This window comes from Schistocerca piceifrons, chromosome 1 (assembly GCF_021461385.2).
Source record: "Schistocerca piceifrons isolate TAMUIC-IGC-003096 chromosome 1, iqSchPice1.1, whole genome shotgun sequence".
Classification (NCBI taxonomy): domain Eukaryota; kingdom Metazoa; phylum Arthropoda; class Insecta; order Orthoptera; family Acrididae; genus Schistocerca; species Schistocerca piceifrons.
In genome coordinates, this window is record NC_060138.1 from 999345620 (window position 1) to 999417708 (window position 72089).

A 72089-nucleotide genomic window follows, 5' to 3' on the forward strand; every position below is an offset into this window, starting at 1 on the left:
TCACCCTGACTGCAAATTTGTGCAGCAGTCTGTTGATTCGGCCTGTTATGCTGCCATTCATGAACAGCTTTCAGGGGGGTGTTTTTCAACAGGATAACGCTTGCTCGTATAACGCTGTTCTATTCCAACATGCTCTACATTTTGTCGGCAGTCTACAGCCATTACATGTTATACAATTGCGATACTAAACTATTTAGAATGTAAAACATGTGATCATACATGGCCAGAAAAAAATGTGGGACATACAACGAACGTACTGACCCTACGACTTATCTTAGAAGCTAGATTAATGAAAGGCAAACCTACGTTTCTAGCATTTGTAGACTTAGAGAAAGCTTTTGACAATGTTGACTGGGATTCTTTCAAATTCTGAAGGTGGCAGGGGTAAAATACAGGGAGCGAAAGGCTATTTACAATTTGTACAGAAACCAGATGGCAGTTATAAGAGTCGAGGGACATGAAAGGCAAGCAGTGGTTGGGAAGGGAGTGAGACATGGTTGTAGCCTCTCCCCGATGTTATTCAGTCTGTATATTGAGCAAGCAGTGAAGGAAACTAAAGACAACTTCGGAGTAGGTATTAAAATGCATGGAGAAGAAATAAAAACTTTGAGGTTCGCCGATGACATTGTAATTCTGTCAGAGGCAGCAAAGGTCTTCGAAGAGTAGTTGAACGGAATGGACAGTGTCTTGAAAGGAGGATATAAGATGAACATCAATAAAAGCAAAACGAGGACAATGGAATGTAGTCGAATGAAGTCGGATGATGCTGAGGGAATTAGATTAGGAAATGAGACACTTAAAGTACTAAAGGAGTTTTGCTATTTGGTGAGCAAAGTAACTGATGATGGTCGAAGTAGAAAGGATATAAAATGTAGACTGGCAATGGCAAGGAAAGCATTTGTGAAGAAGAGAAATTTGTTAACATCTAGTATGGATTTAAGTGTCGGGAAGTCGTTTCTGAAAGTATTTGTATGGAGTGTAGCCATGTATGGAAGTGAAACATGGACGATAAATAGTTTAGACAAGAAGAGAATAGAAGCTTTCGAAATGTGGTGCTACAGAAGAATGCTGAAGATTAGATGGGTAGATCACATAACTAATGAGGAGGTATTGAATAGAATCGGGGAGAAGAGGAGTTTGTGGCACAACTTGACGAGAAGAAGGGATCGGTTGGTAGGACATGTTCTGAGGCATCAAGGGATCACCGATTTAGTATTGGAGGGCAGCGTGGAGGGGAAAAATCGTAGAGGGAGACCAAGTGATGAATACACTAAGCAGATTCAGAGGGATGTAGGTTGGAGTAGGTACTGGGAGATGAAGAAGCTTGCATAGGATAGAGTAGCATGGAGAGTTGCATCAAACCAGTCTCAGGACTGAAGACAACAACAACAACAACAACGAACGTATTTGTTAGGACAGTGAGGCTAGATTTGGCGGTAATGGGCTATGGCAGCAGACGGCCGACGCGAATGCCTTTGCTAACAGCACAACATCGCCAGCAGCGCCTCTTCTGGGCTCGTGGCCATACCAGTTGGACCCTAGACAATAGAAAACCGTTGCTAGGTCAGATGAGTCCCGATTTCAGTTGGTACGAGCTGGTGGTAGGGTTCGAGTGTGGCGCAGACACCCCGAGCCATTGATCCAAGCTGTCAACAAGGTATTATGGAAGCTGGTGGTGGCTGGTGTGGGCTGTGTTTACATGGACTAGACTGAGTCCTCTGATCCATCTGACACCATCATAGACTGGAACTGTTAGTGTTCGTCTACTTGCAGACCAATTTCAGCATTTCATTGACTTCATGTTCCCATACAACGATTGAATTTTTATAGATGACAATGCGCCATGTCATCGGGGAAAAACTGTTCCAGCGAATGATCTGGGCACCAAGATCATCCAACAAGAATCCCACCGAACATTTATGGGACATAATCGAGAGGCCAGTTCGTGCACAAAATGCTACACCCCAACATTTTCGCCATTATGGACGGCTGTGGAGGCAGCATGGCTCAATATTTCTGCCAACGACTCATTGAGTCTATACCACATCGAGTTGCTTGCGCTACGCCGGGCAAAAGGAAGTCCGACACGATATTAGGAGGTATCCCACATAGACTCGACACGCCCAATAATACTGTCTACTAGTAGATGTCAGGATACTTCTGGTCAGGTAGTGGTTCAAATGGCTCTGAGCACTTTGGGACTCAACTTCTGAGGTCATTAGTCCCCCAGAACTTAGAACTAGTTAAACCTAACTAACCTAAGGACGTCACACACATCCATGCCCGAGGCAGGATTCGAACCTGCGACCGTAGCGGTCTCGCGGTTCCAGACTGCAGCGCCTAGAACCGCTCGGCCACTTCGGCCGGCTGGTCAGGTAGTGTCTGTGACAGGTTGGATGTGTATGTGTTAGGATATCAGTCGGTACCAGGTAAGGAAAGAGTGGCTCAGCGCTATCATTTGGAATACGCTGAAAATGTTATATATTTGGTTTGGAAGGAAATGTAGATTTCAGGGATGGAATCAGGGTCAGTGAAGGGAAATGACGTAGCGTGTTTGGAGATGCAGAGATGGTGGGATGTGCTGATAGAAATGCGGCAGAAGCTGATGGTGTTCAAGGATTACAGATGTAGACGTGACTAGTTCGTAAGGATGAAGAGACACGCTGAGTGTAGTAGTGAGAGTCGTTTCGTGAAACTAAAATAAATGGAACTGTACCGCAGAACTTTCCCACTGCCATTTGCACTTGTAAAGGATTAACTGTAATGGTAGCAGAGTCATTCTGCGCTCACCGACAGCAAAAAGCGCAGGAAATCTGCGGTGTCGCCTACACGCGGGAGCGCCTCTGGACGGGTCACCTGGCGGCGAACGGTGGTGGCGACCTTGGCGGTAGTGTTGCCTATAAAAGCCGCTGATGCAGCCGCGCCACACGTCTCCAGGACATCGCGATGCAACAGGCAGCAGCCGCCGGCCTTCTCGCAGGTCAGTTCACAAATATATACTGTCACTTGTCAAGTCCAGGTTTAAGGGGCATATACAGTGTGATTAGATGCACAGTTCTGCACAAATGCAATGTTTCTACTGACAATCTATCAAACTTTGCTATGAGAATGTGATCGTATCTATTGTGGATTGTTTCGGCACCTTAGTAACTGGAAAAATGACGTATATGATTCTTGAGGTACATATTCGCAAATAATCCTGTCAATGGTAGTAGTCTACGACTTATTGAACATTCCTAAACTAATATCGGTTTGCCGCTGGTCTAGAGCCGAAGTACAAATTTTGTCGTCGAGTGGAGACAGGCCCAGAGGTCAACATCCGTTGCCAGTTAACTATTTGGTCAGCCTGTTGATACTGAGTGTGTACTTAGGCGGTGTGGACCAAAACAAGAAAAAAGGTCCAGTAAACATTGCCTCTAAAATGCATGTCTTAAGAGCTATGAGTACTTTTTATCTTCGCTGCAGTGAAACACATCTCTTCCAGTGAAAAAGTGCTCATAGCTTTTAGTCCTTTATAGTCCAAAATTCCTGGGTTTATTTTCTCGATTGGATGCACACTAGCTAACTCCTCCCAAAATATGGAAAGGAAAGAGCTTGCAGCAGAAGAGATGTGTTTCACAGTGTCAAAGAGAACAAGTGCTCATAGCTCTTAGGCAATCCATTTTAGAGTCCATGTTCAATATATTTTTTTGCTTGGTTCGGCGGATGCTGCGTGTCTCCAAAGTTTACATATGTATTTTTGAAACACTCTGCATAGCTCAATTCTTCAAGTGATCATCATTTCCACAAAAAGAAAAAACGATAACACACTTCGTTTTTAAAAGTACATTTTTTTTTAGTTCACGTAATGCATTTCGGATTCTGTATATGTTCAGGTAGTACAAAATATATAAAAAACGTATAAGTGCTTAGGCTTCTCCAGCGAATGTGAGTTTGAAGGAAATTTCTTTGGCATTAGGGTACATCATTCTGCAAAGCTCAATATGAATCATAAAAGGAAACAAAAGAATCATATTTGACTTTTAGCGGTAGTTTCTTCGTCCGGGAGAGGACTCCAGCAAATTGATCAATAAATGGTTGAAATGGCTCTGAGCACTATGGGACTTAACTTCTTAGGTCATCAGCCCCCTAGAACTTAGAACTACTTAAACCTAGCTAAACTAAGGACATCACACACATCCGTGCCCGAGGCAGGATCCGAACCTGCGACAGTAGCGGTCGCGCGGTTCCAGACTGAAACGCCTAGAACCGCTCGGCCACCTAGGGCGGCCAAATTGATCGAAAGATCGTTTTCTGTTTTACGCTTTACAGAGTAAAGTGCTCTAAGGCCCAAAAGATTTCAGTTCATGTAACTATATAAGCTGCTTAAGTGACTTACCTAGCAAACAGATGCGCATAACAATAGTGTGTACTACGTATAGCTCATATGCATAAAATTAGACGCTACAGCCGACCGTTGTGGCCGTGCGGTTCTAGGCGCTTCAGTCTGGAACCGCGTGACCGCTACGGTCGCAGGTTCGAATCCTGCCTCGGGCATGGATGTTTGTGATGTCCTTAGATTAGTTAGGTTTAAGTAGTTCTGAGTTCTAGGGGACTGATGACCACAGATGTTAAGTCCCATAGTGCTCAGAGCCATTTGAACCATTTAGACGCTACAATGCTTCACAGAAGGCGACAGTTCTCCACACGTAATAAATACAGATAGTAGCAACACAGTATTTCTCAGTTCAGTATTTGGTCAGATGGAAAAAAGTGACATATGTGACTAATAGCTACACATCTTACATAATCTTCGATGTTCTAGAGATCCCAGTTAACGTACTGAAAATATCTATTCTTCGTACTTCAAATAACTTTCCACGTAGAAAGTAGAGAAACGTAAAACACATTGAACTGCTCTTCACAATCCGTACGTATTGCTAACGGTACCCCACTTGAAAATGCAAAATCGTCTTAATCAAATTTGCGTTGTATAAATCCATCAACTGAGACATGTAGCGAGAAACGTTACGCATCTGAGGCCATTAACGTCGGACGTAGTACTAAATAAGTACAGGGAGCAAATAGACGTTCAACGGTTTTTATCGTATTACCTCAACCGTTCATAGCTACAGTGCCGAGTTAACTTAGCTCTGTTCGTTGCATTTTTCTAGAGATGCTCTTGCCACATACGGAACCACATTATGGCAGCAATAAAACTTAAATCACTATAGCCGGATATGAAGATATCTTCAGAACCTCGCATATCATTCGACATCTTACGCGAGTTGTATCCAGTCGTTCATACTCAACACAAGAAACTAACACAATACCTGAAAACTCCCCTAAAAACAATGCCTTGATTTCGTAAGAAGACTGCAAATATGATTTGTCAAAGCGCTATCTTCTACGTCCTTCGAGAACTGTGAACGTACGTGTCCGTGGAAACTTCGGGTCTCCCAACTATTGGCTATCCTCTGTGATATGAAAATCACGTAATTTCGCAGAACGAATCTCTTTGGATATTAATTTTCAGATGTAAATCTTTGCACAGGACCTTTTCCGAAATACTTTCACTACCGTTCTATCAACTCAGCTGAGATAGTGGCAGTTATTTATACTGAACTCATAAAAAGAGCAGAGCAACAATTTCTTTGTTAAATCAAGACACGAAAATAGAGTCTTAGCATTCAATGTTTCAACGTGTAAGGAGAATATGATCCCCGTTAACAAATATGTCGTATTTCAAAGAAAGTTATTTAAATTGTAAGTTAGTATGACAGACAAGTTTATCGTTTGTGGGATGCGTTTTGGTATCTAATTTTCCAAGGAAGCTACTGATGGCATTGACTTGCTACTTGATATGATATAATGACAGCTGAAGATTTCATAATCAAATTTTCAACAACTGATACAAGCAATATTTAAAAAGATCACGCTAATATTGGCCATTTCATTACCGTTACACGGGTATTCGCTTACTATCCGCTTTTACCTGCATATGACGTCATCTGAAAATATAATTCCTACCAACATGCAGAAGAGTGCACGTGCACCTCGATTTCCGAGGAATGGATGAGATCACCTCTTAGATCAGAGAGACTAGTTGCCAGTTACTCGATGATTTGCCTATAAACAGCTCCAGCCCCTTTCGCCCACCTGACTTCAGCACTCCGTGAAACCAGAGTTAGTAGTTATATCTCGTAAGTACCAAATTCGGCACGATAAAATGATACTCTCATGAGATATCAGTCAGTAGAAATGTATGGAAATGCGTGTATTCTTCATTTCCCATATGTTCATAGGCAACAAAACCGAGAAACCTGTTTATTAAAAATAGTATAAATGGGATTGTATGTGTTGGTGACATGTAACATGTATTGTAGGCATCGTACGCAAACGGCAGACGTTTAGTAAAAGAGAGTATTTCTACATTACCCTTACCTGAATTTATTTTATGTATGAAATTTGATATCAGGCGATTATTTTAAAAACAGTTCTCAGAACTTCTGGAATAATAATTTTCTGAGAAATATAGCACTGCCGCAGACTTCTGAATCTCTTTCAGCTGAAGTAAAGGATTATTTTAAATTATTGGACTGTTTCAAAAGGCTATATTTTCATCTACACCGGACATGAACACACAGTCTATATGAAATAGAAAAATCTAAAGTTGTCACACGAACCTTGACATGCGTCCCACTTATAATACAATGTACACCCAGGACATACTTCCATTCTCGACAGATTCTCTCCTTTACGTTTAATGTGTAGTTCTCAGTGACTGTCATAATTTATTTACGTCGGTGTCATTGGAGTAATGTAAGTGTTGACAAAACGCAAAGAAAACGTCCTCGGAGTGCTGTCGGGAGAGAGGTAGCAATATGAGAAGTATTGCCCACGGGCAACGGCGACCAAGTCGATGCTATAGCTAGTGAATCAGGTATTGCAGCCAGTACGGTTAGGTATCCATCTTGACAAATAAACTCCTGTTCTCCTCATTTCATCCTGAGTTGCGACACTCGTCAATGCCCGATATCTCAAGATACACGTGTTCTATTATTGGTCGATAGAAGAGGAAAAAGGGGTCCAACACACACACGCAAGAGAATATTTCCTTTTCATCCCGTTACATTCGACCTTTACAATAAAAACTATGCTATGGATCAATGACACGTATTTGCGAAGCTAAGATGTTATGGCATTAATGAAATGCCTATTATACCAATGGGGTCCTACTTTTATAACTGAAAACATATCATGATAATTACAAGCCGAACGACAAAAATAAAGCTAAGTTCACAGAAGAAAACATAAAATGTCGAACCGCACTGGGCCCATTCCTGGTTCTAGCACACAACAATGACCTTCTAATGACTTTAATGGAATGTTCAAAAACATTAACGTTTGCTGATGACAGAAGAATAATAATCAAGAGCACAAACTCAGTTCATATCAGGTTCAGTCTTGATGACTGGTGATCAGGACTGCAGATAGACCGCAATAAAAGAATTAGGTATTAATCTCACAGAGCTCAAATTATTCAATTTATAACACATAATATAAACCCTCTGGTTCAGGAAATGGATGTTAATGATACCATACTAAATGAAACTCTGTGAAAACTACCTAGATTAACTAGTTAAAAAGAAGTCAACAAACATAAATGTCATAAATTTAAAATGATCTATCATCGTGTTGCTTGAAGATCAGGGAGCTGAGTTATATAACACACTGTCACTTGGTAGCGAAGCAAGCCGGGATAATTTTACTTCTCCTCTTGTTTTGCCATCTGCCTCCTTAGAATTAATTTATTTTTTACTTTTAGCTAATTACCATTAACATATGTGAATATAATCTGCATTTTCTAAAAAAAAAAAAAAAAAAAAAAAAGATAGGTTGGCCCTCAGTTTTAAAGAATATAACACCAGACCTAGTTTGTGATTAGTTTTATGTATGTAATTGATTTTCTAATTTATTTTGACTGTGCCTAGTTAGTATCTTTTGTTATAGGGCGAAATCTGTAATTGTTTCGTAACTTAAATTCTATTGTTGATATATAAACATTTGGAAGACGAATCTTATAGTTTATATTTGGCTCCATTCGGAAATCCAGCCCTTAATTAATTTCAAAGTAATTAATAGTTTTGTTAAAAGTAACTACATACGTTAATTTCACGATTTAAAAAATTATTCGCCCAAACTCTTGTAGCAGAAGAAACTGTAAAAAAGACGAAATTTTTCGATGTATTCAGTTAATTTAAAGAGTTAAGTTTTAATTGTAATTTCTGTAAATTTAACTGCGAACAATGTTTAATTTCAGTAACTATTATTGTGAGCATATATATGGGCCCAGTGTTTGGTCACGAGGCAGTCAGTCCATTGCTGAGTTTCAGACGAGTAATCTGTGTTGATTAGAACGACAACAATGGATCAACTTAACAATTTAATAAGTGTTACACAATTAGGCCCTGCGTTAAAACAGTGACAATGTCTGCTCCACACCTACCTTTCTATTTTCAAGAACTGTAACCTTTTTGACTGGGCTTTTACTGCTCGTAGATGTTCAACAGTAAACTATTGTAGCAGTATGTGGATTTTCGTCTGATAACTATTAACGAGGCATATGGGAAGTTAGAACAATAGTACACTGGCCATATACAACTGTGTAACATTGGGAGTTTGTGAAAAGTGAAAGTAAAAGACTGTGAATCGCAGCTGTGCATCTGTCGGCTACATAATTTACAGTAGACAGTACTGCACGTTCACCCCTTATTTTTTTCAGCCAGTATGTCGACACAGAGGACAATAAACGAAGAAACAAAGTAGGCAAACAGTACAACTTCATATTAGCTTCTGGAATATTTTTGTAGAGTAGTGGAGATAAAGCAAAGCAACTGTTTCGTCGGTAATGGAAATGAGCGTTTGGCGTCATTGGCCGGGAGGCTCCTTGTGGGGCAAGTCTGGCATTCTTGGTGCAGGTCTTATTACATTCGACGCCACATTGAACGACCTGCGCGCCGGATGGGGATGAAATGATGATGAAGACAGCACAACACCCAGTCCCGGGCGGAGAAAATCCCCTACCCAGCCGGGAATACAACCCGGGCTCGTAGGTCGGCAATCCGTCACGCTGGCCAGTCAGCTATCGGGGCGGACTGTTTCGTCTGTGAAAGCAAGACATAAAAAGAAAGTGCAATGTAAATATCCACACACTCACCAGAGGCTTCTTCAATCGTATTAAGCATTCCATTTAATAGTAGTTTTGGTTCTTTCTTGTGATAAATTTTCGTTTTATTTTTCTTAGTAGATGCTCTCGAATGAATAAAGTCGGGACGTATGTTGGGTGATATCCTGGTCTATACGCCTCACTACTGGAAAGCTATTGACCTACTGATGGACGTCCACACTACTCTGGAAAATAACGAAACGAAGCTAAACAGAATATATTATCGTATCATGTAGAATAATAAAACAAATTAAATTGAAACGTACGGCACGGTATTACATATTTGCTTTGTGCACCCTCTCTGTTCTTCATTTAATCACAAAATTATTTCATAATGATAAGTATATTCGTCTGTGGCGGTCAATATCAATTTCGCAGTGTCACTATGTTGTTAAAAAGCTGTCATTGTTCCATCCATTTATGTCACGCATAATTTAGAACCAGTGTATCTTGTTGATAATCTCACTGTTACATATTTTAATAGATTTTTCATTTTACACACCACTATGTTTACGCAGTACAATCAGCGTAATATAAACACCAATGAGTTCATTAACCATCATGCGACAGTCTACATGCAATATAATAACAATTGCATAGATATCACAATTTGCAGTGTAATATGCATAAAACTTCTTTCCATTCTAATTCGTCGTGTGTGCTTTTGAGCTGCTGAGTTGGACGTAGCGAAATTTATTCGAACACAGACAACGTTAAAGAATAATCTCAAAAAATCTCAAAACAATATAGCCAATGCATTTGTTCAAGAATTTGGAGTACTCTTCATATCCATTTCTTTTCCGAGACGGTTGCGTGACTCGGCTGTTCGATACAGGATGTCAAATCAAGCACCTTTCAGCCGTCTGGATTCCAAATTTATTTTATTTGGCTACCAGTTTCGGCGATTTACTACGCCACCTTCAGGGCCCTAACCGACGTGTCGGAAGATTGTACCTCGGTTCTGGTGAAAACAGGAGCCAGCAATACTGGTATTAGCAGATGTTTGCTTGCTATAGCTATCACTTCAACCATCGTCTGCCGACTTAGTCATGGGAGGTATGGTGTTACAAACCTTTCGGTGTTCTAAATTTTTGTACCCCTAATGACGCTGTTTATAGTATTAACGGTAACAAGACTAACGTACAGTTACGGTGTAAAATTTACGATATTTTCGATTTGGACTCTTTCGTAATTCACTTACTTCCTTCACTTTTTTAATATATACTTTCTATTGACCCACATCGGTGGAGATTCTCCTTCATAATGAGACCTGCATGTGACACTGAGTAATTAACTGATTTCAAAAATGTACCCGATGCATGCGAAAATATGAAAACTGTAACAGAGGACAAACGGTATTCCTAAAAAAAGAATAAGAACCTACAGACTATTGAGGATGTTAGGTAGGTATGTTTTCAAAGATGGAGAGTCTGCATAGGATACGAGAGAGCGGTACTGCGTAAAACTAGTCGAAAGACTAATGCCCTAAAAGGAGACGTCCACTAAAAGTAGCAAATTAAGAGACCTGCATCCTGTTTCAATGAGTGACGGGCGGAATACGTCTCGCGTGACGTGGCGAACACGGGCACCGCTTCGTCACGGTCAAGGCTGCGTGGGGGAAGTGAAGGCGGGCAATCCCAGCAGCAGATTCTTCTCACGTCACTTTCTCTCATACGTCACTCACGCAGTGTATCTCGTCACCGTTAAATAGACCTCACAGGTCCTTATTTTTGTCGTTTTCAGTTCAGAAACCAACACCGAAGACACTACGCCGGGTGAAATAAGGTAGAGTTTCCGCCATGCACACTACTCCAAGTAGCGCTGACAGTTGTAGTTTTTCTCATTTACAGATGAAGCCAAGCAATGATTTAGGCACTTTTTATATGATCATTAAATATGCATTACTGCAACTAATGCATTGTTTGCGACATTCCCAATACTGAAATGGATTCGCAGTTGCGATTGTGTACAACGATCAACTGTATAATGGAACGACGACAACGAGAATTTGTGCCGAACCTGGACTAGAATATCCCGTTTAATTCGAGTGGTCGCCTTACCATTACGCTAACCGAGCACCGCTGAGATCTTGACCCAAACTTGCACATGTCGCCAGCCACGAGTCACCAAACTGTACTCTTATGTCCGTTACGTATATTCCCGTACAGGAGAGAAATTTTTTTTCGAAGGCCTCTTCCTCGATGACGGTGAAGGAACACTGCATCGCACTTCTGAGCAACACAGGCACTGCAATATCGTAATCCAAATTCTAATGCGATGGTTATACTTTTGACATCCGACCGAGTGAAAGCGTCAGAAATTACACTATTGCCCATTAAAATTGCTACACCAAGAAGAAATGAAGATGATAAACGGGTATTCATTGGACAAATATATTATACTAGAACTGACATGTTATTACATTTTCACGCAGTTTGGGTGCATAGATCCTGAGAAATCAGTACCCAGAACAACCACCTCTGGCCGTAATAACAGCCTTGATACGCCTGGGCATTGAGTCAAACACACCTAGGATAGCTTGTACAGGTACAGATGCCCATGCAGCTTCAACACGATACCACAGTTCATCAAGAGTAGTGACCGACGTATTGTGACGAGCCAGTTGCTCGGCCACCATTTACCAGATGTTTTCCATTGGTGAGAGATCTGGAGAATGTGCTGGCCAGGGCAGCAGTCGAACATTTTCTGTATCCACAAAGACCCGTACAGGACCTGCAACACGCGGTCGTGCATTATCCTGCTGAAATGTAGGTTTTCCCAGGGATCGAATGAAGGGTAGAGCCATGGATCGTAACACATCTGAAATGTAACGTCCACTGTTCAAAGGGCCGTCAATGCGAACAAGAGGTGACCGAGACGTGTAAGCAGTGGCACCCCATACCATCACGCCAGGTGATACGCCAGTATGGCGATGACGAATACACGCTTCCAATGTGCGTTCACCACGCTGACGCCAAACACGGATGCGACCATCATGATGCTGTAAACAGAACCTGGATTCATCCGAAAAAATGACGTTTCGCCATTCGTGCACCGAGGTTCGTCGTTGAGTACACCATCGTAGGCTCTCCTGTCTGTGACGCAGCGTCAAGGGTAATCGTAGCCATGGTCTCCGAGCTGATAGTCCCTGCTGCTGCAAACGTCGTCGAACTGTTCGTGCAGATGGTTGTTGTCTTGCAAACGTCCCCATCTGTTAACTCAGGGATCGAGACGTGGATGCACGATCCGTTACAGCCATGCGGATAAGATGCCTGTCATCTCGACTGCTAGTGATACGAGGCCGTTGGGATCCAGCACAGCGTTCCGGAATACCCTCCTGAACCCACCGATTCAATACTCTGCCAACAGTCATTGGATCTCGACTAACGCGAGGAGCAATGACGCGATACGATAAACTGCAATCGCGATAGACTACAATCCGACCCATATCAAAGTCGGAAACGTGATGGTACGCATTTCTCCTCCTTACACCAGGCATCACAGCGACGTTTCACCAGACAACGCCGGTCAACTGCAGTTTGTGTATGAGAAATCGGTTGGAAACTTTCCTCATGTCAGCACGTTGTAGGTGTCGCCACCGGCGCCAACCTTGTGTGAATGCTCTGAAAAGCTAACGATTTTCATATCACAGCATCTTCTTCCTGTTGGTTAAATTTCACTTCTGTAGCACGTCATCTTCGTGGTGTAGCAATTTTAGTGACCAGTAGTGTATTCGCAGTTGCGAATATGTACAACCATCAGCTGTATAATGGAACGACGACAACGAAAATTTGTGCCGAACCTGGACTCGAATATCCTGCTTAAATGGAGCGGCCACCTTACCATTAGGATAACCGAGCACGACTGAGATCCTGAGCCAGACTTGCACATGTCGCCAGCCACGTGTCGCAAATTGTACTCGTATATCCATTATGTACATATGTATGTATGTATGTATGTACAGGCGAGAAATTTTTTTTGAAGGTCGCTTCCACGGTGACGGTGAAGGAACATCGTCCTTCTGAACAACACAGGCTCTGCGATATCGTAATCCCAATACTAATGCGATGGTTATCTTTTTAACATTCGACCGAGTGAAAGTGTCAGAAACAACTCAGTTTACAGTTCTTTCTGAGAATACTCCTTGCAAGCGCCAAAACTATATGCTCTTCAGGAAATTCACTCGCTCTTCTAGACTGTAACTTAATTCACCACCTTTACAGGACTGCAAGACAAAATAACGTTATGGCGCAAACATTAATTTTTCTGTCGAGTCCTCCAAAACATGTGTGAAATGTTTTGTGTATTTACAACAAATGACATCTCATTTTACACACCACGTACGGTTTTTACATACAATAAACATTTACGCCTTATGACGTTCACTAAACTAGAAAAGATATCTACATTTACATCGATACTCCGCAATCCACCTTACGCGGCATGGCGGAGGGAACCCTGTACAGCTACTAGTTATTTCCGTTCCTGTTCCACTCGCAAACAGAAAGAAGGAAGAACGACAGTCTATATGCCTCCGTATGATCCCTAATTTCTCGTGTCTTATCTGTGTGATCCTTACGCTCAATGTAAGTTGGAGGTAACAGAATCATCCTGCAGTCAGTTTCAAACACAGATTCCCTAAATTTCCTCAATAGTGTTCCCCGAAAAGAATGTCGCCTTCTCTCCAGGGATTCCTATTTGAGTTTCCGAAGCATTTAGGTAACACTTGTGTGTTGTTTAAAACTGCCAGTAACAAATCTAGCAGCCCGCCTCTGAACTGCTTCGGTGTCTTCCTTTAACCCGACCTGGTGCCGATGCCAAAAACTCTAGCAACACTCAAGAATAAGTCGCACTAGCGTCCTATATGCGGTTTCCTTTGCAGATGAACCACACTCTCCTAGAAATCTCCCAATAAACCGAAGTCGACCATTCGCCTTTCCTACCACAATCCTCACATGCTCTTTCCATTTCACATCGCTTTGAAACATCATCCCAGGTATTTAAACGACGTGACTGTGTCAAATAGGACACTACTAATGCTGTATCAGAACATTACGCGTTCGTTTTTCCTACTCATCTGCCTTAACGTGGAGTTAACTGTCATTCACCACACAAACTAGAAATTTTGTCTAAGTCATCTTGTATCCTCCTACTACTCAACTTCGACACCTCGTACATCACAGTATCATGAGCAAACACCTGCAGATAGCTGCCCATCCTGTCCGCTAAATCATTTATGTATACAGAGAACAACAGCGGTCCTATCACACTTTTCTGCAACACTCCTGACGATACCCTTGTCACTGAAGAACACTCGCCGTCGAAGACAACGTACTGATTTTTATAACTTAAGAAGTCTTCGAGTCACCCACATATCTGAGAACCTAATCCTTGGGTGAAAGAAGAAATATTGAATCTTAATTGATGAAAGGAGAAAACATAAAAAAGCAGCAAATGAAGCAGGCAACAAGAAATACGAACGTCTCAAAAATGAGTTCGACAGGAAGTACAAACTGGCTGAGCAGGCATGTTTAGAGGACAAACGTAAGGATGTAGAGGCTAATCTCACTAGGGGTAAGATAGATACTGCCTACAGGAAAATTAAAGAGACCTTTGGAGAAAAGAGTTCCACTTGTATGAATATCAAGAGCTCAGATGGAAACCCAGTTCTAAGCTAAGAAGGGAAAGCAGAAAGGTGGAAGGAGTATATAGAGGGTCTATACAAGGGCGATGTACTTGAGGACAATATTACGGAAATGGAAGAGGATGTAGATGAAGATGAAATGGGAGATATGATTCTGCGTGAAGAGTTCGACAGAGCACTGAAAGACCTGAGTCGAAACAAGGCCCCAGGAGTAGACAACATTCCATTAGAACTACTGACGGCCTTGGGAGAGCCAGTCCTGACAAAACTCTACCATCTGGTGAGCCGGATGTATGAGACAGGCGAAATACCCTCAGACCTCAAGAAGAATATAATAATCCCAATCCCAAAGAAAGCAGGTGTTGACAGATGTGAAAATTACCGAACTATCAGTTTAATAAGTCACGGCTGCAAAATACTAACGCGAATTCTTTACAGACGAATGGAAAAGCTAGTAGAAGCCGACCTTGGGGAAGATCAGCTTGGATTCCGTAGAAATATTGGAACACGTGAGGCAATACTGACCCTAAGGCTTATCTTAGAAGAAAGATTGAGGAAAGGCAAACCTACGCTTCTAGCATTTGTAGACTTACAGAAAGCTTTTGACAATGTTGACTGGAATACTCTCTTTCAAATTCTGAAGGTGGCAGGGGTAAAATATAAGGAGCGAAAGGCTATTTACAATTTGTATAGAAACCAACTGGCAGTTACAAGAGTTGAGGGGCATGAAAGGGAAGCAGTGGTTGGGAAGGGAATGAGACAGGGTTGTAGCCTCTCCCCGATGTTATACAATCTGTATATTGAGCAAGCTATAAAGGAAACAAAAGAAAAATTCGGAGTAGGTATTAAAATCCATGGAGAAGAAATAAAAACTTTGAGGTTCGCCGATGACATTGTAATTCTGTCAGAGACAGCAAAGGACTTGGAAGAGCAGTTGAACGGAATGGACAGTGTCTTGAAAGGACGATATAAGAAGAACGTCAAGGAAAGCAAAACGAGGATAATGGAATGTAGTCGAGTTAACTGCTGAGGTAATTAGATTAAGGAATGAGATACTTAGAGTAGTAAAGGAGTTTTGCTATTTGGGGAGCAAAATAACTGGGGATGGTCGAAGTAGAGAGAATATAAAATATAGAATGGCAATGGCAAGGAAAGCGTTTCTGAAGAAGAGAAATTTGATAACATCGAGTATAGATTTAACCGTCAGGAAGTCGTTTCTGAGAGTATTTTTATGGATTGTAGCCATGTATGGAAATGAAACATGGACGATAAATAGTCCGGAAAAGAAGAGATTAGAAGCTTTCGAAATGTGGTGCTACAGAAGAATGTTGAAGATTAGATGGGTAGATCACTTAACTAATGAGGAGGTATTGAATAGAATTGGGGAGAAGAGAAGTTTGTGGCACAACTTGACTAAAAGAAGGGGTCGGTTGGTAGGACATGTTCTGAGGCATCAAGGGATCACAAATTTATCATTGGAGGGCAGCGTGGAGGGTAAAAATCGTAGGGGGAGACCAAGAGAAGAATACACTAAGCAGATTCAGAAGGATGTAGGTTGCAGTAGGTACTGGGAGATGAAGCAGCTTGCACAGGATAGAGTAGCATGGAGAGCTGCATCAAACCAGTCTCAGGACTGAAGACCACAACAACAACAACAGCATTACATATGCTCGTACCTTCTTTAACAGTCTGCAATGGAGTGTCGTGTCAAACGCTTTCCTGAAATCTAGAAATAAGAAATCTGCCTGTGTCCGTCCATCCATAGTTAGCAGTAATCATGCGAAAAAGTGCAAGCTGAGTTTAGCACTAGCGATATCGAGATAATGTCATTTTATTATGCAGAATATATTTGCAACTGTTGATTGCTGAGAGCCTTGTTGTAGCAAATTACATATCATTAACATTCAGCAAGCTTATAATGTTGACAATTTATCGTATTTTTTGTTTGAGACCGAACATAAATACCGATTTTCAGCTCATATAACACATGAAAATTTCTGTGCTAAGGTTTTGAAAGAGGGCCACTATCATAATGGAGACTTTTTTGTCTGGCAATTTTGCAAGGCTTTCAGTAAGAAATCTCTTAATATTTGAGCGGTTCATTAGTTTTGTACCCGGTCCAAACCATAAAATTTGACCTGCAAAACTAACACACACCTATCCCTCATTTCGTCTCTACTGTCTACATCTACATCTACATCTACATCTACATGATTACTCTGCAATTCACATTTAAGTGTTTGGCAGAGGGTTCATCGAACCACAATCATACTATCTCCCTATCATTCCACTCCCGAACAGCGCGCGGGAAAAACGAACACCTAAACCTTTCTGTTCGAGCTTTGATTTCTCTTATTTTATTTTGATGATCATTCCTACCTATGTAGGTTGGGCTCAACAAAATATTTTTGCATTCGGAAGAGAAAGTCGGTGGATGAAATTTCGTAAATAGATCTCGCCGCTACCAAAAACGTCTTTGCTTTAAAGACTTCCATCTCAACTCGCGTATCATATCTGCCACACTCTCTCCCCAATTACGCGATAATACAAAACGAGCTGCCCTTTTTTGCACCCTTTCGATGTCCTCCGTCAATCCCACCTGGTAAGCATCTCACACCGCGCAGCAATATTCTAACAGAGGACGAACGAGTGTAGTGTAAGCCGTCTCTTTAGTGGACTTGTTGCATCTTCTAAGTGTCCTGCCAATGAAACGCAACCGTTGGCTCGCCTTCCCCACAATATTATCTATGTGGTCTGTCCAACTGAAGTTGTTCGTATTTTTTACACCCAGGTACTTAGTTGAATTGACAGCCTTGAGAATTGTACTATTTATCGAGTAATCGAATTCCAACGGATTTCTTTTGGAACTCATGTGGATCACCTCACACTTTTCGTTATTTAGCGTCAACTGCCACCTGCCACACCATACAGCAATCTTTTCTAAATCGCTTTGCAACTGATACTGGTCTTCGGATGACCTTACTAGATGGTAAATTACAGCATCATCTGCGAACAACCTAAGAGAACTGCTCAGATTGTCACCCAGGTCATTTATATAGATGAGGAACAGCAGAGGTCCCAGGACGCTTCCCTGGGGAACACCTGATATCACTTCAGTTTTACTCGTCTATTACTACGAACTGCGACCTTCCTGACAGGAAATCACGAATCCAGTCGCACAACTGAGACGATACTCCATAGGCCCGCAGCTTGATTAGACGTCGCTTGTGAGGAACGGTGTCAAAAGCTTTCCGGAAATCTAGAAATACGGAATCAACTTGAGATCCCCTGTCGATTGCGGCCATTACTTCGTGCGAATAAACAGCTAGCTGCGTTGCACAAGAACGATGTTTTCTGAAACCATGCTGATTACGTATCAATAGATCGTTCCTTTCGAGGTGATTCCTAATGTTTGAATTCAGTATATGCTCCAAAACCCTACTGCAAACCGACGTCAATGATATAGGTCTGTAGTTCGATGGATTACTCCTACTACCCTTCTTAAACACTGGTGCGACCTGCGCAATTTTACAATCTGTAGGTACAGATCTATCGGTGAGCGAGCGGTTGTATATGATTGCTAAGTAGGGAGCTATTGCATCAGCGTAATCTGAAAGGAACCTAATCGGTATACAATCTGGACCCGAAGACTTGCCCGTACCAAGCGATTTGAGTTGCTTCGTAACCCCTAAGGTATCTACTTCTAAGAAACTCATGCTAGCAGCTGTTCGTGTTTCAAATTCTGGAATATTCCATTCGTCTTCCCTGGTGAAGGAATTTCGGAAAACTGCGTTCAGTAACTCCGCTTTAGCGGCACAATCGTCGGTAACAGTACCATCGGCACTGCGCAGCGAAGGTATTGACTGCGTCTTGCCGCTTGTGTACTTTACATACGACCAGAATTTCTTCGGATTTTCTACCAAATTTCGAGACAATGTTTCGTTGTGGAACCTATTAAAGGCATCTCGCATTGAAGTCCGAGCCAAATTTCGCGCGTCTGTAAATTTTAGCCAATCTTCGGGGTTTCGCGTTCTTCTGAACTTCGCATGCTTTTTCCGTTGCCTCTGCAGCAGCGTTCGGACCTGTTTTGTGTACCATGGGGGATCAGTTCCATCTCTTACCAATTTATGTGGTATGAATCTCTCAATTGCTGTTACTACTATATCTTTGAATTTGAGCCACATCTCGTCTACATTTACATAGTCAGTTCGGAAGGAATGGAGATTCTCTCTTAAGAAAGCTTCTAGTGACACTTTATCCGCTTTTTTAAATAAAATTATTTTGCGTTTGTTTCTGGTGGATTTGGAAGAGACGGTATTGAGCCTAGCTACAACGACCTTGTGATCACTAATCCCTATATCAGTCATGATGCTCTCTATTAGCTCTGGATTGTTTGTGGCTAAGAAGTCAAGTGTGTTTTCGCAACCATTTACAATTCGCGTGGGTTCGCGGACTAACTGCTCGAAATAATTTTCGGAAAAAGCATTTAGGACAATCTCGGAAGATGTTTTCTGCCTACCACCGGTTTTGAACAAGTATTTTTGCCAACATATCGAGGGAAGGTTGAAGTCCCCACCAACTATAACCGTATGAGTGGGGTATTTATTTGTTACGAGACTCAAATTTTCTCTGAACTGTTCAGCAACTATATCATCGGAGTCTGGGGGTCGGTAGAAGGTGCCAATTATTAACTTAGTTCGGCTGTTAAGTATAAGCTCCACCCATACTAATTCGCACGGAGTATCTACTTCGACTTCACTACAAGATAAACCACTCTTGACACGTAGAGCAGCGCATTCCTGTTTATCCTGAATACTGTCTGTATAACCTGATATCACTGCAGTGACAACTTGTCTTCATATCACTGTATGTTTCTTCTAAACGAATGAGTTGGTCGCAGGAGTACACACATCACATTCTTGTGGAATAGTTAGTTAAACAATCTCTGTTGAATAGGATCGTGTTCAGTTCTACAGAACTGCTTTAACTTGATTAGTATCTGCAATAAGCTATGCAATACGTGTTTGAGGAAACAGACAGTGATCTTTTCAGGTAAATTACTAATGAGAGGTGCATGAGATATATGACTTAAAGAACTGAAGTCAAGACATTTATCGTATTCATTAGGTTAATGGAAATTACAAGATAAATCGATAAAAAGATTTTGATTGTGACAAGTAAAAGCCTCCTTTATCAATGTCTGTGACTCAACGAAACCAGCTGGTATGTTATGCTGTGTTGATCTAATTTCTTACAGGCCTTCTGAACACAAATTAACATTTTACTACTAATAAGTGTAAGTTTATAAAACACTTTCTGTTATATAACTTTTGAACTTGGTCCTAAACTATTAATGATTGATTTGCTAATGGCAGTTCTTATACAACACTTACCTTGGCGCTTTCTGAAGATGTTTATACAAACTAAATTTCACTTAACTACAGTTTAAGACAGGATGAAAGTAGGCGAGCACAGTACTCATTGTATAAAATATGACTATGAACTCCCCTTCACCTCTCCTACCTGCTCCTCTTGCTCTTCAGCTCTCTCCCCTCTCCCAGCAACCTCCTCCTCCTTCCCACCATCCCTCTCTACTCCCCCTCCCCTCTCACATTCCTCCCAATCGAATCACCTTCCCCTCTTCTCACCACCCCTCCTCTCTCCAGAGCCACACCCTTTTCTTGGAAATAGGCTAATGAGTGAGCGTCTAACTCGAAACACATATTCAGCTTCCCCAATAGCAGCTCAGTATTGTCAAATCACTTTTCTTAGTCCCTTCTTAAGCCACACTACTTTTCTGGAAACATGTCAGACAGATTCTAAGCCAATGCACATATTTAGCTCTCACCTCTTTCATGGAAACATTGTATTACAAAGCTTTTCAACTAGTTGTGTTAAGCATATTTAGCCCTCCCAATAACATTTCAGTATTTTACTGCCAAAAGAATGATATAGCACTCTCAATTTTCAGTCCTTCTTAGCCACACCGCTTTCTTTGAAACAGCCCTCTTAGAGAGCTTCTAAGCCAATTGTGTCACATATATTTAGGTCTCCCAGTAACACATCAGTATTTTATTGCCCTTAAAATGAAACAGACAGTCAGAAACCTTCCTGCAGTAAGGACAGAATAGGGAACATGCCTTCGTTCTCATACAGTGGTGATGACAATTGCGTAATTGTCCACTTTGCAAACTGAAACTGACACATACATACATTGCTTGTCTGTCTGCTACGCAGGTTCAGACATGCCTGATAACCATGCATCCCTAGAAAACGATGAGACTTGTAGCTCGTAACAAAGTATGGAAGTTTTTCGTAAAATTTTCAAAACACATCAATTGCATCTGCTACATCTAAAACCAGTGTGCTGAAATTACATTTGAATAATCCATTTACAACCACTGTGATAGATTTTCATCATCATAATACATCTATAACATCTAGGCTGCAATTACATTTTGTAACTGTTCTGTTTACACCTCTGGGGTGTGAATGTGAACAGGTCTTAAAAGTTTCATTTGTATCTGTGTTGTACCGTGAATCTGAAAATGAAAATGGTGTACTTAAGTAAATCTATCTGATAAAAACAGCTACCAAATCCATCTGAAACTGTATTGCAATTAACTTTTACCAAAAATAATTAAAAACTTCAATGAACACGGCTACAATGTGTGAAGTCACAGTACGTGACTTGCAATTCCAACACACGGAACTAACTGAATAAAAATTCTACTTAAAATTGCAGACCGAACTTAGAATGAATAACTATGTAAATTGCTTCTTTGAAAATATCTTGCCGGCCGAAGTGGCCGTGCGGTTAAAGGCGCTGCAGTCTGGAACCGCAAGACCGCTACGGTGCAGGTTCGAATCCTGCCTCGGGCATGGATGTTTGTGTTGTCCTTAGGTTAGTTAAGTTTAACTAATTCTAAGTTCTAGGGGACTAATGACCTCAGCAGTTGAGTCCCATAGTGCTCAGAGCCATTTTGAAAATATCTTGCAAATCTGTGTACGCAAAGTGGGTAAACTACTGTAAATGATGAACACATGAACGTAACTCTGCACTGTAAGATCTCTGAACTTAACTTCACTTGAACTGACACTGATGATAATTTTAAAATGGAGTGGTTAGCTGTGAGTATTGTTACTGTGTTCTGACTACGCTGACGTGACAAAAGTGATGGACTAGCGATACAAAAAATATAGATGGCGGCGGTATTGCCAGCACTAGGCATAAAAGACAGTGCGTTGGCGGAGATGTCATTTGCACTCAGGCGATTCATATGAAAAGGTTTCCGACGTGATTAAGGCCGCATGACGGGAATTAACAGACTTTTAACGGGGATTGATAGTTGGAGCTAGACTCAAGGGAACTTTCCATTTCGGAAATCGATAGGAGGTTCAGTTTTCCGAGACCCACAGCGTCAAGAGTGTGCCGAGAATGTCAAACTTCAGGCATTACCTCTCACCGCAGACAACGCAATCCCCGACGATCTTCACTTAACGACTCAGGCAGCAGCGATTGCGTAGAGATGTCAGTACAGCAGACAGGTAACAGTGCGTGAAACAACCGCAGAAACCAATGTGGTATGTACGACGAACTTAGGACAGAGCGGGCAAATTTGCCTTTATGGGCTATGGCCGAAGCTAGTGCTTTGGCTAAAAGTACGACATTCATGACACATATTCAGTTCATGCACAAAATCTTGCATCTGCGAATGTTTCACAATTATGGACGTCCATGAGGTAGTATGGCTCAATATGTCTGCAGAGGACTTCCAACGACTTTTTGAGTCCATGCCGACGAGATGCTACACTATGTCAGGCCATAGAATGTCCGACGCTTTGTTATGAGGTATGCTGTGACTTTTGTCACCTCATTGTCATTTTAAAGTGGCCCTAAGAAGTTTGATGACTTACCTTCTGGCAGTGGAAACTCGGTACTACTCGAATGTCGTGGACGTAAAAAAAAACAATGTAGCAGCAAACCAGCTAAAGAAAATAAAACCTTGTCAGTTGCTGTACAAGGAAAAGCAGCTATGTTAAGCACATCATGATTTATGTTTTGAGAAATTGTGTCCGGCCAAGTGCAGTGTGGCTACACGTGAGGAGACGGTGGATGAAATTAAACTTTATGAGTAACTGAAAAAAGACTAGCATTAAAAAACTGAAATGTGAATTATGGTGCTCATTCTTTAACAATTACCACTGTCTTCAGAAAATTCACTTATTAAAAAAATAGACTTTGCTGACACGGTAAAGCATTGGAGAAGTCATGACTCTGAGTGGAAATTATTTGTGGAGGTAACGTTGCCTAATCGCGTCTGAACGTTGCTGACATGGTAAAGTAGTGGAGAAACCATGACTCTGAATGGAAGCTATGTGAGCAGATAACCTTGCCTAATCGCGTCTGGACTAACTGACTCACATCAATAATGAAAAACCATGCTAAAAAAGTTCTTTCTCAACTTCATCATAAATTATGTGCGAGCAAGCAACCCAGTAACAACATTACCTGGATATCTTCACACTTTTCAAATCAATCTTTACAAAATCACATCTCCAAATACAACATCCTCTGCTTTTGCGTCTCTGTGTTCTGTTACTTATTTTCAGACTGCTCTTTCAATTACTTCTCACTGATTGCTACACACGCAACAGCATTGCTGATGACTACCAAAGATCACACTGCTTGTGCACAGAACCTCCGTGGCGTAACGTACCAACTGTTGAAAATTTCTGTTTGAAAAATATTCATTGTACAGATATGAAGTATGTCACATAGAATAAAAAGAGAGCTCACATCACGGTCACTGAATACCAAAAATAATCGAGAAACCTTACAATTTTCACAATAGATCCACATCCTGGGTGCTACGTTTTCAGGGTGGGAGCCGTGACAAATTTCTCGTCCAGTAGTGATGACAACTGCACAATTCAAGAAGGCAATGTCTGTAGGCTATAGTTCGATGCAATGTTTCTTTGGACATGCATGCATGCCTAAAGAACCGACACTGCTAAACACTGACAGCCGTATTAAATTATGAAATGCATCCGCTTATTGCGAATACGATTGTACATCTGTCACACGATTTTCTAGTAACATATGAAAATTTGTGCCAGACCGGTACTCGAACCCGGATTTCCCACTTTATGCGAGTGGTCGCTTTAGCAACCTCAGCCATCCAGGCACACCTGCAGGATCGAGCCAAACTTCCATATGTTCTGGTGTCTACGTCCGATAGTGCTCACATGCAAATGTATGATTCCTGCACAGGGAGAAACTTTGTTTTGCTCGTCAGACTGCGTTGCCCTGGTATGAAATACAGGAGGGCAGTGTCTGTATTTTACAGTGTCTGTATAGCTCAATGCAATATTCCTTCCGACATAGTATAGCTGTCCAGGTCGAAGCAGGCACGCCGACATGCAGCTCAGCTGACAGGTGTTGGTCAGACACACACATGAAGACATTCCTGTATTCATCTTCTGTGATTAGTTTGTATTACCGGCTCTAGATCTCTGCGTACATCTTCACAAGACCAGGAGCTTGTATATGCAAAATCAAACAGAATGATTTCACCTTTTCAATGTGTGAATAGCACTTTCTCTGGTTGTTTTCCTACTAATAGGAAGTTTTTCATATTCTGCAATTCGATCTTTTACTTCATTTTCTGCAGCCGTTTTAAACTTCAAGCAATAAGAGAAGCTTAACGAATTCCGTCTCTAACAAATATTATGTCATTATCATGTTCATTTAGATGCTAACAAGAGAAGTAATCACTCTACCAATTAATTTGGGTTATTGCAGTGGCAATAGCCGATATGTGCTAACGGTTCGTTGGAAGATTGGCTCAGATGGCTATGAGCACTATGGGGCTTAACATCTGAGGTCACCAGTCCCCTAGAGATAGAACTACTTAAGCCTAACTAGCCTAAAAACATGACACACATCCATGCCCGAGGCAGGATTCGAACCTGCGACCGTAGTAGCAGCGCGGTTCCGGACTGAAGCGCCTAGAATCGTTCGGCCACAACGGCCGGTGTTGGAGGCTTCTTCCAATCTTTAACGTCAATTTAAATTTCGTTCTCACCAATATGTATTTCTTCATCTCTCAGTGATGATCCTACACCTATTTCAAGCTGAGAAGTAGTGGCATACATGCAGCCTCTGTTGGAATTTGCTGGTCTGCAGGAGAGATAGTTTTGTCTATAAGCATTGGTAGTCCTCAACATCCTTTTTTTTGCGTTGATAGCTTCATATGGATATTTCACAGGGCAGTGGGGGTCTAAATATATGTGTATAGGCGTCGCAAACAGGTGCTAAAATAACAATGTAGTTGGCTGTACATCACGTTTTAAAATTAGCATTTTGCAAGAAAAAAGATTTGAAGGTATAACCACTTCCACAGCTAATCCAATAACATATTATTGTTATGATATATTTGAAAGTGTCTGTGAGCAAAATGTTAAACAGTTCATTTACCGGTACTTAGTACAGACTACAGTATTGCACTATTCCAGATAAATCGTGATGAATTTTGATGAGCAAAATGTTAAACAGTTCATTTACCGGTACTTAGTACAGACTACAGTATTGTACTATTCCAGATAAAACGTGATGAATTTTGATGATAGTGTTGTCTGCGTTGTGGGGAGAGTCCACATGTTATCGCAAACAATGTTCAAGGAACAATGGGTATAAAAATGGAACTTTAATCACCTGATGTTTTTTGGAAGTTTTCCAACAAGGCTTCATTTTCCAAACTAACAACTGTAGATGCCACTGAGTTCTGCTTCATATAGAAGTTTATCCCACTTTCACAAACACAGAGTGTGTAGCATGTATGTGACAAAACCTGATGGCTTCATAACAAGTACATCAATATATTGTCTACAGCGTCCTCATGAAAAATTAGAAGTACGTTATTAATCTATTCACCAAACACAGATTTTCAGTAATTAAAAATACTACTGTATATCATTTATTATTTATAATATTGCACACATTATTGGTTGCACCAGTGGTCAGCGCTCTGTCTCAAAATCTATTCAAGATAATCAAACTCTCATCATCACCTCCATCTTTAGTGAGGCTTAGTACTGTTAAAGAAAAGAAAAAAAATCTGAGATAATGTATTTAAAAAGACCATATTAGTTCGATTGATAATAAAAACAAAACCGTGACTACTTAAATTTTAATAGAAAAGATGTACTATGAAGTTAAATCACTTTCCTCATATCTTAATTGAGATCTATTAATGTTAAAGATAAGAACAAAATGTGAGATACTGTACTTAAGACCATATTCTGAAGCCCCTAAATGAGAACACCCTTAGTGTGATTGACAACACGCTTTTAGGGCAGACCTCGATAAGAGGTTAGGTAAAGGTAAACATTTCTTTTAATAAAGTGGGTGTATTTGCCGCACCTGTTATATGTAGAAAACCCCAACGTAATAAGTGCTAGGTAGGCATAATTTTTTATTTTACATAAGGCAGTACGATTCTCGCAAGAGTGTGACTGTCATTTTCCTACAGAAATCTAGTTTAATCCCTTTATGACCACCGAATGAAACCTTATTACATCAATTTTATGTAGTCAAATGGCTATAATACATATGAAAGAAATAAAAAGTGATCAAAACGCATTGTTCAGCTACAACAAAATCTTAATATAATGTTTCCGTGCATGGGCTGTATTTTGAAAATCAGAAAAGTGTTGTTTCAACTTATCAGATACGTAATTTAAAGGAGATACAGCTGGGTGAATATAGACGTGTGTTGCACAAGAGTAAACTGTTGCGACCCTACCACAGCACACAACGAAGACATCACAGCTATCTCTAACATAAGCTAAAATATCGAAACATCGATTGTAAGAAATGAAGATCGATGCTTTAGGTTTTATTCATGGAGGAATATTGTACATCCATAGTTTTACTAGAATAACAGATCAATTGCAAGCAAATAACAATTGATGTAACTCAGTTACCGAAGTAATAACATTATAAATTGTTGACGATAATAGATCAAAACAAAACTCAAAAGATCTTAATTTCCAAAACTAAACAATGCAGACATTAGTAGAAATTGTAAAAATGTATGTGGGCGCTAAATTAAAGTCCAAAATGGGGACGTGTCCACATAAATGTGGATGTATGGTAACCCTGTACATATGCACATATTGAATGCTTACTGGAACCAAGTGTTAGTGACGAAATCGATACACATAAACCATACAGTATTGCTTTCTGCATGTATTGTTGTTACAGTGAAGAGTTTTCAGAATTTCAGCTGTACCAAATTGCTAACTGTACGGAATGGTTTAGCAAATAGCTGTATCTGATAGTTGAGTGCTTAAAAAATTACTTATTCTGAACCAAGCTTTTGAATATTAGTTTTGACGTGGAAAATGCGTTTTGAACAGCAGGAATTTATTACATATGCAAGGAACGATTCAAGAAAATTCCTTTATTAAATACAGGGATCATTGCCATTTTACTGGCAGATTCCTAGAAGCTGCCCATGCAAGCTATTGTTTAAATTATATACCTAATATTACAGTGGCAGTAGGATTTCACAGATGAATTATGATGCTCATTTCATAATTATGAAACCTTGCAAACAGTTGCAAGAAACTGAAAACATATCGCGGCCATCTTTCTGTGATTGCAACAAACATTGAAAATTATGAAACATTTACTAGAACTATGGCAGTGAAAATAAATGCGATATAAAATACATTTTTGTACATTATTTAAATTTTGTGCCAAGCTCACTTGAAAGTTTGTCTCATATTAAGTGCTTGAGGAACTGAAAATAACAAGAAAGTATTTCGCCGACGGAGAACAAACTTATCTCATTAATGATAAAGTCATGTTTCCATACAAGTGTGTATTTGGTGCATCCATTTTCTTGGGTGAACAAATGACATCAATTGAAGCGTTCACAAGCTTTCCGATTAGTAAAACAACCATCAAAGAATATGAATATAAATAGCATGCAAGGTGTGGTATTTATTTAAATGCACGGCATTAGAAAATTACTCCAACTTATATTTGAAAACTGAAGTAGCGCTATTGACCGATGTCTTTCCAGATTTCAGTGTAATGTGTCTCAAAATGTACGAGCTGTACCCAGCCAATTGAGAGACTTCACCTGGTTTAGTGTGCTTTGCTGAAAACTACTAACGTAAGATTGAAACTTGTCATGGACACAGAACAATTACAATTAGTTGGGCTTAGCTTCAGAGCATAGACGTACTGTTGCAAACGATAGTTACATTGGTGACGATAATGACAATAATAATAAATCTAATATTATAATCGCGATGTCAATAATAGTCTCTACAGATGGGCAATGGTGTAATACCTACCACTCTCTGATTTTGCATGGCTATGACTATCTGTAGACAGTTTCATTGTAATGAGCATACAAGATGATTCAAACATAGGTCATATTTTAGAATTACATCTTGAGTATCCGTAATATAGCCATGAACTTCATTCAGATATACCGTTATGCTGAGAGAAATCGGTACCACCCTCCATCAACAAGCCAGGAATTCCAGACAAGCTGATTTCCACATGATACGATAGAAAAATTAAGTCGCCACAAAAACTGAAAGTAGTGCCTGAATAATAATCTTGTTCGAAGTAAAGTTCACTAGATAGCACCATTTCTTCAAGCTCCCTCGATGAGGCCGTATGTCGATACCAATACTCAGTAACGTATGAGTGTAAAAAAAAGAATTGGAAAATAATTTTCTTTGAAATTACGAAAAACAGTATTTTTGGCAAAATTGTGCTGAGTGTACGAAAAATGACTGATGTGAAGCTAGTAACAAGCACAGTGTTGTTTTTAAGGAGAAATTGCTGATATTGAATCGAGTAAATTTAACACTGGTTCTGATAAACTAATATCTGTGGGAAGGGCTAATTAAGGTACTTCTAGGACGGTTCTTGTATATTACCCTTATGCTATACGTTAAAGAAATTGGAGGCAGCAGATGTTAAATCTGTTATACTGCCACAGATTGCTGCATATATCACGCAACTACCTCAAATATTCATGATGATATTGCAAGGGGAGAGCATAGGTGTTCTGACACTTCATGTTATCCCAATAATATTTATAAAATCCCATGTGCTAGTAAAAAGAATGTGGGTTTCATGAAATGTGAATTATAAGGGGCACTAGTATAAAATTCAAAAGAATGAGAACAAAAATTTACTCTTGAAACTGAAACACAATGCGTAATACTTACAACGAAATTTGTGAAGCGCTCATCGGATATGGAACTAAGTATTGATGATTACAGAGAATGTGTATTCCCGAATGACAGTGATAACTCGACTGTTCAGTATAAAATTCGATTCAACCTCCGTACAGCAATGTAAATTGGCGTTAGCAAAGAAAATATGGTAAACGATTCCATACTGGATTATAAAGTGAGCACTGTTGCAGGGGTCATTTTCGGGAAGGCAAATCAAGAGCTGAGTGCACAACAGAAGATGACTTAAAATTGATTTAGTAGTAAAACTTACTGAGTGTGAATTGCAGCCTGCATGTTATAGGCCTAAAAAGATGTGAATTGAAAATGTAACCTGTGTGTTGTAGACGTCCGGTTTTTGATTTAATATAGCAATTTAATGTTCCATAATATACTGACGGAAAATATAGGAACACCAATGTTCAAATGGGACCTAACTGCTAAGGTCATCAGTCCCTAAGCTTACACACTACTTAACCTAAATTGTCCTAAGGACAAACACACACACCCATGCCCGAGGAAGGACTCGAACCTCCGCCGGGACCAGCCTCACAGTCCATGACGGCAGCGCCCAGACCGCTCGGCTAATCCCGCGCGGCACTAGGAACACCAATAAATAATTAATTTAGAGTAATGAAATTCTGGGGATACATTTGTCTGGGTAACATATTTAACAGATTAACACTGCAAAATCACAGGTTAATATTAAGTGCGAGGTAAGCCACTACAAATGTGAAATGCTGGTACATTAACAACCGGTGTAACCGCCAGAGTGTTGAATGCAAACGTGAAACCATGCATGCATTGTGTTGTATAGGTGCCGGATGTCAGTTTATGGGATGCCTGTTGTAGTTGGTCAGTCAAAAATCGACGGTTAATGTGTTTGTGGATGACACTGGAGTTGTCGTCCGATGATGCCCCATATATGCTCAATTGGAGACAGATCTTATAATCTAGTAAGAAAAGTAAACGTGTCGACGTTCTCTATAGCGTATTGGGCTACAACAGCGGTATGTGGCTGAGCGTTATCCTGATGGAAAACACCCCCTGGAATGTTGTTCATGAACGGCAGCACAACAGTTTGGGTCAACAGACTGACCTACAAATTTGCAGTGGGTGTGCGTAGGATAACCACGAGAGTACTCCTGCAGTCATACGAAGTCGCACCCCAGACCATAACTCCAGGCATGGGTCTAGTCCGTATAGGCGGCAGACAGGCTGGGTACAGGCCCTCGCCTGGCCCCCTAACCAACACACGCCCATCAGTGAATCCGCTGCAGAACCAGCTTCCATCAGATAACACAACAGACCTCATCTTGCGCTCCAGTGAGCTCTCGTTTGACACCACTGACGTCGCAAATGGCGATCGCTTGGAGTCAGTGGAATACACGCTACAGGACGTCTGGCTCGGAGCTGTCCTTGAAGCAACAGATTTGTAACAGTTCGTTGTGTCACTGTAGTGCCAACTACTTCTCAGAATGTTCCAAATGCAGTATGATGCGCCATAGCCATACTCCGAACACGATCGTCTTCCATCTCGGTAGTGCTATGTAGCCCTCTAGAGCTCGGTCTTCTTGCGACTGTACATTCTCGTGACCACCGCTACCAACAGTCATTTACAGTGGTTACATTCCTGCCAAGTCTTTCTGCAATATCACAGAAGAAACATTCAGCTTCTCATAGGCCTAGTACCGAGCTCGCTGAAACTCAGTGGGCTGTTAATCATTGCGTCTTTGTCACCTTAAAGGCGTTCTTGAATAACATCAGCTCACCACGTCCAATCTCAAAGGCAACTAACGATCACCATCGTTACAGCGTGAATTTAAAGCAAACGTGATTTGCTTCCCTCATAGTGGCACTACTAGAGCCACTCTAATGCGAGTGGCGCGAAATGTGAATAGACATCATCTTTCAGATGTATAAACACGCCTACTAACTTTCGTTTTAAGTCGCACAGCTCCTTCTTCGTGTTGCAATTTTTTTCTGTCATTGTTTATTAGGGACTACATGTCTCAGTGCTTTTACTATCATATCTGAACCTGCAGGGCAGACTGAATATTCCATCTCCTTCATACATGTGTAAGACTGCGTAGATTATATCACATGACAGCTTCCCAACAATGGCTCACGCTCAGTTTGTAAGACACTGCATTTGTAACGACTTAGCTATGTGCAAACAAGCGAAGTGTATGTCTGTTCCGCCCTCCATGAAATGAAATCACGCAATTGTCAACACCACTGGATGAGAATGATGAAGCCCTCTGATTGGCCTGTTCCAAATAAAGGTGTGTGGCTTAGGAAGGAGATGAAAAATGTGATTGGACATTAAAGTACTGCGATTGAGAAAGGTAACTGCGTGTATTGCCTTGGAAGTTCTTTGATTGGCCTAATTCCAATATAGGGGCGTGGCTTAAAAAGGAGTTGAGAAATGTGATTGAACTGTAAAACACTAAGCTGTTTATTGGGGGAACTGAATAAAAGTACTGGCTTTAGACGACTCTCAGTTAGGGGAGTGGTGGGGGGGGGGGGCTCTTATGGCATAGGAATAGGGGAAGGGAAGGGGAGGGGAGAGTGGAAACAGGCACTTCTTAGAAATGTAGGGAGGTGGGGAAGGATGGAGAAGGGAAGGAGGGGGGGGGAGGGGGGAAGGCGAGAGGATGGGATTTCAAGGTCGTATACTGTACTACACATGTAAGTGATGAATCTTATCCAAAATAATTTTCTTTACAGTAATGTCTACAGAAAACAAATGAAATGCGTCTTGCACTCCGTTTTCCCATTCAGACAACAATTTTTACGTATTCTTCTGAACTGACGGCGTACTCCTCTTCCTTTAAGTGCCAGCTAGTGTAGGTGAAATCAGGAATTGGTAACAGGCCATCTGGCTTCAGTTTTCTTCCAACACCAGGTCTCAGTGTCAACGCATTCGGCCGAAAAAAGTTTGCTGTATAATTTCGTGAACTCATTTACCCTACAATTCTTCTTTTCGAGGCAATGGTTCGAACATTCCTTCGTGTTTCATGAGTGAAAGATTACATAAAAAGCTGGAAAATTCCGACGTACAGTTTATTTCCACGACTGTTCCAAAGATTAAAGGAATTGGTGCAAGTGATATCACAACAAAACGACCAAGTTAATAATATTTTTGTTCAGAACATTGGCCGTGTGCTCGTCTTTCGATTGGATGCCAATTTGATGACTTTTGTGACCCTAATCTAACCCAATTATCCAACGTGGGAAAGGGGATCGACAGTTTAATATGGAATCCGAACCACGTGACATTCCTGGCGATTCCTCACATTGTGGAGAGGTGAAGGTCAGAATAAAGGGAGACTGAATATTTCCATGGCTCGACCGGAATTCGATCCAGACCACCATTCGGGTTCCAGGCTTCACGAATAGATCATCAGACTCGACTTAATAATGTTGCATGGCCCAATGGCCTGGCGCAAATCTTTCACTTGGACACTATTTCTGCGACTTCTGTGTGTGTTACCCAGCGGCACTCAGTGTTCTAAGGCGGTCACCCATCCAAGTTCTAACTAGGCCCAACGTTGCTAACTTCCGTTAACTGGCGATGGCAGTTGTATCCAAGATGCCAAGGTCCTTAAGAACCAATTTGAATAACCTGTACGGACCTATGATTTGTAAAACTTAGTGCCGGTCCCAGTGGATAGAAACAATTCAATCTGCACTAGAGCAATTGAACGTGCAGCGGCTGTGCTTGCGGAAAGTAATACAGTAACAGGAGTTACGTCCTAAAGATTCACAGGACGTGCAAGGTTTAACTCCTGCTGACCTAAAAAAGCGAATCACGTTGACCCGATATTTGCCGGAGCTCATTAGGTTGATCTTCCCTTTCCTATCTATGAACTTTCCTCAGATGAAGCCGGTTTCAAAAGAGGCGGAATGCTCAATAATCGCATTAGTAATTTTTGGGTCGATGAGACTCCTCACGTTGTAGGTGGGAAGGGTCATCGACACAGAATTGAAGTGAACTTGTGAACAATCATAGTTAGAGATTGGTTAATACTCTCGTATCCAATTCTTGCTTCGTGCCTTTGTGCATACTGTGTTTCTGAGAGATATACGACTAATTGCCACGTTGTTGGTGATATTCCACTTCGCGCACGTACTTGATTCCAACACGATGGAATCACAGATCACCATTAGTGCCGACAGCTAACATCATCTGACCACACCTGGTATCTACTTATAGGAATCTGAAAAGCCTTGCATATAAGACTCTTATTGAGACTGTAAAGGATCTCCTGCCAAGCTTACTCTAAGCCTGTGACATCGTTACAATACACCTCAGTGTTTTCAATAAATTCTTAACTACTTTGTAAAATGACATCATGCCTGCGTAGAATCTGACGCCACACCATCAGTACACCAAAGACAAATCTGAAATTTTCTGCTGCGACTCATTCGTACGCGCATCGAGTTTCCCTGCCCCAAATTGATACACTTACGCTACTCAATCTTTCCTGGCAGTTTATGTTATTACGGAAACACCGGGTATTATTACAAACATACCATAATTGAAATTGTCTATTCTGTAAACGTCAATGACATCCGACTCCGCGGCCGTGTCACACATTGGTTACGAGCGAGGAAACATGTGTACTACAGCCCATCCTTCGCCTTGTGTGTTCAAGTGTGAAATTAATGCGATACCTGTTTCAGCGGCGCTGTTACTGCCTCTGGTGTCACCATACCCGCAGCTGGGCAGAGAATCAGATACCACATCGGACACAGACGATGACGATATCGGCCCCAGGTAAGTTCATGCTAGTCTTCAGATTGAGTGCTGACATGGTGCTCCTAATCTTATTGCAGAATGAGACCAGAATCAACTTTCTATAGCTTCCTTCTATCTGGAAGTGAAAACACGAGTCTGCATTTCTGTAATTTTATTATGTATTTGTCCGGCTAAAATGGAGATACACAGAACTGGTATACATATGAATGGATTGGCAGCCTGAAATGAGTGAAAACATCAGTTTAACGTAGAGTCTACCGGCCAGTTAAAATTACGTAAATTGACTGAAATGATGAAAGCAGGCAGATGTTGGATGCCAAGTACGTTATGTACAAGAATCTGTTACAAGAAAGGTGAGAGAGGATGATACAATGACACAGTATCCTTCCCAGATCGTATACACTGTAGTACCCAAAGAGGGCGAGCTTACCATTACATCGTCTCAGGTCTGGAAAGAGATTGGAAACTTGGTATCATCTGTCTGTCGTGTTGGTAATTTCTCCAACTACCTTTACTAGAAAAGGCTGGTCCTTGGAAAAAAATAACATAGAAAAAAACTGTCGCCATATTTCTATTGACGTCACAGAGATTTAAGTGACAGCTGTATCCAATTTCAAAGCCCAAAAAGAACAACAGCTTAACCAATCAGCGAACTTCTTTGGTGCTAAAATTTCATTCACACTTTTGTCTATCTAGCTTCCCCATATCAAACGTGAACTTCACTCCGTCGAAAGTAAAATTCCGCCACTCTTTGCCAGATTCTAGCTTTCTCCGGTGACTCTTTCCTCACCAACTATATTTCAACAGTAGGTACAGCACCACATCAAAGTCAGTTTAGTTCCAAGGATTTCGCCGGCACTCTTATGACAGAGATAAATTAACAACTGATACCCATTCACTAATTATGGTTTTGATGGTATGTACCTATATGACGTAATTAGATTATTCTTCCATACTCTGTTTCATTTAACAATTAATACAGCAATAAATATAGTTCACTAACAAAAAGTAATAAACAGGATTGAATGTTCTAAGTTCTTGGGTATCTATATTGATGAAAACTTAAATTAGAAAAGCCATACAATAAGCTTGCAAAGTCCGCCTCCGGTAGCTGAGTCGTCAGCCCGCCAAAATCTCAATGCTTAGGGCCCGGGTTAGATTTCCGCCTTGGGTCGGAGATTTTCTTCGCTCAGGGACTGGTTGTTGTATTGTCCTCATCATCATCATTTCATCCCCATCGACGCGCAAGTCGCCGAAGTGGCGTCATATCGAAAGACTTGCACCCGGCGAACGGTCTAGCCGACGGGAGGCCCTAGTCACACGACATTTATTTAACTTGCAAACTTGAGGTTCAGCTACTTTTATCATAAGAATAAATGGCAACCTTGGGTACATAGAAATCAACAAGCCAAGTTTAACATATGTTTCATTCATTAATGTCCTATGTGATAATATTTTGGTGTAACTCCTCACTTAGTCAAAAAGTATTCATTACAGAAAAGAAAGCAATTAGAATTGTATGTAAAGTTCACACTGTTAAAAAAACTGGGAGCGTTAGACGCAGGCTCTAAGTACTTTTATTCACTCATGAAATTTGTGGTAAACAGTCTACTGCACATGCGACTCAATGTTTTCCCGTCGTATTTCTAACTTGCAAAATTCTCTGGTGTTAGCCTGGGTCACGTCATAAGTTCTTCATGATATTTCGGTAGAAAGACTCGATGCCACCTTCAGCTTTTTTCTTTATGACTGCTGTTCTGCTCTGTTCGGAGTTCTACATACGTTGGCTGTTAGCTCCTCCATTACTTTATTGCTGTCAATATTCGAATCGTGGCCGCTGTGATTGGTAGCAATGGTGTGGGTGGCGACGCCCAGCTGTGAACTGCCGTCTCCAGTTTCTCTCTTATTGTCATCGAGTGTGGACCTCATCGTATGGGAACGCTTTTCTGTCTGGTCAGTGTAGGTTCCATCCCTGCTTGTTGTAGGCTGCTATATATGTTAATCAGATCATTTGAACCCCAATTTCAGTGCCTTCTCTGATCACACAAACGCAGAAGGAGAATGATTAGCTATTTACTAGGGTGTTCAGTAACTAATGCAACTCATTTTTTTCTGAGAACAGGTTGGTTTTATTCATGATTCCAATACACCATATTATTACCCACTCTTTTAGCTACATAAACCTATTTTTCGAGATAATCTTCGTTAATGCAACGGCCTTACACCACCTCACTGAAAGGACCCGCATGGTACCATACCGCTGATCGACGTCAAAGCCGAAGTCACGCTGCATCAGTAACCTCCCATTGCCCACGTACTGCTGCCCGCGCAGTACATCCTTCATTGGGCCAAACAGATGAAGGTCGGAAGGTGCGAGATTCGGGCTGTAGGGCGGATGAGGAAGAGTAGTACAATGACGCTTTGTTAGTTTCTCTCTGAATGCGCCGACTTATGTGAGGCATTGCGTTGGCATGGAGGAGGAGAAGTTCGTTTGTATTTTTTTAGCGACAAACACGCTGAAGTTGTTTCTTCAATTTCGTGAGGGTAGCACATTACACTCAGATCGGACTTGTTTGCGCGACCTTGTTGCGAGGATGACAGACGCTTCGCCTGAAGACTCATCGTGATCTGGTTCATTGCCAGGTCTCCATAGACATTCTGCAAGCGCCTACAAATATCTGTGATGCTCTGGTTTTCCGCCAAAGGAAATTTAATGACTGCTCTCTGCTTGGAACGCATCTCGATCACCGACGCCATTTTGAAGGCCATGTATAGCGCCGCCACCTGTCGGTACGTCATGAAACTATATGGGCTGAAGCGGGAATACTCCAGGATGTCCCACAACAAATTTCGCATTTTTTTCAACCGAAACTGGTCCAGAAAAACAATATGTTGCATTATTTATTGAATGCTCTTCGTATTTTGGTTTTGTTGTAAACTATGCTATGGCCAGTTTTTATACTATGGTGGGCCACTGGTGATTTGGTGGTCTGGTGTGATTCAGTGTGGCGTCTATGTACAGTACATCGCACGCCTCTTCTAACGTGTTTACAGAGTTCGCAACATATACCATGTCACACTGGGCTTGTACTTGGTATCTGTGAATTGTGAACGCCGTGTACATTGTTTACTGAACCTAACAGTGTTAAGCTCTTAGGGAATGGGCGAAATACACATTTGAGGTTGTGACACTCCAAGATTTTGCTGACATTTCTGGAAGTAATGCCGGCAAAGGGATGCACACTACTGATTTGTGCTCTTCTTTTTCTTCCTGCTGTTTCCTACGCAGAACCCGCCTAAACGAAGCCCTATCTGCTTTCCGAGACTAATAGAGATATTCACGGATACAATATTAGAAGGAAAAAAATTGTCTGTTCTTCCCTCTAGCGCACAATTAACTTTGGCATAAAAAGAAACACAATACTCAGCTATAAAACTGTTTGATAATTTGCCACTGAAATGCAGTGTCTGAAGCAACAGTAGTGTTCGACATCAAGATTAAAGCTGTTTCTCCTTAGCAACTCATTCTATTTGATGTGGAAAACTTCAGTTTGACAAAAGATAAGCAAGACAATATATATACAGGGGATGAACGAAAATATGGAACCATCACAAACACAGTATATTACTATGCCTAATAAGTGTACGAAAACCGTAGTGTTCAAAGCATCTTCCAGACGTCTCGGAATGGATAAATACGCCTCCTCTATGGTTTCCAGGTAATCTCATACCATTCTCCCTGCAAAATAGCGGCAAGTGCAGGTAACGATGATGGAAGTGGACAGCGATGACACACCCTTTTCTTCAAACCAGACCACAAGGATCAACACTATTGAAATATGGTGACTGTCGTGCCCAAGGGAGATGCGATAATTCGTCCTCGTCTCCACGAAGTCAGTTTTGGACGATGCGAGCTGTGTGAACATCAGCCCAGTCGTCTTGATCACTACATCACCATTACGAAACTAAAATTATGTCACGGGATGGACTTGATGAGACAAAATGGTCACCTAATCCTTGGTGGACATGCGGCCTTGCAGAGTAACCGTGATGCCTAATCCCCGCCTGTTTCACTCTTGGGACTTTAATTTATTCATTACTTGAAACAGTGTGAAGCAAGACTTATCCGACCAAATTAGATTCTTCCGCTGCTCTACAGTCCAGGTTTTATAGCTTGGTACCGCGTTTTCCTGTTACGGGCACTTGCATGACTGATGTGTAGTTTTGGAATTCCAGCTCTTCAGCAATTCCCAGCTCTCTCCAGGTTGTTCTGGTACTGACAGGGTTCTTGAGTGCGACGTTCAGTTGTGCAGCGAGTTTTCCAGCTTTCGTCCTATTTTTCGTCAAAATGCTTCACGATTGCTATTCAGCCATTTTCGGCTGCGTGGTGATTATGCTTTCCCCGCATGTGGTATAAATCATCGATAGGGTGCCTCTTGAAACACCAAACACTTCGGCTCCCTTGGATACGGAATCACCCACCAAACGAGCACCGGCAACTCGCCCACGATCATCTTCACTTATCTCCGACACAATCCGCTTCCAAGTACGCAGAACACTGTTATGACCGCAACTGATGCAACGTATTGAATACATTGCAGAACTGCCGTTCGTGGTCAAATAGGTACCTGTAGGCATCGGTTGCATCTACATTTATATTCATGCATTGATTTCCTGTGTTATTTCCATAGTTTTGTCCAACCGCCCGACCGCTGTACCGTGATGTGGAGCACTTTAAAGAAAGATTGGTGACTCTACTCTTTGTCTCTCTCTCTCTCTCTCTCTCTCTCTCTCTCTCTCTCTCTCTATATATATATATATATATATATATATATATATATATATATATATTAGGGGAGTCACATAAGATGTAACACCCGTTTTATTTTCTGAACGGTTGGAGATATTGAAATGAGGTTTTCAACAATTGCTATTACGCTGAGGGGGCACGTAATGTTTTGTATGGATAATTCTGTGACCTGTGGTATCAACTGAGATATTGAAACCACTATGCTTCCTTTCTTTTATGAACCGTATATCCTTTTCATAACTGCGTTCAACAGCTCTTGAAAAGACGGTTACAGTGATATAGCGTATGTTAGTATTGGCGTTGAAACCTTTCGTAAGAGATTCCGGGAAATGCATTAACATTGAAAACCAATGCGGCCAAAGTCGGCTATTGCACCAAGCAGATTCCTCGTCCCAGGCTCCGTAGTTATATGCAGCAAGACAGACTTACTCTAGTAACAAAGGAATGCCCCATCGAACCCTCCTCAGTTTTAATGGTAAGATGGGCCAGTCGATAGCCCGTCAAAAATTGAACACAAGTCAAGCATGAATCTCCATCGTATCTCTTTTTTTTCTCGCAAAATTATGAGCTGTCCTTCCGGTCACTGACTACGTGTTCACTCCATTCAAATTTGTGTCTGTGTCGTGGTGTAAAGCCCGTCTGCAACAGCTAGGGTTAAGGAAGGTAGCTCCAGACGTACACTATGTGATCAAAAGGATCTGGACACCTGGCAGAAAATTACTTACAAGTTCAAGGCGCCCTCCACCAGTAATGCTGGAATTCAACATAGTGTTGGCTCACCCTTAGTCTTGATGAAGGCTTCCACTGTCGCAGGCATACGTTCAATCAGGTGCTGGAAGGTTTCTTGGGGAATAGCAGCCCATTCATCACGGAGTGCTGCTCTAGGGAGAGGTATCGATGTCGGCCAGTGAGGCCTTGCACGAAGTCAGCGTTCAAAACATCCCATATATGTTCTATAGGATTCAGGTCAGGAGTGTGTGCAGGCCAGGCAATTACAAGGATGTTATTGTCATGTAACCACTTCGCCAAAGGCCGTGAATTATGAACATGTGCTCTATTATGAACCTGATGCCATGGAACGTGTGTAGTTTGTAATGTACTATTGTGAAATATTGCAGTGGACAGTAAAATACGTTTGCAATGCCAACCTTTTTCGTCTTTTTTCTTGTGCTATATCTTTATGGCTGTATGTGCGTTCATCCCTCTCCGTACATGTATTGTTTGGATATGAAATAACCTTCCATTTGCATATTTCAAATTTTTTCGGTTCCTCACCATTTTTGAAGCAAAAAATATTTGCCATGACTTTTGCAACGATCCTCGTGTTTCTCGAATTCTTTGCCGGAGGGGTTCATCCTAAAAATTAACAAGCATTATGTCATTGTACTTGTCTTTTCAAGTGCTTTTGGGTGCCGTTGGAAAGGTGTATCATTCTATTTGAAAGAATCATTTTTGCTTCAATATCTCCGTCGATACAAAAATTGTTACATACCAAAGTATGTAGTCTAAACCGTACTACCATTTGCCGAACACCTCGTTTCGATATCTGGAACCTTTAATGAAATAAATGAGCTTTTAAATCTTACGTGACTGACTATATATATATATATATATATATATATATATATATATATATATATATAGAGAGAGAGAGAGAGAGAGAGAGAGAGATAGTGAGATGGCAATCTTTTGTTAAACTGAAACGTTCCACCAACTGCGACATAATCGCGTACACAAACAGTGATCCAATACTGTCGAATGTCTTTTCCCAGTCTCTGATCACAATATCAATTCTTTAGAGGATGATCGGTTTCAGTCCGTAATGACCATCCTCAGATCTAAAATATATAAATATATACATCTAGTGAGCAGTGTGCCTTTCAACATAAAACAGCAATATGTATCACAATATACTGTCATACAACCAGGGAAATGTGCAGGTAAAATATGGTATAACGTACCTTTCTTACACCATGTCCTAAAGTGATAGGGCCATAATGGGATCGTCAAAACATATAAATATAATCAGCACAGCATCGTCACATAGATCTAAAATAAGGTGTAGAATAGGCCACATCGTCCACATTGTGAGTATTGCAACTGGCTATTGAAGTACAGTAGCAACCAGAAACCTGTTTGCCTACATCCTCCCTAGATGTCGCTTCTGTGGGCTTACTTAGGCGTAGTCATCATTTACGCAAAAAACATAATCTGATGCACGTAGCAGACTTATTAAAATTGATAACTATCATAGGAAACAATTGTGATACGTTAAGAGATGAATGCAGTTACCCACATAAAATTAAATAAAGGTTTCTGGTTGCTACAGTACTTCAGTAGCCAGTTGCAATAATCACTCTGTGGACGATGTGCCCTATTCTACACCTTATTTTAGATCTATGTGGCGATGCTGTGCTGATTATATTTATATGTTTTGACGATGCCATTATGGCCTTATCACTTTAGGACATGGTGTAAAAAAGGTACGTTATACCATATTTTATCTGTACATTTCCCTGGTTGTACGACAGTATATTGTGATACATATTGCTGTTTTATGTTGAAAGATACACTGCTCACTAGATGTCTATATTTATATATTTTAGATCTGAGGATGGTCATTAAGGACTGAAACCGGTCATTGTCTAAAGAATTGATATTGTGATCAGAGACTGGAATAAAAAACATCTGAAATGTTCCACACCACAATGTTTGTCGGGAATATGATCTATAGGACGTAGACATGACTAACTAATTAGCAATTTGCCTCCAGACACATGTTCGGAGGCGGCTGGCGAGGAAACGAGCTGTGGCGCGACAGGTGGCACCCCAGGGAGTGGGGGCGTCCACCGTTCTTCCGCCCCTCACGTTGGCCGCCGCGTCCGCCTCCGCCGCTGCCGCCGCCCCCGCCACTAGACGCGGATAGCCCCTTCGTACCTTTCGACGATGCTGAGCCCTCCAGCAGCCCTTCCACCACCACGACGACGACCGCTGGTGGGACGACGCGCCGAGGGTGTGACTGCCCAGTCACCAGCGAGTTCAACCCAGTCTGTGGCACCGACTTGGTTTCCTACCCAAACCCGGGTCGCCTGCACTGCGCCAGAGACTGCGGAAAGCGTAAGTCTGCCACCACCACTTCTAGACCCACATTCTCTCCACAAAATGAATTAATAATACGTGAGACTTCATTTAGGCAGCCCTTACCACTCCATCCTCTGTCGATGCATTCTGACCTTATGCCCTAGGCTGTTACAATGGGTAACTGCATTTATCTCTTAATGTATCACAATTGTTTCCTATGATAGTTATCAATTTTAATAAGTCTGCTACGTGCATCAGATTATGTTTTTTGCGTAAATGATGACTACGTCTAAGTAAGCCCACAGAAGCGACATCTAGGGAGGATGTAGGCAAACAGGTTTCTGGTTGCTACTGTACTTCAATAGCCAGTTGCAATACTCACAATGTGGACGATGTGGCCTATTCTACACCTTATTTTAGATCTATGTGACGATGCTGTGCTGATTATATTTATATGTTTTGACGATCCCATTATGCCCCTATCACTTTAGGACATAGTGTAAGAAAGGCTGTTACAATTGTGCTAACAGAGTGATGCCATATTATTTAGGTACTGCGAGAAGACAAGGTCTTTTAACGGTAGGTAAGCTGAATATCAGCGCTACACCCGCGTTTTATTCTCTGTAGATAGAAAGTAGCAGAACATTGTGTCGAAACTAGTTATTACATAAAAGTCGACGGCGTCAAGAGTTTTTCATCTATTTCATCTTTTACGGGATCCGTTGTTAAGAAGTGGCGGAAATTAGTCAAGAAAAGGACTAAATGAAGCGGAATAGTGACTTCAACCGTATAATTCTGTGAATCCAGAATCTCTTTTGTTCAGCTCTGAAGAGAACGCGAAGACGTCTTTCTTCGACGATTCTGGATCTCTGAGGGGGCTGTGTGTTTGATCAGTTAGAGGTATAAACCTCTTTGGACCCAGTTAAAGTCTTGAGCTATTTGCACCTGATGCTCCATGCATCGTGAACGGATCCACTGGTTTAAAGGCAATGGTCAGTGAGACTGTCTCAGTTTGTTAACTGATTCGGACAGGACCGAACTACGCAAGCTACCTAATGATGTTTGGCGGAAGGTACTTTTTGTACCACTATCTGAGCCCTCCAAACCTGTTCCATTCGCGAATAGCGCATGGGAATAATGATTGTCGGTAATCCTTTGTACTGGCTCTAATTTCTTGAATTTTCTCCTGATGGTCATTACGCGAGAGGTATGTGGGGGGAGGGGGGGGGGGGGGGAGAGTAATATGTTGTCCGACTCTTCCCGGAAAGTGCTCTCTCTAAATTTCAATAATAAATCTCTCCGTGATGCACAACGCCTCTCTTGCAACGTCTGCCAATAGAGTTTGTTGAGCATCTCCGTAACGCCCTCGTGCCGACTAAACCATCCCGTGACGAAACGTGTCGTTCTTTGTTGGATCTTATCTCCTCTATCACTCCTGTCTTGTAGGGATTCCAGACAGATGAACAATACTCAAGAAGTGGTCGAACAAATGCCTTATAAGCCACTTCCTCAGTGCATGAGTAACATTTCCTTAAGATTCTTCCTATGGATCTGAGTCTGGCATCTCATTTTCCCACTATTTGTTTTATGTGGTCTCCCTTAATAGTTATTCCTAGATATTTTTTGAGATACTGTTTTCAGCGGTTTGTCATCAATAGCGTAGCTGTACAGTAGTGGATGCGCAATATGTCACATTGATTTACGTTCAAGGTCAGCTGCCAGAGACTGCAACATTCATCAGTTCTGTGGAGGCCATTATGCAAATCGTTACTATCTTCTTGGTGTTGCTACTTTGTTACTGACAGCTGCATAATCTGCGAACAGCCTTAGAGACCATCCGACGCTTTCTATTAGATCATTTACACATATTGCAAACAGTAACGGCCCTATCAGACTTCCTTAGGGTACTCCGGAAACTACCTTTACAGCTGTTTGAGAGTGACGTGTTGAGTTCTGTCTGCATGAACAGTCGCAAATGTGTTCAGATATTCGATGAGCTTGTATTTTTCCCACTAAATGAGAGTGCGGGACGGTGTCAAATGCCTTGCTGAAGTCAAGGAACACGACATCAACCTGGGCGCTATTGTCTACGGCGCTATGGATCTCATGAAGGAACAGAGCGAGCTGAATTTCGCAGGATTTCTGCTTGCGAAATCAGTGTTGATTATTATAGAGGAGATTTTTCTTCTCCAAGAACGTCGTAATTCTACAACAGATTGACGTCAACGATACTGGTCTATAACTGTGTGCATCTGGTTCAGAGCGGTTCTTAAAAACGGGAATAACATGCGCTTTCTTCCAGTCGCAAGGCACCCTTCGTTTCTCAAGCGATATACGATAGATTACTGCTGGAACAGGTGCAAGTTCTTTTGCCTAATCTTTGTAGAATCTTATAGATATCTCATCTGGTACTGGCCGGAGGAGAAAGAATTTCTACTGCTGAACGCCCGGAAAACAAGAGATCATTTTCAGATAGGTGTTTTTGCTTGACAGAATACTATTACGAGTACGATCACACTTATTTAACCGCCAAACCACTGTACTGTTCTACATATTTATTGTAACGGTAAGTGGGAGCACCAGTGCGAGGTTGAGAGGCGTGCACAACAACTACATTCCAAGGAAAGCAGTTTCTTATTAAATACAGAAATGTACGTATTTAGAACAAAACACATTCAAGGAAGGAAACCGTAGTTTTCCTTAAAATTTTATTACCATAATGCATGATGACTCCAACGGACAGTCATTAAAAAAACACAAGAGAGCTCCACTTACGTCGGTGGTGAATTTACAAAAACTTAAATTCTCTGGGACTGCAGCGTTTAAATATCCTGTGAGGACATTGGATGTACAATAAGCCAAAACGCTGCTGTATTCAAAGACTTTTTATTAACATATTATTTTCTGGCGCTATAAGCTTATTTCGGCACCATGGCCATTGTCAAGCTGTCTGCAAGCACATGGAGTTGTTAGTGCATACATGTATGTCTGTTTATAACCAATAGCAATTTTGCATATATCTGTTGTAGTAGTTACCTATATAACACATTGTTATCGCCGTCGGTGTGTGATATACTGCTGCGTATCGTAGAAGTAGCGCAGACGCAATTTTTATTCTCTAGATAATAATGTCTCAGCAGTGGAGTTTGTTTGATAAGCAATATTCGCTAATACCTATTTGACATATTCCGTAAGCCGGCCGCGGTGGTCTAGCGGTTCAGGCGCTCAGTCCGGAACCGCGCGACTACTACGGTCTCAGGTTCGAATCCTGCCTCGGGCATGGATGTGTGTGATGTCCTTAGGTTAGTTAGGTTTAAGTAGTTCTAAGTTCTAGGGGACTGATGACCACAGATGTTAAGTCCCATAGTGCTCAGAGCCATTTGAACCATGTTCCGTAAATTTGACAGCTTCAATTGACAGCATAGTCAACGATGTTATGTGGTTACGTAGTTGGCTTATTCGTCTATGGAGCTGTGTGCGGTATTAGTAAATTCTGTCTGATGTTCGCTGGTGTTGTCTTTGCCTGTAAATTTGTTTTACTCGTTATCGTTTACTACAATTCCAATAAAGCTGTCAATATAATTTATTGAAATTATAGAATATGATAACAGACAAAACAAATTACCTTCTTACGCTTCGATGTACTTCATAGCTCATGGCCGATGAAGAGCATAAGCATCCAGATTTTATGAAGTTACATTTAAAAATACATTATAATGAATTTTACTCACCATAAAACTCTGTAACTGAAGAATTAACAATATATTTCAAATAGCTTTATTATATTATACAGCACTTAAATACTTATTACTCATAATATTTACAAACGCTGCGCAAAACATAACCTCACGTCTCACAGCTACAAAAACAGTAGAGAATGGCGGAAATTGCTTATAGTGGTTTCAAGTGCTCATTCCTTCATATGATGCTAAAATCAATCACTAGACTGAAACACCCAGCTGGAAAATCTTACATTCTTACGTACATTACCCTCTAGGCACAACGCTCTACCCTCGCAGTATTTGTGTCACCAAAAACCATATGAATGTTCACCTGGAGATGATGGGTAGGAAACTCTTAGATACGTTGCGAAACGGCGACACCACGACTGAGTTGGAAACTCGTCGAAACGTTGTGACAAGATGACACAACGACTTCAGGTGAACCTGAAGACGATCCCTGGGAAACTCGTAGGAACGTTGCGACAATACGGCACTACAACTGAGTGGGAAAATGGTCGAAAAACTGCGAAAAGACGACACCACGATTTCAGGCGAAACTGAAGACAATAAACAGGAAAATCTTCGAAACGTTGAAACAAGACGACGTCAAAACTTCAGGCGAAACTGATCATGACGAGCAGAAAACCCATCTAAATGTTGTGACAGTTCAGTGCTACTACTTAAGGCGAACCTGAAGATGACGACAAGGAAACTCGTAGAAACACTGCGACAAGAAGATGCCTAAATTTGAGGCGAACCTGAAGATGAGGCGGAGGAAACTCATCGAAACGTTGCGACAAAATGACGCCACTGCTTCAGGCGTAGCGGAAGGTAAGGAGTAGGAAACTTGTCGAAATGTTGCGGCGGGACGATGCCACGACTTCAGGCGAATCTGAATATGACGTGTAGAAAATTAATTGAAACGTTGCGAAGAGGTGACGCCACGAACGGGCTGATAACCAGAGAAGATTTGATCGCTTAAATCTGTCGAGAAAACCTGCATTCCCACGTAGTGTCACAATTACTCGCATTATGTGATGGCTGTCGCCGATGCAAATTATTTGTAAGTAGGAGATTACAGAGATGACTGAAAGGTTTTGTTTTTCAGGTGTGGAGATCTACCACATGGGTAACTGCGTGACGACGTCCACAGCACAGCCGAGAGGCGCCAGCGGGTAGCCGTACGTACCATGCGTCGTAGGCGCTGCGGAGGCGCCAAGTCGTGCAACGCGACCCGCACCAGAGGCTGCAAGACCTGGTCGCAGCAAAAATTTGCCTGCTCTGTATTTATAATAGAAAATACAATGTAATAATTCACTGTGTGCTTCTTATTTGCACCCTACAAAAAAAAAATCTTCCTTTTCATTTGTATTTAAATTTCTTTAAACATGATTTATAACTAATCTTAGCAAACAATGGAATGTTGAAAGGTGCAAGGAATCTACGAGGGTTATGTAAGCGAAACGAACTTAAAGGCAATATTACAGAAAGGAAAGGGGAAGTGAATGAAGTTGAAATGGGTGATATGACACTTATACATGTCTTTGACAGGCCAGTGAAAGACCTAAGTCGAAATAAGACTCTTGCAGTAGACGACATTCCATCAGAATTAGGAAGATCCTTGGGAGAATACGCAATAACAAAACTGTTGCATCTGATATGCAAGGTATATGAGATCGGCGAAATGCAGCCAGACTTCAAGATGAATGTAGTAATTCTTCTTCAAAGAATACAGGTGCTGACAGGTGCGATTATTACCGAACCGTCAGTTTAATAAGTCATAGATGAAGAATATTGATATGAATTATTTGCAGAAGAATGGAAAAAGCTGGTAGGAGCCGATCTCATGTAAAAGCAGTTCAGATTCTGGAGAACATAGGAACTCGCGTGCCAATATTGACCCTATGACTAACCCCAGAAGTCAATGCAGGCTTGCAGGTCGGTTTTTGCATTATTGCTGATATTTTTCATGGACATTAGGCCGTAGTCCAAAGCATAGTTCTCTGTCTAACGTTTCGTCTTCCTTGGCTAGATATATGATCAAGGGTTTTAACGGCTCAGATAGCGGTTGCAGACTCAAACAAGCTCTGCAAGCAGAGAAATATGCCTTGCACTACGCCCTAGTGCCCATAAAACAAATAACTGCAACAACTCAGTAGGTAAGTTGTAAAGTATGTATGAAGAACTGCAAACGGATCCTAGCCAAGACTCGACATATGTTACGTACCAAGAATAATGGAGATGTAACCCTTGTGCGCAATTTCTGGTTAAGCCACCTCACAAGGACAATTATAAATTTAAAAATAACAGGGTCGCCACCAGCCCAAGCCCTTCCTAACAATTAAGAAAAGACCGAAGTGGAAATTATCAGTTTAATTAAATTAAGAATTTAGTAATAAGAATGCAGTTTTTATTTTAAAGAAACTAATAAGATGAACAGCGTTGTATGTCGTATATCAACGAGCTTAATTAATGTGATAATTCTTAATTTTGAGACAATACACTGTTCATTTTTACTTTTTTCCCATTTTTGTTCATCACAAGGAAGCAGATTAACTTCAAAAATCAGGGAATAGAGAATTAATTTGAAAACTGGCATCAATGAGAAAGATAAAGGACGCTGAGTTTATCTTTTATGTAGCACATTTATTTCATTACTGAATTTGATCCGCATCCTATGAATACACGTGAATGGTGCCTGAATAAAAAAGTTTAGCTAAATAATTCGCAACAAAATTGTAGAATCGCGCAATTAAAAAGGAAAAACACGCAAAAAGGAAGTGTAACAGAATAATTCAATCATTCCATTTACATACCCACGCCGATCATCGCCGATTTTAACAAAATAATTATGCCACATTCCGAAAATACATAACTACACACGCTTCAGTTAAGCTGAAGTACTTAAATATGCCATGAATTTAACATAGGGAAGTTCTAATTCGACCTACTTCCTATCAGCAGAAACCCTCTCTAGGAGCTACGAACTGTACTCACCAACCGCTAGCTGTAGAGTGTCGTTTCATCACCGAACTTCGCCTAACTACCGGTGCAACGGAAGCTACCAGAGGAGTAGGCTTCCGCCACCAACCTAACAGACAAACCAACCTCAGAGTAAAAGGGGTAAACCTCTCTGTCCAGGTACTGGGATCCTAAGTTGGTCATCCTGTGCTACCCTCCAAACGAGAAGCAAACATCACCGGCTCCTAGCAGACGACAACCAACTCAGCGTTCCCCACAAAAGAAACCCGAAACCACTCGTAAAAACACTCATTCAGTCCCATTGACGCACACATAGGGTAGGGTGAAGGGAAATACGTAATAAATACAGGACATGATTTCCTATGGAACACAAAGAAATCAGACATAACATCATTTAATAAGCATTACTTTGATTGCTCAGTCTTTCTGGAAGAGTTAATAAATTAAAACGCAATCAGGCGGTGGACAGAATAGGATGCACAGAATCCAGTGAGACGAGCGTCTATGAAACGACTCCACAGAGACGTTTCAGTCAAAGAAAGACCAATATGTGATTATACACTAACGGAAAAAAGATCGCGACGCCAAAGGAGTTGTGCGACATAAATTAAATTTTGTAGGCGTGTTTCTACATATGAAAGATGATATCGATTCAGTTTTCGCGCCAGTCGCGAAAGAAAAGCGCTAGTCGCAACACTATGAGGATGCAAATCAGGTTTGCTCTAAATACACGCAGTAACGATCATGAACGTTAGTTACATTTGAGATTGGACGTGGTGAGTTGGTGTTAGTCAAGAATGACGTTAAGCCATAAAGACTCCATTATCAACACCTCACTGAGTTTGAACAAAGTCATGTAATAGGGCTACGAGAAGCTGGATGTTCCTTCCGCGATACTGTAGAAAGACTTGGCAGGAATGTTGCCACTGTGTATGACTGCTGGTCACGGGAATGTACGGTCGCAAGAAGATCGAGCTTTGGACGGCCACGATGCACCATCGAGAGGGAAGACCAACTACCTATTACAACAGCACCGAGTCAGACGCCCTGTAACCTGTATTCCACTGACTCCAAACCACCGCCATTTGCCACTTCAGCGGTGGCAAGCGAGAGCTCATCGGAGGGCCGGTATGCAAGCTGGTTCTCTCTCGGTGCCAGTGATAATCGTGTGTTGGTTAGAAGTAGGCCAGTTGAGGGCCTGGAACCAACCAGTCTGCGTGCTAGACACACTGAAATACACCTGTAGTTATGGTCTGGGATGCGATTTCACGTGACATCAGGAGTACTCTCGTGGTTATCCCACGCTTTCTGACTGCAAATCTGTACGTCAGTCTGGTTTTACGACCTGTTGTGCTGCCTTTCATGAAAGCACTCGTGAGGTGTTTTCCAACAGGATAACTCTCGCCCACATACCACTGTTGTAACTCAACGTGCTCTACAGAGCGTCGACATATTGTCTTGGCTTGCCTGTGTCTGGAGTTAAGGGGAGGGGTACGATTTCATATGACTGCAGGAACCCTCTCGTGGTTATTCTACGCCCCATGACGGCAAAATTGTACGCCAGTCTGTTTACTCGACCTGTTGTGCTGCTGTCCATAATCAGCATTTCAGGGGGCGTCTTCCATCGGAATAACGCTCACCCACATACCGATGTTACAACCCAAGATAACGTCGACATGTTGACTTTTCCTACTAGTTTATCAGATTTGCCTCCAGTCGAGAGCATATGGGACATCATCGGACAAGAGCTCTAGCGTCATCCTCAAACATCATTAATCGTCCTTGTATTGACCGACCAAGTGCAACAGGCATGAATAGCCATCCCACAAAGTGAAATCCGGCACCTGTACAACACAATGCGTGCATGGTTTCACGCTTGTATTCAATATTCTGGCGGTTACACCGGTTATAAATGTACCACCATTTCACATTTGCAATAGCTTATCTCGCGCTTATATTAACCTGTGAGCCTGCAATGTTTATCACTTAAATATCTTACCTAGAGAAACGTATTCCAGAAATTTCATTACTGTAGATACTGCGACTTTTTCCGCCAGTGTAGTATTCGTAGAGACTAAGCTTTTGACAATGTTAACGTGTATACACTCTTTGAAATTCTGAAGGTAGCAAGGATACAATATAGGGAGCAGAATGTTGTCTACAATTTGTATGGAAACCTGACTGTAGATGATCAGAAGTCCACTATGTTATTCAATCTATGCATTGTGCAGTAGCAAAAGAAACCAAGGAAAAATTCTGAGAGGACCTAAAAACTTTCAGACATTAGAAATGGAACTTTGAGGCTTGCAGACGATATTGTAATTCTGTCAGAGACGGTAAACGACTCGGTAGAACAGTTGAACGCAATGGTCAGTGTCTTGAGAAGAATTCATAAGATTAATACCGACAAAAGCAAAGCAAGGTAATGGAGAGCAGTCGAATTAAGTCAGGCGATACTGAGGGAGCTGGACTAGGAAATGATACACTAAAAGCCGTAGATTTCTGCTGTTTGGGAAACAAAATAACTGATGATGGTTGAAGAAGAGAGAATATAAAATGCAGACTCGCAGTAACAAGAAATGCATTTCTGAAAAAGAAAATTTTCTTAACATCGACCATATCTTAAACATCGCTGCGGTTCGGCAACTGTATAAACCTGAAGAGGTTGAAAAAAATCAGCCAAACAGTTGCAAACCAAAGGTTTATTTAGCACTTGACCTAGGTTTAGATACTTCTAAAAATATCTTCGTCATAAGGAGTGGGTATATCACGTGGTGGAAAAATACATTAGCTGAACTCGAATGGCTCTTGTCATATATGTTTTGTTTTTATGTCAGTTTGATATATGGCAAGAGCCGCTCGGCTGCAAAAAAATTTTCAGATGAGTGTGAAATCTTATGGGATTTAACTGCTAAGGTCATCAGTCCCTAAGCTAAATTATCCTAAGGACAAACATTACACATGTATGCCCGAGGGAGGACTTGAACCTCCGCCGGTACCAGCCGCACAGTCCATGAGGCTCAGCTGCAGCTAACGTATTTTATCACAACGTACTGTAACAAGGCCCGCTCCTTCTGAAGAAGATGTTTTTAGAAATATCGAAATCTAGGTCAAGGGCTGAATAGACCTTTGGTTTGCAACTGGTAGGCTGAGTTTTTCAACCTTTTTTTTTCCTCCACACGCGTTACAGTAAGCCATCTTCAAAAGATTTAATCCGAAATTATACAACTTTTGTGTGATATTGCAAGCCATCGCTTACTTTACTCATAAATATATGTCTCAGTGATGCTAAATGTTATTATCTTTACATGAAGAAAATCGGAGCTATACTCTTAATTTTTACGTACGAATTACGGAATTTATTCGTGACACTAGCTGATAAATCTTACATAAAAATGACAGACACAAATCATAAAAGGAATAGTCTTTGAGTGACAATGTAAACATTGCTATAGAAATTCTACCCTGAATTAATCTCTTCTAAACCCAATCTGACTTTGTTTACATGAATCCACTGTGAGGCCCAACTCTGTTCAAATGGAGTCAACTACGACCGCGTGTACCTCAAACTATGGTTCACTTGAGAACAGGAAGCTTTGAATATCATTTAACAACCCTATGACGGTGCAGCAATACTTTACCTTTTCACCTTGATCCAGGCGGCAGCAAAAAACGGCGCACAGTGGGTGAGGAGCGGTGCGCTGCGGCAGCTGTAATGTTCTGACGCATTCACGAAAATTTGCAAATTGCGCAGTCTGGCGTTCTGATTATTAGAACGCTGGAATCTTCTCTATCAGAGCTCTGAAATCCCGGAATATTTAGTGTGAGGTGCACCCGTTCGCTGGTCTGGCCAAGGTAATTTGATCACAGGCACGACGGTGAGTGTTGGAATTGTCAAACGTCAGACGGCCGACTGGGGAAGAATAAGATCACCCTTGTGACACGCGATTTGTCCGAGATGATACGTCCTTCCATTCTCAGTACAGCTGACTCTCAGTAAACTGGCTCTTAGTCCACCGCAGGACACAGACCACAAGTCTCACGCACCTGGGCAAGATCTGAAGTCCGCCACCAGAGGAGGACCAGAAGACGAAGAAACAAAGAATCACAACCATTTTCCACCACGCCTCGGTACAGGAGCCGAATTACATTCATGCTCATAAATTAAGGATAACTGCAGAATGTGGCGCCACACAACGTGGCACTTCTCAAAACTGGCGCTAATGTCATAGGCACGTAGGGAACACGCATGACACAGATCTGTAAGTCACGGTATTGGTGATAAGTTGAGAAAACCGTCCCGAAACACATGTGCTACAAAACGCCACTGTTTCCTGCGCATGTACCCCAACGTCAATATTGGATATGATCATCATGCACACGTACACATGCCACACAACAGGTTGGAATATTCTGGGTCAGGTGGCTGAGCAGCTGCTGGGGTATAGCCTCCCATTCTTGCACCAGTGCCTGTCGGAGCTTCTGAAGTGTCTTAGGGGTTTGTAGACGTGTAGCGATACGTCGACCGAGAGCATCCCAGACGTGCTCGATGGAATTTAGGTCTGGAGAACAGGCAGGGCACTCCATTCACCTGATATCTTATGTTTCAAGGTACTACTCCACGATGGCAGCAGGGTGGGGCCGTGTATTATCATCCATCAGGAGGAAGGTAGGACCCACCGCACCCCTGAAAAGGCGGACATACTGGTGCAAAATGACGTCCCGATACACCTGAGCTGTTACAGTTACTCTGTCAAAGGCATGCAAGGGTGTACGTGCACCAGTCATAATCTCACCCCACACCGTCAAACCAAGACTTCCATACAGGTCCCTTTCAAGGACATTAAGGGGTTTGTATCTGGTTCCTGGTTCACACCAGATGAAAACCCGGCGAGAATAGCTGTTCAGACTATACCTGGACTCGTCCGTGAACACAACCTTGGACCACTGTTCCAATGACCATGTAATGTGTTCTTGACACCAGGCTTTACGGGGTCTCTTGTGACCAGGGGTCAGTGGAATGCACCTTGCAGGTCTCCAGGTGAATAAACCATGTCTGTTCAGTCGTCTGTAGACTGTGTGTCTGAAGACAACTGCTCCAGTGGCTACGGTACTGATGGTGAGATATCGGTCTTCTTGTGGTGTTGTACACTGTGGACGTCCCGTACTGTAGCGCATGGACACGTTTCCTGTCTTCTGGAATCGTTGCCATAATCTTGAGATCACACTTTGTGGCACACGGAGGGCCCGTTCTACGACCTGCTGTGTTTGACCAGCCTCCAGTCCCCCTAGTATTCTACCCCTCATAATATCATCAGTATGCATGCTTTGAGCCATTTTCAACACACAGACACTTTCAGCACGTCTGAAAACGTCTGCACACTTACTCACTGCACCGTACTCTGAAATGCACTAACACACCTCTGCGTATGTGGACTGCTGCCAGCGCCACCGTGCGACGATCGCAGGTCAAATGCACCGCACGGTCATACCCCGAGGTGATTTAAACCCGCAAACCGCCCACCAGAGCGTTGTTTCACCATGTATCAGCATTATCATTAATTTATGAGCATGAGTGTAGCAAAAACTAAACCGCTCCCACATTGCACAAACCACTCAAACTATCCTCTAGTCATTGAATCTCCCCTCTTGACTATTTTGTTGGCCTGGTAGCCAATGTAGACACAGCAAGGGGTTCCCCACGCTGGGGGAGCAAGCCTCCACTTTGCATATCCTGAGAGAAGCCAATCAGCTGTTCCAAATTTATCTTGTCTGAAAAAACAAGATTTTAGACTGGGGATGCGTCGTTCTCACGGTAAGCATAGCCAAGCTTTGACAAAAAAAGACATCCAACTAGACAGGACCACAGTACGTCATTTATGGAGAGATCTAATCTCTCCAGGCTGACCATTTCCAATTTCTGAAAGAAGAATTTTAAGCTTCATAGACATTCGTGCCCATGAAATAAATACTTTGCCGCTCACTAAAAGAACCTGGCCACTTCCTGGCGTGCACCAGCCGCTCTGTCGGTATTGTGCCAGCTTCTAGCATGAGAATGCACGGAGCTTTGTGACCTTCCCATCGTGTGCACAAAGACTCATTTTACAGCACTCTCTCTTAAATGGTTTCCTCCACCCACTTTCCGCCAACTGGCCACCTTTGCGACATACTACCACTTGGCCCAGGTAAAATATTTTGCGAGACCTTCTGGCTGACCTTAGGTGGAAGGAGGTGAATGCTTCGGCCACTGAGTGCTGCTTCGCAGAATCACCCACACAGCCAGGTCACTCCACTAAGCATTTATGGCCCCCATTCATCTCTCTCCCTGTTCTCCATCGTCTTCACTACAGCCCCTCACATACAAGTTTCACACGAGAGAGATTAGAAGTCACTGTTTGGCTCCTCTTAGGATATTCAATGTGGAGGCTTGCTCCCCCTGTGTGGGAAACCCTGTGCTGTGTCTGGATTGGCTATCAGGTCTGCATATTACACATGCAGCTATAAGAACATTCTGCCCACAATTTCCCCATGTAAAAAAGTCATAAATCAGACATACCAAATGTATTACTGGGGAACACGGAAATCATGACCGGAAATGTGAACTTTAATCTGACTGACAAGTAGAGCGTGGTGTGCCACTTCTCAGAACATGTAAATTGACATGTAATTTTTTCTAATCTACATATTCACACATAAAAACAAGATTTTGTCAATCCAGATCAAATTCACTGGAGATACCTTTGTGTAAAAGGCGAAACCCGTCTGGAGCAAATAAAAATACACTGCGGAAAGATATTTCTCTGGATTGTAGCCTTATATGGAAGTGAAACATGGATGGTAAAGAGTTCACACAAGACAAGAATAGAAGTTTTTGAAATGTTGTGTGGTACATTAATGATGAAGATCAGATGGGTAGATCGAATAACAAATGAGGAGGTACTGGAACGAAATTGAGAAAGAAATTTATGTTACATATTGCCTAAATTAAAGGATCGGTTGACAGAACACGTCCTTAGGCGTCGAAGAGTCATTAATTTGGTAGAGGGAAGTGTGGAGGGTAACTGTTGAAGATGTGGCCAAAACTTGCCTAGCTTAAGCAGGTTGAAATCTAACTAGTTGTAGCAGTTGTGCAGGGATGGAGAGGCTTGTACATGAAAACCAAGCGTTGAGAGCTGCATCGAACTAATTTTCGGAGTGAAAACTACAAGAACAACAACATCTAACTAATTGTACGATCTTGTTCGCTACTAGGTCGGCGAGGGGATCTCAGCTGTTTGTCTGAGTAATTTGCGTAGTTTTCGAAGATGGGCTTTCTTCGCTCGAACCACGATAGGACAGGAAGTCGTAAGGAGAAATTTGGAAGTTTGAAATTAAAATTCAGAGAACGAGAGTTTTAAGAAGAGTACATCAATATGTCATTTCTTCTGCCATGTATCCTATGAAATGTCTGATGGAAAAATCGGAAAAATTCGAGATCATATGTTGTCTCAGCGATAGTATTTCGACCCGATCACTACTCACGAATGGGAATGGAAAGGCAGGCAAATGTACTGATATCCGAAGAATTTTTCTCCAGAAATTGTAAACTCGCTTTCCGAGTGCATAAATGAAAGTACAGATGTTCAGCGTATTTTAGATTACTGTCATTTCATCATCGTTATAAGTGAGCACTGAACATAAAGTTGTATAATGTCTTAAGATGACGTTGGAGAATACAGGAGGGCTCAGAATTACGAAAACTGGAGCCGGAATATTGCCCCTTCCTCTCAAATTTCAGACGTCGATTTTACCACACCCTCAAGCGACCACACGTCCCTATTGGCCCGGTACAGTTCCCATTTTTTGGAGTCCGGTCCCCTCTGTCCCCACTGGATTCCGCCGGTGAGTCCTAAATGTTCCGACTTTCAGAAATCAAATAAAATTATCGGTAATGTGGGGTATCAACAAATATATTTTTATATTTCTGGCGTTGTTAAAAGTATCTGTGGTTTATTTCAATATCGCATCCCTAATCTAAGACGCCATGTCGCGCCGCATTATGAAATGCTTTTACACAGCCTGCTTGATGATATGTTCGAGATAGAGACTTCAGTAATACTTGCGCTGAATTCGGTATTACTGTGCTGGATTTGCTTAGCGGTAACCCCGATGCTTTCGTATGTATTTCGCTGGCGTGACTATTGTAAGATGTACAGTACAACTAATAGGTTATTATTTCACTTTATTTAGACTGTAACCAACTCCGTAATGCCCAAACGACACTGCATTCTCAAATCGGAACTTCAGGGTGGTAACTTAAGTTTCATAATTGAATGTGATAAACAATCTAATATAAATCTGTTTTTAATTGAATTAAATTTAAACAAACAGACTCTCACACATTATTATTTATTTATATTTAAAACTGCAAATTTAATGATAATTACTTGTACCAAGGAAGTGTTAATGTGCAGCAATTTGTCACACTTCAGCAAACAGAGAAATGGCAGCCTAGAATAAAAAACTGTCATTCATAAGTGTTAGTTACAAATGTTCCAGCACTTCACATTTAAACACATATCTTCTAAAAATATTTCTAAGATTGTGGAATTTCCATAATATCTTCCCGGTACAAATGCAGCAGTTGAACGTGTCTTTTCTTTGATGATTAAGAGATGGACGTCTGAGAAAACTCAAACGTAAGTGGAGAAAACATAATTGATGGTGAAAGCTAATCTGCAATACAGCTGTTTCGAATTTTATGACTTTTTAAGGAAAGCAAACATCTACGGAATCAAACTGATTCGTGACAGAAGTATGGGGGCATGAACAACTGAGTGCTGAACGGTGTGTGTAGTTACCTAAGCTAATACTATTTTCTAACTTTTAAGATTTACGAGTATTATTATTATGCGGCAACTATGAGTGTGCCTATGTTTTACAATTATGTTTGTTATATTATCATTCGGCTGCTTTTCATTTCGTTGCAAGCTTTAATGATGTATAACAATTACAGAGCATTGTTGCATTCCGAGCAATGAGCGGTATAAAATCAGGGCAATTTCCAAGAATGATTGCCTCTCGAAGTCTTGGGGTCCAAACGATACTTATCGAACGTACGATCCTAAATCGATCACGCGACTCTGGTGGCGGGAGTTATCATTACTTATTTGTGATCGTCATTTTTATCTGTTTTCCGTCGTTCCCTTGGTTGCTACAAGTTACACACCTCCGCGAATTAAAGGCAAAAAGGGAATTGTTCCCGTATCGTACACATCACATGGACTTTCACATGACGGCAACACCGACAACGTGTAAGGTAAGTCGTCTCCTTTGTAATTACAAGTATTTTCGTTACGCTCTGCTTTTGTCGTTGCTGTAGTGACTACCATAAACATACTTATAACGCCTGCCACCAGAGTCGCGTGATCGTTTAGGATCGCACGTTCGATATGTATCGTTTGGACGCCGCGACTTCGAGAGACAATCATTCTTGGAAATTACCAAAATTAGTCCCAGCATCGATTCCCACTTTACTCAAGATGGACTCTCGCAGTCCGTGGAACAGTGGAGAGATTTGAAGATCAACATCTTTTTGGTGCTCTCTGTGATGATTTGGAGATGACGTCCAAATTCTGACAATACCAGTTTTTCATGGCTCTAAAAGAGAATTATGCTTGAATCTGTATCTGCTGTAGCTAATTCAATAAACACTGTCGATGGGGCAGACGTAATAGAATTCAATGGACAATACTACATTTAATCTATATTAATTATAAATACTGTCTAGCAAACAGGAGTAGCACTTGTGCTTAAATTAAATGCAGATAAATTAATTTACTTGCAGTAATCGTACAGCCACACTTTTTTTGACTTGCAATCGGGGCTGTACCGAGGCCATGGCGAGATGTGTCCCTGCCAAGGGTGCAGGCACACGGGCTTAAACACTGACCAGTTTAAAAAAAAAAAAATGAGGAAAACGACTTACGAATTAACTGGCAGAGGCACGCAAATTCTCCTGCTCCACCGACGAGAAGATGCGTCGGCCCGAGATTATAAACGCACGCTGTTGTCCAAGGAGCACAGAAAGGAATAGCTACTACCGAACATGCGTCACTTGGGTTGTGTGTCAACAAAGCTGTTTTTGCTGCTCCTTCCGCCACAGTATTGTATTATATTGGTGCATAAATTCGTAGAGTTTTTCCGTAAATTTAATAAACACAACAGAGAAACATGACGGAGACTTCAGTGATCAATAATACAGGGTGTTACAAAAAGGTACGGCCAAACTTTCAGGAAACATTCCTCATACACGAATAAAGAAAAGATGATATGTGGACATGTGTCCGGAAACGCTTAATTTCCATGTTAGAGCTCATTTTAGTTTCGTCAGTATGTACTGTACTTCCTCGATTCACCGCCAGTTGGCCCAATTGAAGGAAGGTAATGTTGACTTCGGTGCTTGTGTTGACATGCGACTCATTGCTCTACAGTACTAGCATCAAGCACATCAGTACGTAGCATCAACAGGTTAGTGTTAATCACGAACGTGGTTTTGCAGTCAGTGCAATGTTTACAAATGCGGAGTTGGCAGATGCCCATTTATGTATGGATTAGCACGGGGCAATAGCCGTGGCGCGGTATGTTTGTATAGAGACAATTTTCCAGAACGAAGGTGTCCCGGAGCACGGAACATTCCAGCCTATGACTCGCGACTGGGGAAGACCTAGAACGACGAGGACACCTGCAATGGACGAGGGAATTCTTCGTGCAGTTGACGATGACCGTAATGTCAGCGTCAGAGAAATTGCTGCTGTACAAGGTAACGTTGACCACGTCACTGTATGGAGAGTGCTACGGGAGAACCAGTTATTTCCGTACCATGTACAGCGTGTGCAGGCACATATCAGCAGCTGATTGGCCTCCACGGGTACACTTCTGCGAATGGTTCAGCCAACAATGTGTCAATCCTCATTTCAGTGCAAATGTTCTCTTTACGGAAGAGGCTTCATTCCAACGTGATCAAATTGTAAATCTTCACAATCAACATGTGTGGGCAAAAAATGGCTCTGAGCACTATGGGACTTAACATCCGAGGTCATCAGTCCCCTAGAACTTAGAACTACTTAAACCTAACTAACCTAAGGACATCACACACATCCATGCCCGCGGCAGGATTCGAACCTGCGACCGTAGCGGTCGCGCGGTTCCAGACTGAAGCGCCTAGAACCGCTCGGCCACACCGGCCGGCCATGTGTGGGCAGACGAGAATCCGCACGCAATTGTGCAACCACGTCATCAACACAGATTTTCTGTGAACGTTTGGGCAGGCATTGTTGGTGATGTCTTGATTGGGCCCCATGTTCTTCCACCTATGCTCAATGGAGCACGTTATCATGATTCCATACGGGATACTCTACCTGTGCTCCTAGAACATGTGCCTTTACTAGTACGACACAACATGTGGTTCATGTACGATGGAGCTCCTGCACATTTCAGTCGAAGTGTTCGTACGCTTCTCAACAACAGATTCGGTGACCGATGAATTGGTAGAGCGGACCAATTCCATGGCCTCCACGCTCTCCTGACCTCAACGCTCTTGACTTTCATTTATGGGGGCGTTTGAAAGCTCTTGTCTACCCAACCCCGGTATCAAATGTAGAGACTCTTCGTGCTCGTATTGTGGACGGCTGTGATACAATACGCCATTCTCCAGGGCTGCATCAGCGCATCAGGGATTCCAAGCGACGGAGGGTGGATGCATATATCCTCGCTAACGGAGGACATTTTGAACATTTCCTGTAACAAAGTGTTTGAAGTCACGCTGGTACGTTCTGTTGCTGTGTATTTCCATTCCATGATTAATGTGATTTGAGGAGAAGTAATAAAATGAGCTCTAACATGGAAACTAAGCGTTTCTGGACACGTGTCCACATAACATATTTTTTTTCTTTGTGTGTGAGGAATGTTTCCTGAAAGTTTGGCCGTACCTTTTTGTAACACCCTGTATATTCTCCATCACTATACAAATGTCTGCCACGCTGGGGTAACTTTTCGGTGATTGTAGAAATCACGTGGTTTTGAAGCGTAGAACTCGTCGAGCCATGTTCGGAGAGTACTTTTATTCGGAAAGGAAATTCCTTGAATATTGTTCGACAGAGAGCGGAAAAGGTGAAAATCTGAGAGCGCAGCGTTACGTTAATTAGGTGTATGCTGGATGATTTCCTAACCCAACTCCTGTACAATTTTTTTTTTTGTCAGTCAAGCAGAATGCTGGCGAGTATTAGTGTGAAGTAGCATCACTTCACGCAGTCTTCCTGGGCGTCTTTCTTGGACTGCGCCTGCAAGACGTCTCAATTGTTGACAATTAATGTCACGAATGATGGTTACACCTCTGGTAAGCAATTCGTAATACACCAAAACGTCGCTGTTCCGCCAGATGCAAAACATTATTTTTAGTGGATGCGCACAGGTCTTTGTAAGAGGAGTCGCTGCTTTGTTTGGGCTCGACCATTGCTTTCCTTTCCTTATGTTCGCATAAAGACACCATTTCTCGTCACCAATAACGATACCGGGTGTGAACTATCGGTTTTGTTTACGACTCAACTTATGACGAGCAAGCAGAGATGCTTAGCTTTAAGTACCCGTACACTCGATTTTTGAAACTTCCCCAATGCATGTAAATGTCGTATGACGTAACAGTGACAAAAATTCATCACATTTGCCAGCTCTAGAGTGCACTGATGTGGATCATTGTGTACTAATGCGTTCAAAACAATCCTTCCTGAACGTAGAGACCCACCAATACCAAAACGATTCTTCTTAAAACGAGAAAACCATTTTCTTGTAGCGCATTGTCCAATGGCATTATCTCCATACACGGCACAAATGTTTCTGTCTTTGCTGTTATTACCCCTCTACGGAACTTAAACAGAAGAATATGATGGAAATGTTCCATTTTATGCACTTGGCACTCGATTTTCTAGCGTCCACAGCTCCACCCACTATCTCAAATGACAAAATGACAACATGGAACCTCAGATAGAAACAGTGAACTACAAATAAAAAACTACAATCGATAAACAAACCCATAGCAACTGGAATACCAACATGCAAGACAAAAACTCTACGAACTTATGCACCAACATAATGGGATCTCCAAGGTTAGTCACCGGGTCTAGAAGCAAATAATACGCTGTTTAACAGAAAGATTCCTATTTTTGCCCATTTTCGCCTACTAGGAATGCAGTGAAACTGTTTAAGCCAGACTGCTTCAAAATATTTAATGTAATAATAAGTGAAATGGGAAACAGGTTTTACGTATAACACAACATTTCACCTCACTTTAATTTCCTGGAAAGAGTTAAACGGGAGCTCAGTATCTTAGTCTGAATTATGTGCAACAGATTTTAGTACCAAATATAACAGAAACATCGATACAGCTGAGCTAGTTATGATGTAGCTGATCAAGAACACTGACACAGATTCCCATTTGAATATTTTGATTTTTTCCTTTGAAATATGGGATATCCGATGCTTATCGAAACATTGAAATAGCTTCGAGGATATTTATATCAATTTCAGTGCAGTTTCAGCAACTTAAATATCGAGTATAGGTGAAGCAGACTGTCAAATTCAATCTCGTCGAAACAGTACGACACAGCTCCTAAATTTGATTTCAGTGACATTATCAACGATTTTGATGCGCTCAAAACAAGCAGCTAGAAAGTCAAATAATAATAACACAATTCTTGGAAAGAAATGTGTTCCCAACACTTAATTGTAGGTCTTTCGCTTTCATTTCCTATTAATGATTCATGCACTGTTAATAATTTAATAGGGGCAAATAAGATTTGTTCTTTATTATACATCATGATCAAATCAATTGATCGTAGCTGCCGCAAAAAAATAAGACATAGATTTTGTTGTAATTTAAATTGTTTTAGAAAGCTTGTACAGTTTGTAATTTATTTACTTCAAAGGATGAAATATTTAATTTGCTATGTGTAATATTTTTAGTCTACATAGCTCATTTATGTAATATTTTTCAGTAACGGTCATTTGCATCAAACCTACGTTACAAATTTCCTTTACTTATACAGAAAAATTGCAGAAAGGTAGTTTATCTGGAAAAGGCGGGGGTCTCTGCTTGCAATAGTGAATAAAAATGAAAATCTCATTTCTCAATGTTGGCATTTGCTGTATGTTTCAGTCAGTTGTATTGGAACAATGAAAGAGGCAAAAATAATATCAGAAAACCCCAACAGTTGTGCTAAGATGTAAATAGCTGGTTAATACTATGAGAAAAGTACTCGCATGAAAATACAACCTAGAAAATAAACGAAGGAACCGCGGAACTAAATAAACGTTGCATACATCGTATAATAACACATCGGCTACTTTAACTATTGAATAATGTCTGCTGAGAAAACAACGAAAATGAAATTACGCCGAAGATAACGAATACTATATCATTCTTTGAGAAAGTTACTTTCCAGCTTACCATGAAAGTGAATAGATGTTCGTTACAAACAAATATTCAAGTACTAAACTCCCCAAGCAAGGAAAACCAAAATAAAAGTATGTAGAATGCCAATACATCGTGACGGGAAACTCAAAGAATATTCACTTTAAAATCCCTCAGTTTCCAACTTCGCCTGTTTCCCAAGTGTAATACACCACACAGAGTCCCATAAAGCTGTGATTACAGTTTTCGTATTTTTGCTTTAGTCAGCTGTTCTCGTAATCTTAAGAAACATCTGAACCGATGATCTAATCTCGATTCCAGCGTCTCAACTGTTGCGCGTATCAGCGTTTGTGGCACTGAGCTGTGTGTAAACGCTGTGGTCGGCAGTGCCATCTGAGAGCCGATTGTATCAACTACGGCTACATGTCGCCTGTAGTTGGTAATGAAGACAACCGCAGGAGCGCGCTGGCGGTATTACATACGCGAAACGTGCGTCTACGCCAGTTAACATTCAGACAACTACCTATCATCTCTAGACGCGATTTACTGCAAGATTTTACGTACCTTCAGTTTCTGTCCTGTACTTCAATGCTTTTTGCTTAATGACCATCACTTTGAGCCAAACTAGTAACTGCTGTGTCCACTCCATGTTTTTCAATAGCTAACTTAATTTGTAAGCAGTATCGCTGCTGCCCCATCCTCGTCGTATGAGGGAGTAAATTAATAACAACGAAAAAAAGTATAAAAGCTGGTCACAAAATACTTCGGCGTTATCGTCTTTCTGTTTATTTGGCTTTCTAGTTGTTTCTTTCATTGTGCTTGACCCGTTCGGCCCTGTACGCCCATAGGGTCGGAGTAGCTTCACTAGTTACATTATCAACACCTTGTTCTTAGCACTTCTTTGTATAAAATTAGTATTTTTGCTTAAAAATGTTCACAGAAGCATTTCTATTTTTTGACTGAAACTGTATTCAGAAAATGTGAATGTCAAGTGTGAGATCTTGAATTACATTTTTGCACTTCGATGGTGAATTTAGGAATAAGTATGTGATATACAATAAAAATCAACAAACTCTAGCTATGTTAGTAATTTATAGTATTATTATAGTAATGTTAGTATTACAGACACATGTTATTGACCAAAAGATTAATATGAGATACCTTTTAAACAGAACATTCGAGAGGACGACGACTCAAATACCCGCCCGACCAGTCACGTTTAGGTTTTCGGTGATTTCCCTAAGTTAGTTTTAAAAAAATGCCGAGTGGGTTCGTTTGAATAGGGTCAGGCCGATTTGCTTTCCAATCCTTCCCGAATCAGACTTTGTGCTCCGTCTCTAAAGACCTCGATGTCGACGGGACGTTGAGCTATATTCCTTCCTTTATTTTAAGTAGAATCATCTGTGGAACGTATCTTTTATGAGGCGAGTACAAACAAAAGCTGCCATGATGTCTAACACTGTATATATACTACACAGTGACTCTGCATTATGATTGCACGATACGGAACAGCTCTGTATGTCATCCTAAATTGTTGAGCTGATGACGGTAACGTTAGCACACAGTTGGTGAAGTGATCATTGTTAGTTAATCGTCTATTAGTGACACCCCTTATTTGTCAGAGAGGATGTAGGCATGAGAGTTGTTCACTGCAGTCTTGGGTTATTGTAGTCTTCATACGCCAACGAGAAGGTGGAGACCAAGAGCCCTGTCAGACCATCGTTAAAACGATTCAGGAAAAAAGGATTAGTCTTTCGCAAAGATCCCGACTGATTTGCTATCTCATACTGTGTACGAAATCAAATGACTTTACGACGTGGAAGGGACGTTAAACTCTAACCTTCCAACTTTCGCCTGCTGTTTGTGCAAGCCTCAAATAGACGGGCATTTTAGCGCCGTCTTCCTGGCAGACGTCCCAATATATCACTACTATTTCTATGTGTAGTCTCAAAACTACGTGCATCTCCAGAAATAACTTATATGAAAAGAAATTCTTCCTTGAGCCCTATCGCACAGTCCGCATGTGTCCCTTGTTCCTCAAAGAGTCAACCATCACGCTGTGGTCATAAGCAAAGTCGCCAAAGAATACCTGAAAACCATCCTAATATATAACTTCTCATTACCTTCTGTCATCCCTTTAACCGTCATTTGTAACACTATGTACTGCCTCACCTCTATGCGCCATAATCCTCAACTTACAATATTGTCGCAGAAGAAGATCTTGTCTCGTAGTGGTAACGCTAATTTCGCCCACAGACTCGGCATGGGAGGTTTCCATGACGCTCAGCTGTATGGCAATTAACGGCTCAGCGTTTGCTACGCACAAGCGTCTTGGAAGGAATTGCGGTTCTCGGCGACAATTAACTATCCACAATTAACCGAATCCGTTCTTAAACGAGACGACAGAGGCTGGGATGACCAAGTTATTCTTCAGGGGTATGCTTCTCTTACATTCCACTACAAAATCCATGGGTTGGTACAGTTACCTTTCTAGCGCTGACTGCAGGAATGACCACATCATCCAGCACACATAGTCTCCACACACTCGGATGCACATCTTCCTGACCACATTACCTCATCTCGTCTAGTATAATCTTCGAGCGACCACAATCTGCAATTGCCTAAAAAACTTTCAAAAAGTCCCATCCTTGAATGACGTCATGACTACACGCTTGTAAGACGATGAATTCTAAGGGCTTTGTATGTCCACATAGACCCACACGAATCATACATCTTCCTGTAGGTTTTACATATTTCCCATTTTGTTGTCGACGAATACGATTTTCTGCAACTGGCGAAATGACTGAATATGATGCTCCAGATTCCACAAGAGCTTGGGTTGGTTGGCCATCCATGAGGATATCGGCGTAGTTTTCTATCATTTCTATTGTGATCGACGGCGGAGGATTTTTCTCTTCGGCGGCCACACCTCCAAGGAAGATCGCACCCTTTAGTTTCCCAGGTTGCGGCGGCTAGATGATCTGCTGAAGCTTCTAAACTTCGATGGAGACCTTGATCGGCTTGTTGGTGAGCGTCCTCTCCAGCGGCTAGCTTGCGGCGATGGTGACCTACGTCGTCCTGCACCCACATCTTCTTGTTCAGCTTCGTCGTCCCGGAGTTGGAGTCGGCTAAGATCGGTCTGCTGTCTTCTGGAGCGGGCATCATCAAAAATCCTCCGCCTTTCTCTACAATAGTGCATCACATGTCCCAGTCGTCCACAGTGGAAACATACTGGTTGGTTATCCTGGGTCCTCCAGACGTCAGTCTTCCTTCTTGCCCAGACAGGTTCCTCACGTGGCATTGTAGGAACGTAACTGCGCCTGGGTCTCAACTTTTCACCGTTTTAAAGGGAAATGAAAGACGAGAGATTGGGTTCAATGTCTGCTCCACTTCCTCCCTTATGACCTCTTGAAGCGTCTCGGTTTTTTGCTCGCCGTGCTATCCAAGTGCCGTCTGAACTTCCTCTCTCACTATCTGACGAAGGACACTTATGAAATCAGTCACATCCTCCATCACAGACATCGATACGACGTTTGGAAGCCGTTCAAACTTCTTGCGTGTGATTCTTTTTTGATGCATTGTCTCGATATTCTGGCACCATTTTATGAAGTCGTCTATTGTCGAAACCTCCTTCAGGAGTAGGGCTTGATACATGTCCTCAGCAACAACCTTTATGAGATGTGCAACCTTATCTTCCTACTTCATTCTAGGATCCACTATTTTAAACAACAAGACGTCTTGAATGTAGGATGCTGTAGTTTCTTCTGGACGCTGTGGCCTGCACTTTAGTTTAACTTCAACCTTGCACTTCTGTCGTTGTGTGTCGCCGAAATACTTGCGCAGTTCCACCTGGAATACTTCCGAGCTTGTGAACTTCTACTCTTTGTTCTTATACCATTGCTTGGCAGTGCCCTCCAAGTAGAAAAATACGTTAGTCGAACACACGGTGTAATCCCATTTGTTAAATTTGGCTATGCGCTCATATACCTTCAGCCACTTGTTTGGATCTTGGCCATCGTCACCAGAGAACCCGGAAGGATGTCTCATGTGGTGGCATACAGTTGCTGTCATCGTAACGTCCTCTTCTTTTTCTGTCTCCATTAGATTGCGATCTTTTGAATATGGTTCGAACTCGGGTTTCTTGCCACGTAAACGGCGGCTCTGTCGTGGCCTGATGGGAGCCACTGTGTCGTCGATAATGTGCGCTATCACAACTCCAATACCCAGCGCCTCCACCAGAATAATGTCACGTAGAAGAAAGTGTAATTAGATGAATGACGAACATTAACTTAACTTAAGGAAGGTTTTTTTCAGCACTTGCACATACAAGAGCACAGAGCGAAATGCCTTCGGCCAGATCACATACAGTATATATACAGCTACAGAACATTCCAGTACAATCACCATCATCATCAGTGTTCTGCAAAAAGGCAGGTTTTCACATGGTAGTTCTCCAGGCTGTCCGGTCTTCTGCCATCCTCTTCAGGTCTGCATAATTTCCTCTTCCCTTTATGTCGTCTATCATCTTATATCTCCTTCTTCCTCTCAGTCTTTTCCCACAAACCGATCCTTCCAAAGAATCTGCTAGCAAGCACTCCCTTCTCAATGAGGGTCCCAAGCAGTTCTTTTTCTTTCCTCTTACAACCTTCAGCAGACATCTTCTCTCACCAACCCTTTTCAATACTCTTTCATTACTGACTCTTTCTATCCAGCTTATTCTCTCCATTCTCCTCCACATCCACATCTCAAATGCTTCTAACCTTTTTTCATCCTCTCGTCTCAGCGTCCATGTTTCTGCCCCATATAGTGCCACACTCCAGACAAAACATTTGCCAAGCCTTTTCCTTTGTCCTTTACCTGATTTGCCACATAAGAGTCTCCTCTTTCTGTTGAATGCTTCCTTCGCTATGACAGTTCGAGCTTTCACCACCTGGTGACATCTCAAAGACTTCAATTATTGTGCTTCCAAGATATTTAAATGCACTTACTTGGCTAATTGTAGATTGTCCTATTTTAATATTGGATAGTCTGCGTCTTGTACTGATGACCATACTCTTTGTTTTTGCTGTGTTTATTTGCATCCCATATTCCACACAAGCTTCATTCAGATCTTTCAGCATGTTATTCACTGTCCGCTCACTTTTTGCCACTAATACCATGTCATCAGCAAATCATATACATTGTGTTCTCTTTCCACTAATACATATTCCTCTTTTCCCATCTAAGCTTTTCGCAATAATCTCTTCAAGGTATACGTTAAACAACAGCGGGGAAAGGCAACAACCTTGCCTAACACCTCGTCCAACGCGGCTTCTACATCTACATCTACATCTACATCTATACTCCGCGAGCCACCTTACGGTGTGTGGCGGAGGGTACTTATTGTACCACTATCTGATCCCCCCTTCCCTGTTCCATTCACGAATTGTGCGTGGGAAGAACGACTGCTTGTAAGTCTCCGTATTTGCTCTAATTTCTCGGATCTTTTCGTTGTGATCATTACGCGAGATATATGTGGGCGGTAGTAATATGTTGCCCATCTCTTCCCGGAATGTGCTCTCTCGTAATTTCGATAATAAACCTCTCCGTATTGCGTAACGCCTTTCTTGAAGTGTCCGCCACTGGAGCTTGTTCAGCATCTCCGTAACGCTCTCGCGCTGACTAAATGTCCCCATGACGAATCGCGCTGCTTTTCGCTGGATCATGTCTATCTCTTCTATTAATCCAACCTGGTAAGGGTCCCATACTGATGAGCAATACTCAAGAATCGGACGAACAAGCGTTTTGTAAGCTACTTCTTTCGTCGATGAGTCACATTTTCTTAGAATTCTTCCTATGAATCTCAACCTGGCGCCTGCTTTTCCTTCTATTTGTTTTATGTGATCATTCCACTTCAGATCCCTCCGGATAGTAACTCCTAAGTATTTTACGGTCGTTACCGCTTCCAATGACCTACCACCAATGGCATAATCGTACTGGAATGGATTTCTGCCCCTATGTATGCGCATTATATTACATTTATCTACGTTTAGGGAAAGCTGCCAGCTGTCGCACCATGCATTAATCCTCTGCAGGTCCTCCTGGAGTACGTACGAGTCTTCTGATGTTGCTACTTTCTTGTAGACAACCGTGTCATCTGCAAATAGCCTCACGGAGCTACCGATGTTGTCAACTAAGTCATTTATGTATATTGTAAACAATAAAGGTCCTATCACGCTTCCCTGCGGTACTCCCGAAATTACCTCTACATCTGCAGATTTTGAACCGTTAAGAATGACATGTTGTGTTCTTTCTTCTAGAAAATCCTGAATCCAATCACAAACCTGGTCCGATATTCCGTAAGCTCGTATTTTTTTCACTAAACGTAAGTGCGGAACCGTATCAAATGCCTTCCTGAAGTCCAGGAATACGGCATCAATCTGCTCGCCAGTGTCTACGACACTGTGAATTTCTTGGGCAAATAGGGCGAGCTGAGTTTCACATGATCTCTGTTTGCGGAATCCATGTTGGTTATGATGAAGGAGATTTGTATTATCTAAGAACGTCATAATACGAGAACACAAAACATGTTCCATTATTCTACAACAGATTGACGTAAGCGAAATAGGCCTATAATTATTCGCATCTGATTTATGACCCTTCTTGAAAATGGGAACGACCTGCGCTTTCTTCCAGTCGCTAGGTACTTTACGTTCTTCCAGCGATCTACGATAAATTGCTGATAGAAAGGGGGCAAGTTCTTTAGCATAATCACTGTAGAATCTTAAGGGTATCTCGTCTGGTCCGGATGCTTTTCCGCTACTAAGTGATAGCAGTTGTTTTTCAATTCCGATATCGTTTATTTCAATATTTTCCATTTTGGCGTCCGTGCGACGGTTGAAGTCAGGGACCGTGTTACAATTTTCCGCAGTGAAACAGTTTCGGAACACTGAATTCAGTATTTCTGCCTTTCTTCGGTCGTCCTCTGTTTCGGTGCCATCGTGGTCAACGAGTGACTGAATAGGGGATTTAGATCCGCTTACCGATTTTACATATGACCAAAACTTTTTAGGGTTCTTGTTTAGATTGTTTGCCAATGTTTTATGTTCGAATTCGTTGAATGCTTGTCTCATTGCTCTCTTTACGCTCTTTTTCGCTTCGTTCAGCTTTTCCTTATCAGCTATGATTCGACTACTCTTAAACCTATGATGAAGCTTTCTTTGTTTCCGTAGTACCTTTCGTACATGATTGTTATACCACGGTGGATCTTTCCCCTCGCTTTGGACCTTAGTCGGTACGAACTTATCTAAGGCGTACTGGACGATGTTTCTGATTTTTTTCCATTTTTGTTCCACATCCTCTTCCTCAGAAATGAACGTTTGATGGTGGTCACTCAGATATTCTGCGATTTGTGCCCTATCACTCTTGTTAAGCAAATATATTTTCCTTCCTTTCTTGGCATTTCTTATTACACTTGTAGTCATTGATGCAACCACTGACTTATGATCACTGATACCCTCTTCTACATTCACGGAGTCGAAAAGTTCCGGTCTATTTGTTGCTATGAGGTCTAAAACGTTAGCTTCACGAGTTGGTTCTCTAACTATCTGCTCGAAGTAATTCTCGGACAAGGCAGTCAGGATAATGTCACAAGAGTCTCTGTCCCTGGCTCCAGTTCTGATTGTGTGACTATCCCATTCTATACCTGGTAGATTGAAGTCTCCCCCTATTACAATAGTATGATCACGAAACTTCTTCACGACGTTCTGCAGGTTCTTTCTGAGGCGCTCAACTACTACGGTTGCTGATGCAGGTGGTCTATAGAAGCATCCGACTATCATATCTGACCCACCTTTGATACTTAACTTAACCCAGATTATTTCACATTCGCATTCGCTAATAACTTCACTGGATATTATTGAATTCTTTACTGCTATAAATACTCCTCCACCATTGGCGTTTATCCTATCCTTGCGGTATATATTCCATTCTGTGTCTAGGATTTCGTTACTGTTCACTTCCGGTTTTAACCAACTTTCCGTTCCTAATACTATATGCGCACTATTTCCTTCAATAAGAGATACTAATTCAGGAACCTTGCTCTGGATACTCCTGCAGTTTACCAATATTACGTTAACTTTTCCTGTTTTTGGTCTCTGAGGACGGACGTTCTTTATCAACGATGATAATGTCCTCTCTGGTAAGCCGTCAGGTATTTTATCGTTTCGCCCAAGGGGGGGTCCCTCTAACCTAAAAAACCCCCGTGTGCACGCCACACGTACTCTGCTACCCTAGTAGCTGCTTCCGGTGTGTAGTGCACGCCTGACCTGTCTAGGGGGGCCCTACAGTTCCTTCCGACATTTCATTTCCAACCTTTAACATTACTTTCTGATGTAAATATAGATTCTGTATCAGTCGTCTCTCTTTCCAATCTACTCTTTTCCTCTTCAAAATATCCATCAGCTTGTTCCACTGAACTCTGTCAAAAGCCTTTACTAAATCTATAAAAACAGCAAAGATTTCTCTACCTTTTTCCATATATCTTTCCCTTATAGTTCTTAACAGGCCAATAGCATCTCTTGTTCCTTTTCCTCTTCTAAATCCGAACTGCTCCTCTGCAATCCCTCTATCCAGCTTGTCATATAGCCTTCTATTCAACACTCTCAGCAAGATTTTAGCTGCATGAGAAATTAGCTGATGGTCCGGTGCTCTTCACATTTTTTAGTGTTTCTCTTTTTCTCTATTGGTATCATAACTGTTGCAAGGAAGTCCTCAGGCCATTCCGCTTTGTCATATATCTCGTTATAGAGGTAGACTACTTCTTTTCTTGCCTTGTTTCCCAGACTCTTCAACAGTTCTGCCGGCAAATCATCAGTCCCACATGCCTTCCTATCCTTCATCTCCTTCAGCGCCTTTTCTACTTCTGCTTCCAAGATGGTAAATCCCTTTCCATCTTCCAGCACATATTGCTCCTCTTCAACCTTAATTTCACTTTGCATTTCATCCCCCTTACACAGACATTCAGTATATTCTTGCCATCTGTTCAAACCCTTCTGTGGTTCTTCTACTAGATAACAATCCGCTCTTTCTATTTCCATGTTATTCCTCTTTCATTTACGTTCAAAAACTATCTCACTAGCCAGTCTATACATCATTTCATACTTTCCCTATTTCTCCATGTTCT

At 41.7% G+C, this 72089-nt stretch overlaps 1 protein-coding gene across 1 annotated transcript; it reads left to right on the forward strand.

Annotated features, from left to right (window-relative positions):
• Positions 1 to 2850: 2850 nt before the first annotated feature.
• Positions 2851 to 46816, forward strand: LOC124803183. Its single transcript, XM_047264369.1, has 4 exons — positions 2851 to 2980; positions 33810 to 33903; positions 41469 to 41812; positions 46607 to 46816. Exons 1-4 carry the CDS (start codon positions 2947 to 2949, stop codon positions 46675 to 46677), a joined length of 543 nt encoding a protein of 180 aa, XP_047120325.1. The 5' UTR covers positions 2851 to 2946; the 3' UTR covers positions 46678 to 46816.
• The last annotated feature ends 25273 nt before the right edge of the window (positions 46817 to 72089 follow it).

Coding starts and splice junctions, on each gene's coding strand:
- LOC124803183 (XM_047264369.1), top strand. CDS start 2,947: ATGCAACAGGCAGCAGCCGCCGGCCTTCTCGCAG. Junction 2,981..33,809: donor AGCCGCCGGCCTTCTCGCAG/GTCAGTTCACAA, acceptor TACCTGTTTCAG/CGGCGCTGTTACTGCCTCTG. Junction 33,904..41,468: donor GATGACGATATCGGCCCCAG/GTAAGTTCATGC, acceptor ATTTGCCTCCAG/ACACATGTTCGGAGGCGGCT.